Genomic DNA, 55,115 nt, shown 5'->3' with positions numbered 1-55,115 from the left:
AACTTGTGGAAGGATACAGGAGTTATCAAGAGTTTTGACCCTGATCAGAGAACATGCGTCATCGAATCCTCCTCGTGGAAACATACGTCGCAATAGAAGGCATGTGAAATTTACATCATCGAAACCACAAAAAATCCTGAAAACAGTCGACATACCGGTAACAGACACTTTATTTGAGAACTTCGACAACGATTCGTTCCGAGCAGTAGAGAATCCCAACCAGGCAATTGAACCAGAAACATTGCAATCTGGATCTGGAACTCTTACAACTGGATCTGGAACTCCTACGACTGTTACGCTATCCGGAAGAACAGTTGTTAAACCTAGTCGTTTTAATTACTTTATTCCCCTCGAATGAATTTTTGTGATTGGATACGGACTTGTGCGTGACATGGACCTGTGCATAATATGGACTGTCTTCATTATTTGGAATGTCTTGTGTTATGATTGTTGAAATACCATTTTTATGTTTGAAGAGTTAAGTAACTTGATAATTGTATGTTTAAATGTACATTCAAAGCTCGATCTTTACAAAGCAAATAACTTGCCAAGTTTCTTATTCTAGTCTTGTACAATCTAGTCAAGTTAATTTTCTTTGCTATAAAGTCTTATTACCAATGTATAAATCAAAACACTGATTTCTTTAAAAAGGGGGAGATGTCATAATAGAATATTTTATGTACGACTTGTTTGTTGTCATAGTCAGTTAGACGCTTGTGTGTTATAAATAAGCGTTTTGATTCAGCACGTTGTGTATTGAACTCATGGATACAAATCAGCTTGATTTGTAATACAAAGTTACGCCATCCAAATATTACAAATATTGCCGACTTGGCGTAGAACAATAATTGATTGATTGATTGTATACTGTTTAACGTCCCTCTCCAGAATATTTCACTGATATGGAGACGTCACCATTGCCGGTGAAGGGCTGCAAATTTGGGCCTATGCTCGGCACTCTGGGCCATTGAGCAGGGAGGGATCTTTATCGTACCACACCTGCTGTGACACGGGGCCTCGGTTTATACGGTCTCATCCGAAGGACCGCCCCATTTAGTCGCCTTTTACGACAAGCAAGGGGGTACTGAGGACCTATTCTAACCCGGATCCCCACGGGAATAGAACAATAATAATTAATACAATAATAATTAATCAATCAACATATTTTGCTACCATGATTTAAAATATTGGACTATTCATTTCTTAGGTACAAAATATGGTCGTTATACATTGAATAAACTTTAAACAAAGCTTTGCAGTTTTTGAATATTCAGTAAACTGAAGTTAAGACGCACTGATTTTTCACATTAGGGTTGCAACCCACTTGTATACAAAAGTGTTTTCAGTCTCAGAGGAAAATATTACGCAGATTGGAAGGTGGCAGTCAGGCGCCAGGGCTGTATATTGAGCCAAAACTTTAGATACGATATGATACAATAATTTTTTTTTTCAAAAGATATGCGATATATTCGATTCTTTAACAAGTCAGTCATAAAAGGCTTATAAATCATTTAACGTATGAATTTCATAAAATATTAAGTGTTTCATGGTCATTACAACTTACACCTCAAATTAAAACTTTTAATGACTATCAGATCAAAACTTTTAATGACTGTAAAATCAACATTTTAAATTAAAATTGTATATACAGTGGACCTTCAGATATCCGGACGCCAGATATCCGGATGCTTCAGTATCCGGACGATTTTTCATCGGAACGAAATTTTTAAATGTTATATTGTCTTGTATAACTGGTGATTCAGATATCCGGAAGCTTCACATATCCGGACAAATTGACCGGGAACCAAAGCGTCCGGATAAATGAGGGTCCACTGTAGATGCTTTAGTAATAATTCTAAAAACTGTGTTATTGCCTTAAAAAATTGAATGATTATTGAACAGAATTAATTCAAAAAAGTGAAATATGATCTTTGGTGATTTAAATTCCCATCTTTTTAACAGAATTAGAAGAAAAAAATGCCTGTCCGATACGTATTGGAAGTTAATTTTGATACGATATGTTCTTGTATATTGACCCGTATCGATAAATTGAAAAAAACCCTACAGTCAGCAGCCTTCAAAATTTACACAAGACCATTGTCGTAAATTTACCTTCTGTTTATATATTGTTTTATATATTATGACACAACGTTGCAATTCAAATATTGCTTTGGCATTTACTTAGTACTCCCACAAACTTTTATTAGCTCACCTGAGCCGAAGGCTCCAGTGAGCTTTTCTGATCACATTTTGTCCGTCGTCCGTCCGTCTGTAAAATTTTCACTTTTTCGACTTTTTCTCAAGAACCACTGGATCAATTTTGACCAAACTTGATACAAAGCATTCTTAGGCAAAGGAAAATTTAAATTGTAAAAATGAAGAGCGAAGTCCTATCACAAGGGGAGATAATCAAAAAAAGATAAAAATAGGGTGGGGTCATTAAAAAATCTTCTTCTCAAGAACCACTGGGCCAGAAAAGCTGAAACTTATGTGGAAGCATCCTGGGGGTAGTGTAGATTCTAAATTGTTAAAATCATGACCCCCGGGGATAGGGCGGGGCCACAATGGGGAATCAAAGTTTTACATAGAAATATATAGGAAAAATCTTTAAAAATCTTCTTCTCAAGAACCACTGGGCCAGAAAAGCTGAAACTTACATGGAAGCATCCTGGGATAGTACAGATTTTAAATTGTTCAAATAATGCCCCCCGGGGGTAAGGCGGGGCCACAATGGGGAATCAAAGTTTTACATAGAAATATATAGGAAAAATCTTTAAAAATTTTCTTCTTAAGAACCACTGGGCCAGAAAAGCTGAAACTTACATGGAAGCATCCTGGGGTAGTGCAGATTCTAAATTGTTCAAATAATACCCCCCAGGGGTTGGGCGGGGCCACAATGGGGAATCAAAGTTTTACATAAAGATATATGGGGACAAATCTTTGAAAATCTACTCAAGAATCACTGGGCCAGAAAAGCTGAAACTTATGTGGAAGCAACCCAGGGTAGTGTAGATTCCAAATTGTTAAAGTCATGACCCCCGGGGTTTGGCGGGGCCATAATGGGGAATCAAAGTTTTACATAGAAATATATAGGAAAAATCTTTAAAAATTTTCTTCTTAAGAACCACTGGGCCAGAAAAGCTGAAACTTACATGGAAGCATCCTGGGGTAGTGCAGATTCTAAATTGTTCAAATCATACCCCCCGAGGGTTTGGCGGGGCCACAATGGGGAATCAAAGTTTTACATAACGATATATGGGGACAAATCTTTGAAAATCTACTCAAGAATCACTGGGCCAGAAAAGCTGAAACTTATGTGGAAGCAACCCAGGGTAGTGTAGATTCCAAATTGTTAAAGTCATGACCCCCGGGGTTTGGCGGGGACATAATGGGGAATCAAAGTTTTACATAGAAATATATAGGAAAAATCTTTAAAAATTTTCTTCTTAAGAACCACTGGGCCAGAAGAGCTGAAACTTACATGGAAGCATCCTGGGGTAGTGCAGATTCTAAATTGTTCAAATCATACCCCCCGAGGGTTGGGCGGGGCCACAATGGGGAATCAAAGTTTTACATAATGATATATGGGGACAAATCTTTGAAAATCTACTCAAGAATCACTGGGCCAGAAAAGCTGAAACTTATGTGGAAGCAACCCAGGGTAGTGTAGATTCCAAATTGTTAAAGTCATGACCCCCGGGGTTTGGCGGGGCCATAATGGGGAATCAAAGTTTTACATAGAAATATATAGGAAAAATCTTTGAAAATTTTCTTCTTAAGAACCACTGGGCCAGAAAAGCTGAAACTTACATGGAAGCATCCTGGGGTAGTGCAGATTCTAAATTGTTCAAATCATACCCCCCGAGGGTTGGGCGGGGCCACAATGGGGAATCAAAGTTTTACATAATGATATATGGGGACAAATCTTTGAAAATCTACTCAAGAATCACTGGGCCAGAAAAGCTGAAACTTATGTGGAAGCAACCCAGGATAGTGTAGATTTTATATTGTTAAAGTCATGACCCCCGGGGTTTGGCGGGGCCATAATGGGGAATCAAAGTTTTACATAGAAATATATAGGAAAAAATCTTTGAAAATCTTCTTCTCAAGTACCACTGAGCCAGAAAAGCTGAAACTTATGTGGAAGCATCCTGGGGTAGTGTAGATTTTAAATTGTTCTAATCATGACCCCTAGGGGTAGGACGTTGGCCACAATGGGGAATCAAAGATTTACAATGTTGAATCAAAGCATCCTATGGTAGTATAGATTTCAAATTGTTTAAATTATGATCAGTGGGGTAAGGTGGGGTCACAATATGTATTACAAGGGGGAAATCTGGTAAAAAACGGAATGTTCAAAGCTCTCAGGTGAGCGATGTGGCCCATGGGCCTCTTGTTACATATATGGTCACATATATTGCCTCAAAATAATTGATAAATTGCCTTGCAAATGCAGAAGGACAGAAGTGCAGACATAGGATTAATAGTGCATGAGCTACATTTGTGGTAAGTAAGTTTAAGGGTCGTGGTGCATCAATCAGTTATCCACATATTAGAATGCTTTGCAAGGGAGATAATGGAGTTCAATTTTCAGATTTGGGAAACAGAATGTTTATTTATACTTTGAGAAATTATATCAATTGTGTAATTTTGTTTTGTGACCATTTCTGTGATGCTTGTCATGAGCCCCATTGTGTACGAGTTGCACATTTATCATTTTCAATGCAATTTGCATTTATTTTAAAATTTCAATCTTAAGGCGCAATTTGTGCCTTTCACTTACCAATTTGGTTATTTAGTGCAATTTGTACCTAATTTGTGCACGATTTGAGCTTTTATTGTTGATCTGGGCGGCAAAATCGCCGCCCCAATTTTTAGTTTGAGACGGATGGGTCTTGCGACTATGTCCCTTGACCCATTTTGCTTAATACATATATTTTGGTGCGATTTGTACCTAATTTGTGCACGATTTGTGCTTCTATTGTTGATCTGGGCGGCAAAATCGCCGCCCCAATTTTAGTTTGAGACGGATGGGTCATGCGACTACCGGGTATGTCCCTTGACCCATTTTGCTTAATACATATATTTTGGTGCGATTTGTACCTAATTTGTGCACGATTTGTGCTGTTGTTACCCTGGGCCGCAAAATTGCCGCCCCAGTTTTAGTTTGTGGCGGATGGGTCACGTGACTTTGTCCCTTGACCCATTTGGCATAATTTTGCAAAAAATGCTGTCTCCGGGGGGTACTGATTTTTTCCAGACTCCTTGGATCAAGGTGGTATTTCTCTTGCTCATCATCTATATTCATTTACCTCTGCTGCCATATAATCATAATGATCGGTGCATACATTGTGTTATATCTAATTTATTATTAAATGGCCATGACAAGCACGCCAAAACAAATAAAGCCTTGTTTTTATTGACTGTATTTTCATACTTCTTACACCTTTTACTGGGGTTAATCTGATCAAGTGTGTTTCTGTTATTGTCTTCGTCCAATGTCACGAAATAACATTTATGACCAGTAGATAGATTTTATTATTAATAATCAATAATGGACATGTAGCTCTGTGACACAGTTTTATTAAATGTCTAAGTAATCCGTCAACAGTTAATGTAGGTGCTTCTAGCAAAAGCCCATTAGTAAACATTCCGTTAACTAGCTAAGATAGTGAGAAGTAGGTAAAATCCACCTGTGACGTCATTCTTTTGTTTGAACGCTCCATTATTTTTAAGGAATGGAGAGTTGCATATATTCACTGAAATCGGAATTTGTTATGGTCTTATTCTCCTTTCCGTGCCTCTATCAAGGAAAGTACTTATAAAATTTTTGAGAAGAGTTTTAGAACATTGTATACAGGTTAGTCTCACAGTAAGAAAATTAGGTTTTCATACTTCACATATTTAATACTTGTTACATTAAACCTTACCTAAGAAACCATCAATTTTGACCCTTGAATTTGACCTGCCTTTCAAAAACTTATCCTTAGCCATTATTTTTTAACAATTGTATTTCTTGTGAGAAGATCCTACTTTGGGTAGCAATATATTTAAATTGCATTTAAGAAAAGTTTAATCTTCGCTATGTTGCCATTCAGGGGCATACATGTAGCTGTTTCACAAACACGTCTTTTTATTTATAAGAGAAGTTGCAGATAATAGATGGATACCCAAAAGCGTAACAGACGGAAGGGCGGGCATCCCGATCACTTTATACCCTCCCGCTTTTCAAGCGGAGGATACAATAATATATAATAATGCTAAGTTTTTATGTCAGTACGATGATTTCCACCATCGAAAAACAAAGTTTACCAGACCCTTTAGGCTCGATAAATCGTTTACTCCTTCAGATTCATTGACCTTGAAATATAGCCATAATTGTATAATTTTATGAGATCAACATATCATCAATTTATTCCCAATTAGACCAGGTGAGTATTTTGGCCGTTATGCTTCTTTATCTATTTTTTTTGCCCCCTAAAAATTTCAACTTTAATCCACAGGGAGTCATTTTTCTACGGGGGTCATTTTTCTTCACGTGGGTTCTGCAAATTTTCAGGGTGGTTACACTTTTTCTACGGGAAAGGGTCATATTTCGACGTCGAATAATGACCATGGGTCGTTTTGGAATATGTCTATCCGTGATAAGCAAATTTTGTGGTTATATAGGTTTAACAAAAACACATAATCAAAAATGCAATGCTATATCAATCAATGAATGAACAAATACTGACACACACACACACACAAAATTAAAATTGGGCTTTGAATCTTTACAACTCTCTTGAATCACAAAAGTGAGTTCAAGGACCAGAGTCCACTTGAACAGCAAGCATACAGGTAATTAATGTAAAGAAATTAACATTCTTCATATTTTTTCAATTTTTAACAATCTAAGGTTTTTTTTCGAAAAAAAAAATTGTCATTGGCCGACCAAAGCATAATACAAATAATATAAAACAGTATTCTCAAATGATGAACTGTCACGGTTTTCTTATGTTCCAGAATTCTGACATTTCTGTGGTGTTTATGAAATGCTGATCTTTAATTGGATGCAGTGGACAAATAATTTCACCATCTTTTTCACAAATATATTTGTCCTGCACATATTGTCCTTCGATATCTACAGCAATAACCTGTCCCCCGTCTTCTCGACATTTAAAGCCTCTTTCATATAAAATGCTTCTGTGAAAAGTCCCCGAAATGTCATTTAAGATGTCCTCTATAATATTTTGAATTTTGTATGTTTTATCTTTTTCTAAAGAACATCTTGGAACAGGGTGAAATATTTGTAGCTGTATTGATGATTCCGTAACAGAAAGGACAATATTGTATTTTTTTACAGAAAACAAAGCCGCATTTCTATACAGACAGGATGTTCCATCAGTGATTAATATTTTCCAGTCTTTTAACTGCATGCAAGACACAACGAGGCGGAAGAAGAGGAAAAATGGTAAGAAGCTAAACCTGTAGATCAGGACAGATGTTTTACTTTTCGATCTCTGAATGAGATCAGGAATAGCTTTCTCTATTTCTTTCCTGTTCATGCACGGAACATAGTGCGATTTGTTTCCAACAGCCATCAATCCAAGTCTTTGCATAAAACTGAGGAGTTCTGTTTTATGGTAGAGTAAATATCGGGGATTTGAAATCCATCCTCCGAAAGAGATTCGCTCTTTTTCGTTTGGGTATTTTTCAAATAATCTTTTATCTTCATCCATCCAGATCTCTGTCAGAAGTTGGTCCTCCAAATTTCCTGTCCTGTAGAACTCCTCCCAATCTATGCGGGCCACAGGAATACCTTTAAAATGAAGTTTGTCAGTGATTATGTTTTTGAAAGCGTCGATAAACCACTGAACGTCAATAATGAAATACTCCTTAAGTCCCTCCTCATTAAAATAAAGAACCTTTCCTGCGTCATGGTAGTATCGTAACATATCGCTCTCATTTGTCAATTTTCCGTTTGGATTATTGGTGTTGATGCCAACAGCAATTTTAGTAGTAAGATCTTGAATTTTTAAAGTCCTCTCTGAATGTTTTCTTATTTTAATTTCTAATTCAAGGAAGGCCCATTCTTTTGGAATAGTTTCTTTCCATCGCTGATGATTTGCAATATCACAAATGCGCTCTGATAGACTGTGAAGTGGTTCGATTGGAAACTGTATACAATAACAGTTATTTTCTACGATATATTGTGATAAATTCCAATTCTTTGGGATCTGTTGATGAAGACTGTCCATAAAGGCGTGTTTATCCTGTAATTGTAAATAATTTCTGTTACATCGTTTGTTTTCGTAAATGATCAGACTTTATTATCTTCATTTAGCTTGTAAAAAATAGAAACTCTACTTTTTGAGGCTTCAAGAAAAAAAAACCGAGCGTATTTCAAATTTTGGTGCTTTGATTACTTAAAAGACAGAACGAAATCTGCATAGAAACCAGAAGTAAATTAAAATGTTTACTATTTTTTGTACATTATTTACATGTTCGGCGATTTTCAAAACAGATATTTGAAGAACGTTTCATCTGGTCTTATATGATTTACTTACATTGTTGCCTTGTCATTTTTTTCTAATATATATATATATATATATATATATATATATATATATATATATATATATATATATATATATATAAAGCACTAAAATGACCGACGACACGAACAATAGAAATTGTCAAATTTTCGGACGCCCTGTCCCTTCCTCAGGACAAAAAGATCATTAGAACAAAGGAAAAAGAAAAAACAATAACAACTAACATTACTACTAAACACTATATATTTACAAACTTAGTTACATGTTGAAATTGAATTTTTTGAGAACACTATAATTAAAAAAATAATTCCGGACCGCTTTGAAATATGTCCGGTCTATCGGGTATGCTCGGGTGAAGTGCAATTTACAATAATTGAACGAATTAAATATGCTAATTAATTACGACAATCAGTAAATCGTACATTGTTTCATTCTCTCAATATGGCGTAACTATACTTAATAAAGAATAATCAAAGAAAAATAATACAGTAGGGATATTCTTAAATATGAATTATGATCTATTATAAATTTTGAAATATTATAGGACTTTAAAGAAATTTTTAAAAACACTATAATTAAAGAAATAAATCAGGACCGCTATGAAATACGTCCGGTCTATCGGGTATACTCGGGTGAAGAACGATTTACATAATTGGACGAATTAATTATGCTAATTAATTACGACAATCAGTAAATCGTACATTGTTATATTCTCTCAATATGGCGTAACTATACTTGATAAAGAATAATCAAAGAAAAATGATACAGCAGTGATATTTTAAAATATGAATTATGATCTATTATAAATTTCTAAATATTTTAGGACTTATTATCGGGAAAAAATAATTAACAAAGGCGTAAACAATTCATAGTTGTGTGGGTTGTTCGAGAGATGGTGACGCAAATTAACTGTAGAGTTAACACTAAATTGAGAGAATAATCTTGTTTAGTATCTTCAGGAATCGGGTCTAGTTTATATGTTCATTCTGGTGAAGTCATTCAGTTTGTTAATGCCATTAGGGCGGAATGACTTCAGTCTGTGCATCCAGAACTTTTCCTTGCTTTTTCTCTGAGCATCTTTCCATCTTGGGTTATGGTCAATCACCACAACTGTCATGTCTTCCCATTTGTGACCCTCAAGGTTGAAATGTTCCCCAACAGGTTCATTAAGTTTTTTTGGTCCTGATGGTCGAACGGTGGTTATTGACTCTCCTGCGGAGATCTCCTGTTTCACCAATATACTGTTTGGAGCAAACTTTGCAACTGATGAGATAAATGCAGTTGTCAGTATGACAGGACAAATTCCCTAGTATTTTGTAGCTGCGGCCTGTAACAGGGCTGTTAAAACTGTCCATGTCAGTGCTGTGCTTACAAAGAAGACATCTTCTGTCAGAGCAAGTTTTAAAGCCCCCGTTAGGTAATGGGTTGTCCAGTCTGGTTCTTACTACCATGTCCTTTAGGTTCCTTGGGCGTCTGTACGCAGCCAATGGGGGTTCCTTAAAGACCTCTGCCATTCGTTTGTTTGAATGGAGAATTGGTAGGTTCCTTTGAAGGATACCGCTAAGGTTCTTAAGGACGGGATGGTATGTGGTTACCAGAAGGAACCTTGCCGCTATTTTCTTTCTCCTTGTAGCATAATAAGTTTTGCCTGTCATGTCCCGCCATCTCATCAATAGCTGTTTGTACGGTGCGGGCATTGTAGCCTCTTTTGCATAAGTGGGACTTAAGAAGACCACTTTGCCCCTGATATAAGGCAGGGGACGAACAGATGCGTCGAATTCTGGTGGCTACACCCTTAGGCACTCCCTTAAAAGTGTGTGGGGGATGACAGCTACATGTAGTGGGCATAAGATATTGGTGGGAGTCTGTGGGTTTGGTGTGGAGACTGAATTCGATTCCACCATCAATCAGGGTAGATGTAGTATCTAGGAAAACGTTTTTCGAATTAGATACGTCTACTGTAAATTTGATCGACTGATGAAAGGTGTTGGCAAACGTAATGAATGCCTCGAGGCTCTCAGGACATTCCATCCACTTCATCTCTATATCGTCAATGAAACGCAACCAGGTATGGGGCCTAAATGGTGCTTGAAGTAACAAATTGCGTTCCAGTCTGCCCATGAAGATATTGGCATAAGACGGTGCCATTTTCGTACCCATAGCAGTGCCATTAACTTGCAGGTAATGTTCTCCATTAAACATGAAGTTGTTGAACTTGAGAACATGTTCAAGGAGCTTAGCAAGGGACTCGGTAGAAGGAAGTTGTATGGTTCTACTATCCCAGACTTCTCTACAGGCTTCGATACCCTCATCGTGCGGAATATTGGTGAACAAAGACGTGACGTCCATAGTCACGAGGAGGGTATGATCTGGGAGGCCAGTAGAGGGCGTCTTGTTAATGTAGTCAGTAGTGTCCTTAAGATAGGATAGCAAACTTTCTACGTGTGGACGGATATGTAAATCAATGAATTCAGAGATCTTCTCCGTGGGGTGTCCAATTGCGCTGACTATGGGGCAACCTGGCATGCCTTCTTTGTGTATTTTAGGAAGCAGTTGAATTGTCCTGGTCTACAGTCAATAGGATTTAAGGTCTCATAGACGTTTATACAAATCTCATTTTTCTCAAACATATCGTCAAGAGTTTTGGTAATGGCGGTGGAGAATTCTTTAGTAGGGTCAGAGTCCAGTTTCTTATAGAAACGTTCGTCTGAGACTTGTCTCCGCCATGTAAGTCTCTTTATCCATTACTAAAACTGTAGACCCTTTGTCTGCTTTCTTAATTACAATGTCATCCCGATTTTTTAATGATTGTAAGGCAGATCTCTCCTCCTTACTCAAATTGTCAGGAGTTTTGTCTGGCATTGAAAGGAGCTTCTCTATGTCTGACTCAACGGCGCTGCACTTGCCCGGTGTTGGTTCCCAGGCACTCTTGGGCTTATAGAGTTTGTGTTCCTCTAGGTCGTGTAAATCTGGCTTGGAAGAGTCGTATGAATTTGCTTCGGAGTCTTTTCTAGAGAAGTGCTCCTTCAAACGAAGTCTCCGGAAGAATGCTCGGGTATATATATATATATATATATATATATATATATATATATATATATATATATATATATATATATATATATATATATATATATATATATATATATATATATGTATTTAAGGAATGAAGCTTATTTCAACTTATATTAAACGATATAACATAACTTGGGGCAGTTTACGCTTTATAAACCGCGAAGCGGTTTACAAAAAAGCGTATATTGCCCCAAGTTTTGTTATATCGTATAATATAAGTTGAAATAATCTTCATTCCTTATTATTTAATTTCAGTGCAGACAATGAGACAATTTTCCCCCAGAATAAGACTTCAACGATTTAATTTTAAAAGTAACGTCAAACGGAGTATAATATATATATATATATATATATATATATATATATATATATATATATATATATATATATATATATATATATATATATATATATATATATATATACACTGAACCAAACTTCTAAGTGTTCACCTAACATTTTTGGAGTTTTAAAGAACAAATGCAAACCATAAATAATTTCTTTAATTCTTGGTTAATGATGCATATCTAAGTTCGATGTTGCGTAAATTTTATGTAAGTATCTCGTCAGAATTTTAAGCAGAGTGTCAAAGAAATGATGTACCCCCAAAATGAAAATTCACACCAAAAAATCTCGATGGAGTAAGACCCACTACTCGCTCTTATTACCACAAGACAATCTTTATTGTTGGATACCATGTACCCCTGAATAGGAGACTGACCAATCTGCTGCCACACCTACATGTACCGCATAGATCTTTCCAAACCATTGAAATTATGAGGAAAAAAGGGGGGCTTTGACATTTCTTTTAAAATCCCAAATGTGTTCAATGGGATTCAGATCCAGGAATTTGACAGTGTATCGTCACACAAATGCCTTTTGGTCAATACCCTTGGGTGTTTAGCACGTAAGTTCGCCGCTTAAAGGATAATCCACACTGCTTGAGCTGATATAAGACTGCCACGAGCACCGATTTCTTATCATTTTCGTACGATTGAAATGGTATGTTTCCATGTTTCTATGATTTTTTCAGGACACTTTAACACCTTTTTAACCTGAAGTGACACGAAATTTTCTCCTTGGAAGAAGATCAATGTCACTTCCGGTCTGGTTCAATATTGTCAAAAACTTTCAAATTGTGATAAATTGATGCGGAAAAATGAGCACAGCCTAAAGAAAAATGTGTTTAAATGGGTTTTAATACTGTTTCATAATTTTTTAAAGTAATATCAAGTACAATTAAGCACTAAAATAAAAGTGAGTAAAACGTGGTGCAAAGATGTTCCAGATATTAACATTCCAACAGCTCTCTGTTCTATCTCAATGGTCATTTTGCCAATGTTTTGTGTTTTTTAGTAAAACCAGTTTTTAAAATTTGATAATGATCACAAAACGATGCTCATTACACAAAACACCTGCCGGAAAATACAGAATTATTGTTTTAAAGCTTCGTCACGGAACATTGGTTTTCATCAGTGATATTGAATTTTCTTTCTTTAATTGTTGAGAAGACTCATTTGTTGTAATAATTTGAAAATATCATACCATTCTATAAAGTAGTTTTTGAATAAATACATTTATTAAAGTGAACACTTAGAAGTTTTGTTAAGTGTATATATATGTGTGTGTGTGTGTGTTTGGGTGTGTGTGTGTGTGTGTGTGTGTGTAAATCTTTTTAAAAAAGAAACACGAAAACCTTTAGTTTAGCTTTAGCGCTTTCATTTTAAATCTTCAGAAGCTTTATAATACGTAACATTGCAACATAACTACATAATAAGCGGAACATTACATACAAACGTCTTTTGTGACGTCATAGTCAAACTTTGCGGGAAAACTGTAGAATGAAAATAATAAGTTTTTACAACAATTATGCTCAATTGTTCAGTCTAGGTTTGAACATATGTATGAATATATGAAATTACGTGTGCTGGATGCCAAGAATTTTATATCGGGGAAACGAGCAATCAATTGCGTGCCCGGGTGCGTGTCCACCGACAACATATTAACTCTCCGGAATATCGGCAAATCCTTCTGAGTGAACATCTGGATACTTGTGGAAATAAGCAATTCACTATATTTCCTTTTTACAAACTTTAAAGTGAAAATAATATTCAAAGACGTGAAAAAGAAAAACATTTTATACATATGTTCAAACCTAGACTGAACAATTGAGCATAATTGTTGTAAAAACTGTACTTATTATTTACATTCTACAGTTTTCCCGTACAGTTTGACTATGACGTCACAAAAGACGTTTGTATGTAATCTTCAGCTTATTATGACGTTATGACGTTATGTTGCTATGTTACGTATTATAAAGCTTCTGAAGATTTAAAATGAAAGCGCTTAAGCTAAACTAAAGGTTTTCGTGTTTCTTTTTTAAAAAGATTTACCTGTTAACTACCGAGCACTGTGGATTTATATATATATATATATATATATATATATATATATATATATATATATATATATATATATATATATATATATATATAATAATAATAATAATAATAAAAAATCACAACACCGAAATCAACATCCATATTGTGACGTCATAAAGCGCCAATACTTAGTCGCGCTTTAGCAAAGTTCATTATGAGGTCATATATTGGTCGAACATATTGGGATCTGCGCTTTTCCAGAATAAGCGAACCGAAAAATTCTTAATTTAGAAATCAAATGCAATGTCACGTGATCGCTATCCGTAGGTACGTTAAGAAATTAAGGAATTTGATAAAATTTAAGAAATCAGAATTAAAATAAAAGAAATCTTTTACGAAGCTTTATACTTTAGCTAGATCAAATAAGGTGTTTCGGGGCAAATTTTTAGGTAAATAAGATGAAAATTCTCATTTTTCTAATGAAAAATTAGTCACCCGCATGGCGCAGTAGTTAGAGCGTCTACTCTAGGTTGTAAGGAGTTGATCCTTAGGTCGCAGGTTCGAATCCCACTGTGGGACGTGGAGACCAGTCCTTTGGATGAAACCGTATAAACCGAGGTCCCGTGTCGTAGTAGGTGCTGGCACGAAAAAGATCCCTTTCTACAAAATTGCCCTGAGTGGCGAGTTTAGGACAAACTTGCAGCTCTCCACCGGAAAGTGGTGGCGTCTCCATATGTGTAAAAATTTCTCGAGAGGGACGTAAAAGAATATACATTCAATCCATCCAATGAAAAATTAAGAAAATCAGTCATAAATATGGGAGTTTAAATTCCATGATTAATATGGAGATAACGAACAGTATTTAATCTCAAAGTCCATAAAACAATACAAAATAAGAGCAGAGCAAACACGGCTCTCCGAAACATCAGAGGTGGGATCAGGTGCCATGGAGGAGTGAGCATCCCCTGTTGACTAGTCAAATCCGCCATGTGCTCCTTGTCATGATCAGGAAGTAACGGAAAACTCTTTCGTCAATTTAGTGTATAAATATTGGACTAACAATTAGTATGAAAAACGTCAGTCAGAATTTGACTTAATGATAAATTGTATTTGCTGACAAGGTCTTTGTATCGACCATACAACTTACGAAATGATGACTTCAAATGAGACGGCTGATATTATTGTTTCATCAACTTGCTTGTCAATAATTAACCTCGTTTTAGAAATTGTTCATACGTAGAGCAAGCTCTTGCGTATCGAATCAACTGAGATTTATACACTCCGTATGCAGGTGACGAAGGTATATTGCTGCTTAAGTAAGGGAAGTTAACGATAGAAATTTAAAGTCATCACGTGATATCAGCCATAAAAAAGGTATTCAGCCTTCAATCTGTCAAAAACAGATATTTGTATGTTAATGACCTCCTTTTAAAAATAATGTAAAATTAAATATAGGTATCAGGACTACTTTTCACGTAAATTCAAATTAAATTCCATGAAATACTTTATACTTTTATAAGAGGGGTAAAGTAAGGGAAAAGAAAGTTAAAAAGTGATTATGACTTCATGATTAATATAGCACCAAAACATTAGTCAAATGACCTTTACACGATCCTGACCTAAAGTAAAAATATTTTGAAATTTTTGTGTCTAAATGTGGCAACCCTCGTATATCTTATTTATTGTTAAAATAAGAAGTGACATATAAGAAATACTTCCATTTAAATGGAATCTACAATTTACAGTTATGTTTACTTTAAACTGTCGGATTTTTTCCTCCCAATGAGTCGCCACAATTAAGACCACGGGCTTCAGCTCCTTATCATTCTCAGAACTGCAGTAGGTATGTATTGACTTCATCCAGAACACAAAGTAGTCTACAATAAACATATATACATTTAAGGACAGATGACACAAACAAAAAATGGATGCCTGGACTGATATTTTTTGGCCTAATTTCGTTAAAAATGACACAATAAAGAAATTTCTAGAATATAAAGAAATTGTAAACCTTCTATGATGTTAAAAACGCTACATCTCTGAAACAATCCTTATTCATCTATGCAAAAATTTCTTACTTCAAATTCCATTTGTACTAGGGCTGATCAAGAAGTTCGCGAATAATCTTTATATTTACAAATCAATAATTCAGACAAGACTGAAATTTGGCACACATAAAGTCATACACATGTTCTATAAATAGCATATGTAATGGAACGTTTTCCCCGTGTTTGCGACGTCACAATGTGAAAATGACGTTATAAGGTAGATCACTTGTGACAAAAAATTGTCGACTTAGTCGTATTCGAGAAACGAAGGGCTGTAAAGTTAAACGTATATCTTGGAAATTCCTTTGTAGAAGTTTATAATAATTTGTATATGGTTTATGAAGACAAAAGACTAGAAGTTTTGTCATTCATTGGATTGATTGTTTGATGGAAGGAAGGGAAATATTTTAAATGATTTTTGTTCTGTTGCCCATTTAGTTTGCAAACTTTCTGATCACCCCTCGTATGAAAATTTGAATAAACAAGAGGCCCATGGGCTCACCTGAGCACTAAAGGTAGGATTGATTAATTGATTGCATATTGTTTAACGTCCCTCTCGAGAAATTTTCACTCATATGGAGACGCCACCACTTGCCGGTGGAGGGCTACAAATTTTCTCCTATGCTCGGCACTCGGGGCCTTTGAGCAGTGAGGGATCTTTTTCGTGCCAACACCTACTGCGACACGGGACCTCGGTTTATACGGTCTCATCCGAAGGACCGTTCTCCACGTCCCGAAGTGGGATTCGAACCGGCGACGTAAGGATTGACTCCTTACTTCGCGACTCTAGAGCAGACGCTCTAACCACTGCGCCACGCGGGCGACCTAAAGGTAGGAAAAAGTAGAAAATGGTTTTTTATTGTAAAGTTTAAATCCAAAAGTAGTCCAATGACCATTCATGGATTTGCGATTTTTTTAGAAAATGATTTTTAAAGAATTTTCCTATATATATATATATATATATATATATATATATATGTATATATATATATCTTTGAAAACTTTGGTCGGCCATTTTGGCCCCGCCCTACCCCCTTGGGTCATGATTTGAACAAACTTGAATCTACACTACCTGAGCATACTTCCATATAAATATGATGAATTATGGCTTTGTCATTCTTGAGAAGAAGATTTTTAAAGAATTTTCCTATATATTTCATTGTAAAACTTTGGTCGGCCATTTTGGCCCCGACCTACCCCCGGGGGTCATGATTTGAACAAATTTGAATCTACACTACCTGAGCATGCTCCCATATTAATATGATGAATTATGGCTTTGTCATTCCTGAGAAGTAGATTTTTAAAGAATTTTCCTAAATATTTCTATGTAAAACTTTGGTCGGCCATTTTGGCCCCGGCCTACCCCCGGCGGTCATGAATTGAACAAACTTGAATCTACACTACCTGAGGATGTTTTTCCATAAGTTTCATTTTATCTGGCACAGTGGTTCTTGAGAATAAGATTTTTAAAATATGCCACTTAATGTTCATTTATTCCCAATTATCTCCCCTTGAATGAGGGCGTGACCCTTCATTTGAACAAACTTGAATCCCCTTTACCCAAGAATACTTTGTGGCAAGTTTGGTTGAAATTGGCCCAGCAGATCTTGAGAAGAAGTCGAAAATATGAGAAGTTTACAGACAGACGGACAGACAAACAGACAGAAGGACGCCGGACAAAATGTGATCAGAAAAGCTCACTTGAGCTTTCAGCTCAGGTGAGCTAAAAATGAAAAACTACTCGGGTGAAACTTGTTCATTTTACTCATTAAAACAAGAATCATCTTGTTATTTTCAAGTTTTTGAACTAAAGTTTGTATCATCCGTCTTTAAACATAAAATCTTTTTAATTACTACATATATTGATACAATAATCATCATACTTCTATTAAAATGTTTCCTACATAAAGTTCAGAAGGAAGAATAACTATCTTCTATAGTCCACGCTTAGCAAAACTATTCCCCGAGGTAAAGTTTTTGCTATCCACCTTCGGAAAATTGTCATGCAATTTTTGCCGCCGATTTTAATTTCCAGTAATAAATCTAATGACTGATGATGTCATATTGACTTCAGTAGCATTTTGACGTTATAAGGATTTAAACTCATTCTTACAGTATTATCTTACTCCAAAAATACAGTATTATCTTACTCCAAAATTTGAAGTATTAAATACAATTTTCAGAGTTTTGTATTTTTTTTTCTAGAAACTTGAGATGTCACCCTAAAAAATCGAGATGGTAAACATTCGATTGTTTAATCTTTAAACAATAAATATTACAGTAAAAATTAATTAACAAAAATTTTCAAAATCCCTAAGGCAGAAAAAAAGTAGACTCGGCCTCTTTAATATAAAAATAAAGATTATTATCATTTATAGAATAGTTGCTGATCCATTTTGTTGCCATGGTTTTTTTTAAGCCTTTTTAGATGCTCCTTTTAGATTCATATATTTACATATGAGACATCAAATTACAATTAAAACGGAGAAGGCAAGTTATAACCGAGGTTATAACATTTATTCACGTACCTCCATAGGTCCATCCAGAAAATACGCTTCCGTCTTGATCACATACTTTCTTATCCACCTTCTGGTCAAGACGTTTAGAGGCGTCCACCACCACAACATAGAAAGCTCTCCTGGTCAGGTAAATCTGGTGACAGGCGTAGTATGCACACTGTCCTCCAAAGTCAAAGAAAGTAAGCGCCTTAGCGGTAACATTTGTAGCAGAGTCTTCTCCATTTTTATCATCATTGTTTATTTGTCGCGCTAAAAATTGAAATCAGCTAGTCTAAAGAATGATCCTCAAATGACGCCAATGTAAGAGTAAAATTTTGACATGCTTCATAAAACTACAATTATGATCACTGGCATGCATGTATGCTATCAGATAATCAACATTAACAGCAGTCATTATTACCTTTACTAGATTATGATGATAATTAATAAAATGTCTAGTTTGTTGTTGAAAAAGTGATATAATTTAGGTGGTTATAAAAAAAAATTATCTGACATTTCCGACTGTCGTTTATATCCCTGGCTATACAATGATTTCTGATATTGACCTCCAATATACAATATAGGTCTCAATATATTATATTTTTAGAACAAATTTTACATCCTTTCTCAAAAAAAACTTTGCCGAGAAATGAAAATATCTACATCGTTTTTCGCCCGAAAATCGAATAATTTGACCAATATTTGAAATATTGTAAAACACTGACCCCAATTGTTTCTTTCATTAGTTTAAATTACTCGATTTTTGTGACGGATCTACACTAAAATTGTAAAATGTTTCATACAAGAAAATATTTTATTGCCTATTTGGAATTTTAGCCCCCCAAACAACTTCCTTTTTAGTGAAAAAGGTCACACATTAATTGACACTCATTAATTTTCAAAATTTGTTCAATGATAAAAAAATTCAATGAAACATAGAGAAATAACGGACAGTATTCAAGATCAAATTCAATTAAAAAATATAAAACAGGAGCAAAACAAACATGGACCTCCAAAACATCAGAGGTGGGATCAGGTGGAGGAGTAAGCATCCCATGCAGACCGGTCAAGTGTTCCATGTCATGATCGGGAAAAAACGGAAGAATCCGTCGTCAATTCAGTGTGTAAATAATAGAATAACAATAAGTATGAAAAACATTAGTCAGCATTTGACACAATGAAAAATTGTAGGTGCTGACAAGGTACTTGTACCGACCATAGAACTTACGAAATGATGAATTTAAACAAGACAGCTGAAATTCTTGTTTCATCAATTTGTTTGTCAATAATTTACCTCGTTTTAGTAATTGTTCATATTACGTAGAACATGCCCTTGCGTATCGAATTAACTGAGATAAATAAACTCCGTATGCAGGGAATGACGGTATATTGCTGCATAGGTAAGGAAAAATGACAATAGAGAAAGTTAAAGTCATCACATTTATCATAGATCTTGGTTGTTAAATTACTATGAACGTTTTTTGGAGTAAACAAGAGGCCCACGGGCCTTATAGGTCACCTAAGTATCATGTAACAACTTCAACAATTGAATTTGTTTCGTGTTTTAAAGCAGAGGCCATGAAAATCACAACTTTGATAGAGAAACCACTGCTTATCATAATTATAAACTTAGCATGCTTACTCCATTTACTTACTACCCAGAGGTAGATCAGAGAGAAAATGCACTTCCACTTTATAACCAGTTGTGCACCCCACCCCAAAGAAAGCATTGACCCTGGAGCCACATATTTCAAATTTTTAGAAATTTTATCATAGATTTTATTTCATCAAAAATGGTTGATTAATACCAGAGAGCAGATTTTAGAGCATTAATTCATTTTCAGACTTTGTACCCCCCCCCCCCCTCTGATACCCCTGACCCGGGGTCATGAAATTAACCATTCTGCTAGATGCACCTTTATTCCTCATGAATATATATACCTGGATTATTAGCAAATACCCTGGAGCATAAGAATTTTTTTTCAAAGAATTAATGCATTTTCACTGCATTATCAAAAGAGCCCCCCATCCCCACCCCTTACACCGAATGGCAAAGCCCCTGACACAGGGGCCAAGAAATAAACAAATTCAGTTGAAGCATTATAACTTTATACTAAATTAGTTTATTTAATATCCAGAAACAGAAAAGAAGTTTTCTATAGAGCCCTGCCTTAACACCAGAACCCATGACTCTGGGGCCATAAAATTCAGAAATTTGGAAAGACACTCTTACTTACCATAACATTAACTATGTACTTAGTTAGTTTATTTAATACTCGGGAGCAGAGAAGAAGATTTCAAAGAATCACTGCATTTTCACAATAAATTCAATAGAGTCCCGCCATAACATTAGAACTCCTGACCCTTGGGCCACAAAATTCAGAAATTTGGTAAAGTCACTTTTACTTATCATAACTATATACATGTACTTAGTTAGTTTATTTAATACCCAGGGGCAGAGAAGAAGATTTTGAAAAAATTAATGCATTTTCATTATATAATCAATAGAGCCCCGTCCTAACACCAGAATCCCTGACTCTGGGGCAATAAAATTCACAATTTTGGTAGAGGCACTATTGCTCATCATAACTATGTACTAACTTAGATTATTAATACCCAGGAGCAGAGACGACGATTTTAAAAAAAATAATGCATATTCACTATTTAATCAAAAGAGCCCCACCCTAGCCCAGAACCCCAGGTCCGGGGCCATAAATTGCACAATTTTGGTAGAGGGCTCAATGGTAATCATGCTAACGATTTGACTGCTTGATGTCCAGGAGTAAAGAAAAAGATTTATAAAGATAGCATTAATTTTAGTGGTTTTGGCCCCACCCCTCAGGCCCAAGGGGGGCAGGGACCATGACATTCATTTTTGGTCCGCTTTAATCATAAATGATTGATGCCAAATTTGGTGGAAATTGGTTGAGTGGTTGCAGAGAAGAAGCTGAAAATGTTCAAATCTTAACACACGGCGCACGACGACAGACGAAAACGGATAGCAATAGAGTTTACTCAGGTGACCTAAAAATCCTAATATAAAAACAAATGTGTCACACTTTGTGGTATCTTTTATCTCAAGCTTAGTAATGCTAGGATATATCGTATCGACATAAGAATGGAAATTACCATTGTTAATTGACAATATTTCGTCGATATATCTAAATTTCGAGTTATGGGCAACAACAGGTGTTTTCTTCTTTTCACTTTTAAGATTTTGCACAATTCTGCTTCATATGAATACATGTACAAGAATAGGTCTGCTAATAAGAAGGTTAATTTGTACCCAAACTATACAATGTAAAATAAAATTATATTTATTACCATGGATACATCTGCTAAAATATAATACTGTTTAAATTAATTAACCAAAGAGTTAAAGAAAATGAAGTTCGAATAGGTCAACTTAATTGTACGGTAGCTCAATAAGATGTACATTGACCCCTTATTTTCTCTCTGATTTTGAGTCGTAACTATCCAATACTGTGGTTTCATCAATATTCGTTGAGCACCAATTTTCGAGGATTTCGTTGTTGTGCAGATCCACGAATTCAAATGTTAATTGAAATACGAAATATGACATTCATTTGTATAAGCCATGCTTTTGTCCACGAAATTACGTTTCCTCGAAAACATCTGTTTTATAAAATCCACGAAAATTGATGCCAACGTAAATTGATGAAACCATGATAAATACCGTATCAGTAGAATTTTCATTGAGGATTTAATTTTGGCATTATTAGCGAGGCTGTTGAGATTGCTAAAATTGAATATCGCTAAAAATAAATTGCGTGTTATTTTTACTAGCTTATTGAGTGAATATTTTAAAATCAATAAAATTACTTTTCGCTAAAATAAAATACCAGTTTTGAAGGAGAAATCGATAAATTTGCGTCTCGCTAAAATTTCCACTTATACAGTACATCTCAAAAATCTTAATATAACAAATTTCACGACAACTTAAATAAAATTCATGGAATTTAATGCATAAGCCTTAATTTATTTATATGTCATATGATAAATTTCACCTGTTTAATTCATTTCTTTTTCTTATTCTTTTTAACACCCCATTAATACGTATACGTACTGCTTGTCATTTATCAAACTTACATTGGCTTTCATTTTAAAAACTTGCATTTATTCGGAATTATCAAGAAATCAACAACGTGGTCTTTAAAGTTTTCATCATTGAGAAGAAATTTTGTAATGTACTAAGTTGTAACCATGAACCAAACTTAAATAAACATTCTTAAGCTACTTATATATGCAGTCATGAAAAAAAGTAGCTAAGTGCTTTTTATAACGTTACCTTTTAATGATCTTGTTTTATCACAAATATCAAATATTTCCTCATGCACCTCCAATCCCTCAGTAGATTTTATTTTCTTTATCTCCTTTTCACTACAACCGAGCAGACGTTTAAGTAGCGTGGTTTTCCCCGCCCCAGCACATCCTACAATCATCCCCCGGGCGTGATGGACTGTCTGTGTTCCTCTCTTAGCGCACTCCACATACCGTTTTCTGGCCTCCTGGTCCCATTTTAGTATTTCTTCTGGGACTCCTACTGTATTTTTAAAAAGTCAGCAAGGTATAACATAAAGATTCATATCTGAACACAAATTATATTTTTTCTTTTCAGTTTCGACTTAAAACTCTGGCATTAATATGCTTCAAGTCTCCGAAATATGTACTATAGTTTTATATTTTATTTGTGTTTAAATGCTTCAAGAAATTGCAATTTTTACTTGCTGATTCATCGGCTTTATTTTCAGCTAGGACATCTATTTTTATTACATGTATGTAAAAGAACACCGTTTGTGTTTTAGAAAAGAAACATAGTGACTTTTTTCAAGTGTTACAGGGTATTTCAGCTAAATAGTCCCCTCATGTGATAAGTATCTCCAAATATCAAGCATATTATATTATGTAAATGATCATATGTACGCTTTAATACAATTACATTTGAACAATTAAAAACTACATGTAATTTCGCAAAAATAATGATAAAGTTCTGCAAGAATGTACACAAAATACAGGAATGCAACATCACAGCATGTCATATTAAAAAGAATTGTGATGATATTGTTAAGATTTGATAAACACAGAGGTAAAAATGTTCTTACAACGTTTACTGATTTTGTCATGAATCCTCCCGTCAGACGTGGTACAGTGTGAGATGATGTCCAGCTGTAGTTTGTCTATAAGGAGGTCGTACATCTTCTCCGGTATGTCCGGTACATACAGACATCTCTCTCCCTCACTCCTCTTATAATACCAGGACCGGCAGTATTCTGATATAACGTCATGTGACGCCGAGGTCAGGAAAAAATCCAAATCTCTGTCCTCCACCAGACACTCCGTAACGAAGGCGTACATGACGTCATGTCTGATGTCGTCTGATTTAAACGTTATCACACCATTATGTGTTTCTGTGATTTCATCTGGAAGATCTCTCAAGTCTTTTTCAGTAATATTAGAGAAATATCTTTCTCTGATTTTGCCTTTTAGGATCCTGTGTGATTGTTTTTTGAAATTCAGCTGATATTTTTCAGTTAGCAGTAAGCAGTACAATAGACACCTGACTTCTGGTGAATAAGTATGATGTTTATCTTAAACGAAAAAAGACATGAACAAATAAATAAATCACCATACAAATAGGCAGAAATATTATTTTTAAAAAATGAGAAAAAATATGAAAAATATATAATTAACGTAAATAAATGAAAGATAAACATTCAAACAATTTTCGCTACATCTAATCATTTTGTACATTATATACAGTTTCATTAAATATAGAGGTATCAGAAAAGGACCCCTTTCTCAATTGCTACTTTAGTCAACGATGAGTTACTCCGATCAATAAAAGGGACGAGGAGACGACTTATTACGTATTTTTGCGGCCCGTTGTACAAAAGGTCATAAGTCGTAGATTTGGTTATACCACCGAATTTACGGCATAGAACTGTTTTACAAAGATTTGAGACTTGCAAGTTGCGACAAAATTCGGCCGTAAGTCTATGACCACCCGGAGGCTGCCACACGTCCTATGTTTCGTCTCAAAGTTTTTTCTGTAAGTCGTTAAACAACATTACAATAGTAAGTAAAAATATTCATCATGACTGAAGTACATGTATACGAAAATATTAAACAGTTCAATACTAATACAATTAGATTCCAATTATTAATTCTCTAACAATTTCAAGCGACAGAGATGACACTTATTTTTTTCTGGAAAGCTAACATCCCTCTTACTTTGTTTTCTGTAAGCTTTGTTGTCGATGATGTAAAGGTCCCAGTGTGGATGTAGACCTATACAAGATCTCACGATGTCAGGTCTCGCTTCACGGTCGTATCTCCAGAGCCACATCACGTAATTTACACCGTCCGGTGATCGTCCCCTGTAGTCTTCAACTTTCCCTTCTTGTCTCAGATCTTTTAAAAATTCTTTTCGTTTATATTTGTTGCTCTTTAACATATTTGCTGGGATTTTCACTGCAGAAAAAGAAAATTGTCTAAAAAACATTTAGAGTTAACACTCTTATGCAAGTACAAATACAAGTAAATTTATCGATTAATTAAAGGTGTGTGTTAAGTTATTCGATTAATTATATTTTTCAGTTTTAATTTCTACAATTATTTTCATTAAAGTTTATGACATAAATGAAGGATAATATGAATAAATACCAAAAATATACTGAATTATAATAGCTTCGATTCACTCTTCAAAAAATAAAACAAAAATAATCACTAATACATTCTGAAAGGAGACATAAATAAATCACATTTCTGTACTCTGACTTACATATCTGGTGTATCTCAGCATATATATCCGTGTCCACCATGGTGACGTGAGTCAGTATGTTCATCTGTAGACGGCGAATCAGTAAGGAATCATCAGAGTTTGTTCTACTAATGACAGACTTCTCTCCAGGTTTTCTGTTGTATCTGTATGATCGCAGGTACACACTGGCTATGTTATAACTACTGTAATGGAATGGTATACGACTGTCAATTGATGCTATCCTATACATTGTCTCATCCTTTGTGTCCTTTGTGATCTTATCCTGACCTCCCCAAAGGTAATCACGTGACTTCAATCTATCCAGAGTTTCCTGTGCTTCCTCATGTGTGACAGATTTATAGTGCACTCTCCGTGGTAACTTATTAATCAAGTCCAGCCATTCTGTGTCAGAGAAGTCAGGAGGACCGGAGTCAGAACACAGAAAACAGAATAACACGGACACCTCATCATCAGTCAGTGTGGAGAACTGATCTGAAAATAAAAATTAAAAATACATCTGTAACTACCCACAAAAACATTTATACAGCATGAAAGAAAGCCATAGATATTAGGACTAAACCTGAATTAAAACATTGTACTTCGTATTATGTGCATAAGTATATGCGCACTCACTTATAATTTTCCCCTTCTTAGGATAACATTTTGCTTGACTTATAATTGCAAGTTTCAACAGTATAGAAATAAGCAGGAAAAGAATGCTAGAATGTTGCCAATTTCACGCGCCTGAATATTAAGCTCGTTACGCTACATTTTTGTATTAACGAAATAATAGAGTCAGATTATCACTGACTTATGTACATGTAACGTGGTTATATTTAATTCCTTGGAATACGGTTAATAAAATATCATCTCTAATTTTTAGTATCAAACAAGAGGCTAAAATTCTTTTTTCAAGGTCGAGTAGGGCGGTATCGTTTTCTTAGATCCACCATATTTTTGTGTTTGTTTTCAACATATTTTATTTACAATATTATCAAAGTGATTGGACACAAGTTCCTGAAAACTTAGATAGGGTACTGATCGGAGTTTTATCATTTAAGGCTTTTTTATTCATGAATTTAAGATGACAGCAACAGTAAATCCCATCTAGACTAGGTTTGATCTTGTGCCTCTATACATTTTTTTATAATCTATAACATTTATCATTAATGCCTACATTATATTAATTGGCACGAATTAAGAGTAACAATGTGTAAGTAGGTAGGGGAGGGGGTTGTATGTATAGATAATTGAATAAATACAGACCAGAAAGCTTTGTCGTCCATATGTGGTAATCACTCAAGTTAATATTCTGCAATTGCTCTACAATAAAAGTAAAAAAAATAGAATACTTTGAATAAAACATTTAATAATATACAGTTAATTAGTTCTATGACACTTTGTGAATTTTCTAAAATATGTGCCCCTGTAATAAATAATATCATTATGCCGGTTCATAATTAAAAAAAATTCTCTCATGGTAATATTGTCTATCCAGAAATAATTGTCCTGACTCCTGGGTGCTAAATCTAACCTTGCCGTAAATACAATGTATACTCTGTCATAAAGCTTAGAGGTACCAAAGAATACACCAAGGAGTGAGAGGGTCAGTGCATAACACGTGGAGGCAGATTTTCACAAACGTCATTTTGGGAATCTCAATATCAATTATAAAAATCCGTATAATTTTTGCCGTTGTTATATTTTGAAATAAAAGAAAAACATTTTAATTGGATTCTTAAAATGAAGATAAATAATAATAATAATGAGCTAAGACTGTGTTAGAAGATTTGTTTAGACGGAAAGCTTCTTCTTTTACAGACGTTTTTTTCAAAGAGTTTTTTTTTTTGCAGACTTTAGATTGGCTAAAATTAATTCCATTTTAAACGTCATACAAAAACATCAAAACATACGTTGGAGGGAGAAAATAATGAGCAAACAAAAATTTAATTAAATGAGTATTTACAAATGCTGATTGTTATATAAAATGTAATTTTAGTTGTTAAAAGTAAAAGCAGACTTGAGTACAAACTAAAAAAATACCGCCTTTGAAAGATTCGTTTCAACCGGTTTTTTCCAGAACACATTTAACGTAGAATTAACTTTGGGTAGTCTTATATATCATTCTTTAGATTTTAAAAAAGTAACTCTTATTTCAGGAACTCATTCCTTTAACCATAAAACACAAGTTATATAATTTTGTACCCGTCCGCCTTGACAAAAACAGCCATTAATAAGACGCGTTTGTAAAACAGTAATGCCCAATAAGGCAGCTTATGGCAACTATGGATGCAAGTCAAACTACAAGGTTAAGGTTAAAAGGTCAAAATTGTTAGTATCCCAAAAAAGTCTTTTCAATAGAAACAAACATGTGAATATCAAAGTCGTGGTACTACCTGTTCAAAAGTTATAGCCATGGTTTAGGTTTTAAAAAGAGGGTCAAACACAAGGTGAACGTCAAAAGGACAAAAATGTTTATACCCTATGAAATGCTTTCTCACAATACACTTGTGAAGTATGAAATCCCTAGCACCAACTGTTGAAAAGTTTTGCTTACTATCATATTACTATCATTTTCATTGAAAAAGTCTAAAAAGTCTAAATAATGATCTATAAACAAGGTAATAGCAAGCAAATTCAAAGATTGTGGTCTTCCGCTGTCGTTGTCCTTGTAGCTGAGATGTCATTTTTATGGCTTATTGTGTCAAATATGAACGCCCGAACATATGAGGCTGACCTCTCACGGTAGCTCAGTCAAAAGAGCGCTCGCTTCGTGATCGGGAGGTCGTGAGTTCGAATCTCGACCGCCACTGACCTAAGTCGATAAAAAATTGTTAGCAACTGTTCCTTATGCGCTCGGCATTTTGAAGTGAAAGTTGCGGGTCCTTCGGATGAGACCTTAAAAACCGAGTCCCCGTGTCAGCGGCAGGCGCTGGCACGAAAAAGATTCCTCACTGCTCATTGGCCCTGAGTGCCGAGTAAAGGTCAAAATTTAAAGCCCTTCACAGGCATACGTTGACGTCTCCATATGAGTGAAAAATTCTCGAGAGGGACGTTAAACAATATACAATCAATCAATCATATGAGGCTGAAAATTTATCAATGGAGATATTTTTTTTTAAATAAGGTCAATCGTGAAGTTCAAGGTGAAGGCCCTGGGTAAAAAAAATCATAGCATGCTCGGAAATATCTTGTTACAGGTAGGTAATGCACATGTCAAATATGAAAGTCAACATGAGAAATCATAGTATATTTAAAAATGTTTTGTCATATGTAATACAATGTAATACAGATGTTTATATCAAAGCCTATCTTTCTTACTCAAACCTTATGATCTATTCAAAGTAATGTTGAAAAGTAGGTCAAACTTCAAGGTCAAGGTCCTTGGGTGTATATAGAAAGGTCTTGTCAGAGGTAATATACATGTGTTTAATATGAAAACCCTATCTCTTCTCATTCAAAAGAAATTACCGAGGTTAAATTTTTTGAAAGTAGTACAAACTTCAAGGTCAAGGCAATGAGGTAAAAAAATCGTAGTGCTTTCAGAAAGGTCTTCTCTCAGGTACATGTACAAACATGTTTAACCCCCTTTCCCCGCAGTCAAGCGTTTTAACGCATACACCATTTCCTTTTTCTAACGCAGAATCACGCATATACCGTTTCCCCGCAATCACGCATTTTCACGCACTTTAAAAATTTCAATTATTTTTTAATTTAATGCCAATTTCCTTTTATTTTATACTTGTAAAAATCTCATAAAATAAGAAAAGTTAATTTTGAATTAACATGATAATATTTTCGCTAAACTTTAGAGAAACATGTACCACGCTACAAGGTTCTTGCGGGGAAATCGTAAATTTCTATTTCTATGACGTGAACATTAAGTATGTGTTGCAAAACAGTTCAGTAAGTTGTAAAGAGTTAAAGCAATATGAGCTGCAACTCTGATGTCCAAAAATTTAATTGCAATATTAATATTATGATGATTTATATCAATGACAAAAATAAAGAACATTTTTGCAATGAAAGAACAATTATAATCTCAGATTGAAGCAAAAATTCTCTTCTAATTAAAAAATATTACCAAAGTTAAAGTTTTTTGTAACGGATGGACAGACTGACAGACGGACAGACGGACAGACGAATGAGTTGTAATGTCCCCGCGCTTTCTCGAATCAGGGGGCAATAATATTCTAGAAACAATTTAATGATAAAATGACTGCTCCCTCAACTATAGATCAAACCTAGATTTATCCGAGTTGTCTTTAAAATATTTTAATTTGCAGAAGGCTTGATTGTCAAGTAAGATATTATAAAATCTGAATTTAAGTTTATTTTGGTACATTTAAAAATTCCGAAATCGATTAAAGCACCAGAAACAGAAAAAACATACCTTTTTTAGCCGGTGTCTTATATTGAACATTAACAGAACATATACATGTCGTAGATTTTACAAAAATATTAAAGACTAAAGTAAATTAATTTCAATTATTTACAGTCATTTATTCCGTTAATACTTGAAATTATTGGACCTTTTGACTCTAAAGTATGCTAGTGATTATTTTTTTTTCTTAATGTGTATATAAAGCATATCACGTTAGGGCCCTTTATCCACATTTATTTTTCCCATAAATAAAGGTGGAATGATTTAATAAAGACGTTAACGGTAATCAAACAATTAAGCTCTATGATGAACGTGATGACTTTAACTTTTCAATTGTCAACATACTTTTGCAGCGATATACAAAATACTTAAATTAACAATCACATTGCACCTTCATCACCTGCATACGGCGTTTTATATCTCAATTGGTTTGATAGGCAAGGGCATGCTCTACGTATTTCTAATGTGAGGTATATTATTGACAAACATGTTGATGAAACAGAAATATCAGCAGTCTCGTTTAAAGTCATCCTTTCGTAAGTTCTTTTGTCGAAACAATTTTTTGTCAGCAATTTATCATTGAGTCAAATGCTGACTGACGTTTTTCATAATTATTGTTAGTCTATTATTTATACCTGCGTTTACGACGGATTTTTTAAAGTTATTTCCCAATTATAAAAAAAAGAGCACACGGCGGATGTGACCGGTCAGCAGGGGATGGTCACCCCTCCATGGCACCTGATCCCACCTCCGATGTTTTGGAAGTCTGTGTTTACTTTGCTCCTATTTTGCATTGTTTTATGGACTTTGATATTGAATAATATCTGATATATCATATCCTCTTATATAACACACTTTGTTTTTTAACAAAAATTCAAAACATAAAGTGAGGGGTAAATATTCTTCTTTAGGCTTTAGAGTACATTTAATATGACTGTTCTGTAATGAAATTTGTCTCCAAAATCAAAAATAACATCTTCGACGTTTTCCTCTCAATCTTCATCTGAATAAACCATGGGACAACATAAACTTTTAATTTATTAAAAAAGACTCATTATGATTAAATTTTGACTAAGAACAAAGTTTTAAATTGTTTCGCATAGTATTTTTGTTCCTTTCTGCACTTACAAAATGTGTTTTTACTGCCATTAAAATGTAACAAGGAAATAAAGAATTATTTTCAAGTCTTTAACTTTTGCTGAACTTAGCAGACTGATAAAAATTATCTTATATACCTATTCAGAAAAAGTGAACCTATGATGCCTATGTTTAGATATTATGAAAAATATTAATTTAACGCTTAGAGTGGCTCAATGTTTTCCTATCTTTCAGAATATACTAAGTATATATCTCACAATATAATGAAAAAATTGTACAAAATAGCTTAAAAGTTATTTTAGAACCAGCATAAAACATTTCACTCTAAAAAAAAAAGCTCAGTGTGCAACCAGCATGGAATAAAAGATATCTAAACTTAACATTACTGAATATCTTTCATGGGAAAATATCATTTTCCTCTAAAGCACAATCTGGCTTAATAAGGATATGGAAATAAAGAACAGTATTTAATCTCAGAGACCATTTAACAATACAAAAAAGGAGCAGAGCAAACACGGACCTCTGGAACACCAGAGGTGGGATCAGGTGCCATGGAGGAGTGAGCATCCCCTGCTGACGGGTCACACACGCCGTGTGCTCCCTGTCATGATCAGGCAATAACGGAAAAATCTGACGTCAATTCAGTGTATAAATAATAGACTTACAATAAGTATGAAAAACGTCAGTCAGAATTTGACTCAATAATAAATTGTATTTGCTGACAAGGTCATTGTATCGACCATAGAACTTACGAAATGATGAATTTAAACGAGACTGATGATATTCTTGTTTCGTCAACTTGCTTGTCAATAATTTACCTCTTTTAAAATTTTTCAAACGTAGAGCATGCTCTTGGGTATCGAATCAACTGAGATATAAAGCGTGTTCTGAAAGTGTGTTCCATATTTTTCTTTTATTTTCGAAAAGAAACATGATGAGAAGATATTTACAGTTTGTTATACTTTAACAAATATGTTTAGTCAATTCTTGCTACTGATAAGGTCTTAGCGGTCTTTTGTTGAATAATAAGAGGAGGGAAGGTATTAAAACAGATTATGTTTGTTCAGAAAAAATAGGGATGATGCATATTTGTGATATACATTCAGCACACAGGTCAAAACATCCTTTCAAAAACTATCCAAAAAACATCAAACCTGTAAAAATTTTTAAAAAATGGCAAACCTGTTCTTTTGAAAAGTGATGTTTTATCATTCTTATACCTACACTCATTAGTTTGTCTGATGCAAGATAAGCTACGAAGAAACAAATGTAAATTATCCTTTATTTTCACTTAAAATGACAAGCATTTCTATAATTCAGGTGCTTTAAAGATGTTTTATATATTTTCATATGGAAGAAAAATCCTAAAATTTCCTGCTAGAAATGAATCGCTATAAATCTAAAGCACACTTTAAAATCCATCGCTTTAGTAGAGCACTACTTTGAAATTTTTGAATATATTTCATCATGGAACGAACTTTCTTAAGGTTTCGTCAAAGGTCAACATGAATAAAAATTATTTTTACAATAGCTCCAAAGCTTTGTGTGGTATAAAGTCAAAACGTTTACAGTTTATAAATATATCATTGATTAACAGATAGAAGGTATCGCTTGATAACATATATTTTTAAAAGATATTTTTTAAGAAAAATTGTATCAGAAAATGTGCATATTTAAAGAAAAATGCACCTGCTTAGTTATATCTTTTTTGTGAAAACCATCATTGCAGAAATAATATATGGTTATCATTGAAGGGCAAGTTGGACGTGAATGGTCTCTGAAAAGATGTTATTGAAAGCATGACATGTATGAAGACAAGACCCCTATTAAATACGCCATTTGAAATGTACTTTCACTTTCAAGTCTTAACATTTGGACAAAATAAACAGGGAAAACAACTTTCCAGAGGCTATCCAAATCCAACTTGCCCTTCATTGATAAACATATCTTGTTTCTGCATTAATGGTTTTCATTAAAAGCGCGGAATTAATTAGGTGTATTTTTTGAAAATATATGCATTTTTAAGAATTTTTCTCGATCAAAATTTTTTCCAAGTATTTTATTTATCAAGTGATACTTTCTATCTATTAATCAGTAACATATTTATAACCTGTAAAAGTTTTAATTTATACCCCACATAGTTTTGGGGTTATTGTAAAAATAGATTTTTGGACATGTTGACCTTTGACGAAACCTTAACACCCCTTATATACTCCGTATGCAGGTGATGAAGGTATATTGCTGCATAAGTAAGGGAAGTTGATAGAAAAGTTAAAGTCATCCCATTTATCATATAGCTTGGTTGTTAGATTACCATATCCTATTTGTATCAAATTTAATCGCGTTTTTGTTTTCATTGGATATATATACTGACACCTAAAAGAAACGCAACGCCATTCTTAAGGGGGGAATAATTATGTAAAGTAAAGATTTTTGTATCTTAAAATTAAGAATATCTTCAATTTGGTAAACATCGGTAATTTAACGGTTGAACGATTTCCATACCATAACCTGAAATCAAGTTCGAGTCTGCTTAACAAAAATTAAAAATTGCATGTTTAACAAAATATTTGGCAATATTATGGAGATTTAAGTGTTTTTTACTGTTCATCATAAGTAATGCAACAATATTTAAAAAAAAACAAGCTAATTCAGAGAATTCGTGTCCCCCGCTTAGGGAAAAAGTCGGCTCCCCCTGACTGAATTTGTAGAATTATAAAATGTATACATGTATAGTTTGTATACTGAAGCAAAAAAAAAAAAATACATGTATTTCAATATGCATATAAAGATTTGATTGCTTATTTTTAATTATGTGTATAGAAGATTTTTTATATGGAATTTTTATCACACTGTAATGATGATTTTTTAACCTCATAAATTTTTCATTTCACATGCTGAATACTATCATTTAGTAAAAAAAAAGTATATAAAAAAAAGAAAGGTTCGACCGAGATTCGATCCCGGGACCTCTCACATTTGAAGCGAGAGACATAACCACTAGACCACGGAATCGCTTTACGCGGTATGAAGTATATGCAGAAGTGAAGTCACATACATGTATATATTCATGTTTTCATGTTCGGTATTCTCAAAAGTTTACACAATCCATGGTGTGTGATTTATTTAGCCTTTATTAAACCTAGGGAGTTTTGATATAAATTTACATTGCATAAGCTCAAAATCTTGAAATATCGCCCGGAAATAATAGTTTTACACACAGACAGAATATATAAATTTACGACCTGGAACTTTGACCTTTTGACCTCAAAATCAATAGGGGTCTTTATTAGGCCACAGGGAGTTGCTATATAAAATTTCATTACAATAGCTCAAATGGTTCTAGAGATATCGTGTGGAAACGAAAGTGTTTAAACAGAGAGAATTTGCTTATTTTTGACCTTGACCTTTGACCTTTTGACCTCAAAATCAATAGGGGTCTTCTGTAGTCCATAGGGAGTTGCTATGCTAAATTTCATTGCAAAAGCTCAAAGGATTCTCGAGATATCGTGTGGAAACGAAAGCGTTACAGACAGACAGAAAGACGGACGGACGGACAGACGGACGGACGGACAAACCCAAATTAATATCCCCCACTTTTCAAGCGGGGGACAATAAACTCTCCTTTCGTTTCTCGTAACGATGCTAAGGCTACTTGAAAATGGCTTATGTACACATTTCCATATTTCAATGTAAAGGTAATGGAGAGATGCTGATGAGAAATTTCACTAGATTACGCCTCAACAGGGTCTTACGTATCATATGCATTAGGGACAGTCCTTGTACCTGAAGTCCAAGGGTGGCTACACTGCTCTAAGTTAGAGAAAATTCGACCTAATCATCTGGAAAAATGGCATTTAAAAATGCCAAAAAATTATTCCTTCGCTCAGATATCGGTATTAATAAACCTATTGTATCGTGGAAATTCAGCTGCAATTGTTGTTTAGGACAGTCTTGCATGATTTTCTTGAATGTCTGGGAGGGGTGTTTTAACCGTCATATTTTAAAGTAAACAGATAAACATTAAACATTTTTATCAAATCTCTGATGTTCTGAAAAGTGAGTTTAGCCTTACTTTATTCACTTTTGAAAATCATAAGAAAAAGATCAAACATTTGTAGATTACTGCTTGTTGCATTTCTTTTGCGTGTCAGTATATAATGAAAGGAAAAAAGAAACGCAAGAGGACATTGTTTAAAATTGACTATGTGGCTGCAAATTATAAAAATTGTTCAGAAGTGCACTTTGGTTAATTTACACAAAAATCGTTGTTCAAAACGACTAAACCATATGAAATGAATGGCGGCACGTGGGGAAAGTAATAAAAGGCCAAAAACTTGTGCATCTTGATGATGGAGAATTTTATAAACACAATTTGAAGTGCAACACGATGCATTAGAATTATAGAAATTGTTTTTGAATTCAGTATAAATTTCTTTTAACCTTTGTGGATACTTCGTGGATGTTAAGGAAGCATACGAGCCATTTCTCGGGAAACTTAACCTTTTTAAAGAAAATTAAGTTTGATAAATTACCATATTAACTATTGCATACAGAAAAAAGATTGTATAATGCAAATACGTGCTCCACCACCACATAACTTCTTTTAATAGCGAAATTTTCCTTAATAAAAAGACTAACAGAACAACAATACCCCGGAGTTTTTACAATTTCTTTGAGTAAATAACATAGTTGTAAAACATCTAGTATTCCTAAAAAGTGCAGCTAGAATCCCACTGTTCTGTTAGTAAAATAATTATTCCACATATTTGCACGAAACCTTATCCTGTGTTTTGAAATGTATACATTTGAATCGAGATTTTTCGTAAAACCATGCTTAATTCGGGATTCTAGCAACACTTTCCAAGTTTGTGAGAAGGCAAACTTTCCAACCGTAAAAATCTTATGTTTTGAAAAATCCAGGTTATTGTTGTTCTGTTGCATTATGTTTGCCACGAAAGGCCGACCGGGATACGTATATAGCTGACTGCCTTCGAAAGAGAAAATAATCGATGAAAATATATTTGCATACCTGTTTATTTAACTGTACTCCATTTGAATTTCACATGATATTCACGATAATTGCATTTAAACTCAAAATGTTACGTATCTTCGTACATGCCGTCCTAGCAAAATTCTCTTTACATGACATGATCAATTCCCAAGTTACTTGATGTACACATATGACACCATCGGTGGTAGATTTTAATCAAAATGACAGATAAAGCTTAACAAAAAAAATATTAATTTGTGTTAATGTTTAAACGTTTCTACTCATTTTTTTAGAGCTAAATTACATCTCTAAATACCAATAATACGAAATCTTTTGTTCCAAAAATGACGTCATCTCGCCTACTATGACGTCATAATGTCGCACTGATTTAGTCAAGGTAGAATATTTTGTATGCTTCCTTATTCCCACTTTAAACATTCACGCGTACCAAACCAGCTGGATTCTGTAAATTCTGTCCTAAATCGAAAATTGTGTGTCATTGGATTGTGGATTTGTTGGCTTTAGAATTTATATTTACGCTCATTTTTTAGACTACCGTCGAAAGGGTTGAATAATTATCCTATAAGAAAGATAAATGCGCTGATGAACTCAATGCACAGGAGAATAAAGGCTGTAACTGATCTGCACGGGAGATGATGAGAATTTTCTGGGGTATCGACATATCAATTTCAATAACTCATGAATTCACAGTCAAAGTCACACAAAATTTTGGTAATTTGTTGATTAAAGATGAATTAAGATGTTTGATAATAAATCTGGGAAAACATATCTAAAAAGATAGTTTTAATTTAATTCAAATGTTTACTATTTCTTTTTTTCAGTTTAGTTTGATTTGCCTTGCAGAATCCAGAAGTGAATTTATTTGTGCTTTCTGTATTAATATCTCTTCACTTAGGGCAGTTATGTTAGTTTAAGAGTTGTTGTAAACTGTGCTTTATAAATAATAATTAATTTCAGTACAACATGTATTGGTAACAATGCTCTGTTAAAACTAATGTCAAAATAACTGTATCTCACTTCTATTCTCAATGACCGTGTAGTGTAGGGCAGCGCCGCGAGAATTCTATCCGCATCGAAAGCAAGTTTTATGACTTGCCTAGATAGCCGAGTGGTCTAGCGTGCTGTTCCTGCACTGATAGGAGACAGATTCCGTAGGTCGATAGTTCATCCCCGGGCTGGGGCGGAAGTGGGTATCCATGTAAAAGTGAATTTCTTTGTGCTTTCTATATTAATATCTCTTCACTTAGGGCAGTTATGTTAGTAGTTATGTTAGTTTAAGAGTTGTTGTAAATTGTGCTTTATATATATATATATATATATATATATATATATATATATATATATATATATATATATATATATATATATATATATATATATATATATATATATATATATGTCAACGAGTACCCGGTTAACCGGGTACTCGATCGAACGTCCGAGTATCGAATACTAAAATCGGTACTCGGTTACTCGGATGTATAATTTTGAATATTTCTAAGCTTATTTATTAATGCATTAAACAATCTGTTTTAAAACGTAAAATGCTCATTGCACCTGTACATACAGTAATTAGGATTTACTACGACTCTAAATGACCGTTATTGCCTGTGGCAGTGTTTATACAGTAATTATCGTGACCAAGCATCTGGGGTAACTGACTTTTCTCACCTTCGGCTGGCTTCTTCCTTAATTTTTGTTTGGCTTTAATTATTTGTTTTCGTTTAAGATCCATTATGTTTAATAATTTTGTCAATTCTCCGAGAAACCGTCAGTTCTCGGGAAAAGAGCGGATGATATTACACGTCGTGCGATTGTTGATATGGTTGTGTTTGATTATATGCCAATACAACTGGTTGAAGGCAAAGGCTTGAAAAAAAACGTATGCCATCGTTGCACCAAACTACAAAATACCGTCCCGTAATATCATAAAATCTAGGATCGAAAAAGAGTACGAAAATCGTAAATCCGCTCTGTTAGGAGAACTTGATCAAGTTACGTAGCTCTGACGACTGATACCTGGTCGTCAAACGCGACAAAAAGTTACATTTACAATTACGGAGCAGATTATTTTTTAAACAAAAACACTGTGAACAACTTATGATTTTATTTCTTGTGTTTATCTGATAAATAAATATTTTTTTTTAAAAATGTTATAATAAATTTCGTCGGGCACGAAATGCTCATCATTTTTACAACAGAAATACATTTACGGATAAGCCTCCTATCAGTGCATCTGGTTTTATTTCTACAGAACAGAACACGAGTTTACAATGTTTTACAGTCCTCAATTTACTTGTTCATATTTATTTACACTTTTACCGAGTACCCGGGTACTCGATCGGAAAAACGTCCGAGTAACCGAGTATTAAAAATTGACCGATTTGACATCCCTAATATATATATATATATATATATATATATATATATATATATATATATATATATATATATATATATATATATATATATATATATATATATATATATAACTAAATTGTCGCCCATATACATGTAGTTACCTGCACTACACATATGGATAGCAAAGTCAAAGTCTACTTATCAAGTTATGAAAAAGCCAAATTTCTAGGGAAGTTAGTATTTGATTTATTACAAAGGTAGATGTCTTTTCAATAATAATTAAAATGTGGTGGTGTTTGGAAATATATTTTCAACTTCTGTTGAAACAATTATTCACAAGAAGTCGTAATTTTAATGGTCAACTCAATAAATGAATTAAAAACATAATTATCACACGTGGTTTATGTACTGGACTTATTTTCAGCAACGATCAGAATCATTATTTAAATCACTTTTGAAATCATTATTTCAATGATTATTGAAAACCTTATTTCAATGATTATTGAAAACCTTATTTCATAAGTGACATTATTTCAAAATTGCTGTATTTTCAATACATATATAATCAAATGAGCTCCACGCTACCACTAGAACCCATAACCTTGGGGCTATGAATTTTACAATATTTCAACAGTCTGACAGCTTGATACATGTATTCAGTTGTAAAACATCTAGTATTCCTAAAAAGTGCAGCTAGAATCCCACTGTTCTGTTAGTAAAATAATTATTCCACATATTTGCACGAAACCTTATCCTGTGTTTTGAAATGTATACATTTGAATCGAGATTTTTCGTAAAACCATGCTTAATTCGGGATTCTAGCAACACTTTCCAAGTTTGTGAGAAGGCAAACTTTCCAACCGTAAAAATCTTATGTTTTGAAAAATCCAGGTTATTGTTGTTCTGTTGCATTATGTTTGCCACGAAAGGCCGACCGGGATACGTATATAGCTGACTGCCTTCGAAAGAGAAAATAATCGATGAAAATATATTTGCATACCTGTTTATTTAACTGTACTCCATTTGAATTTCACATGATATTCACGATAATTGCATTTAAACTCAAAATGTTACGTATCTTCGTACATGCCGTCCTAGCAAAATTCTCTTTACATGACATGATCAATTCCCAAGTTACTTGATGTACACATATGACACCATCGGTGGTAGATTTTAATCAAAATGACAGATAAAGCTTAACAAAAAAAATATTAATTTGTGTTAATGTTTAAACGTTTCTACTCATTTTTTTAGAGCTAAATTACATCTCTAAATACCAATAATACGAAATCTTTTGTTCCAAAAATGACGTCATCTCGCCTACTATGACGTCATAATGTCGCACTGATTTAGTCAAGGTAGAATATTTTGTATGCTTCCTTATTCCCACTTTAAACATTCACGCGTACCAAACCAGCTGGATTCTGTAAATTCTGTCCTAAATCGAAAATTGTGTGTCATTGGATTGTGGATTTGTTGGCTTTAGAATTTATATTTACGCTCATTTTTTAGACTACCGTCGAAAGGGTTGAATAATTATCCTATAAGAAAGATAAATGCGCTGATGAACTCAATGCACAGGAGAATAAAGGCTGTAACTGATCTGCACGGGAGATGATGAGAATTTTCTGGGGTATCGACATATCAATTTCAATAACTCATGAATTCACAGTCAAAGTCACACAAAATTTTGGTAATTTGTTGATTAAAGATGAATTAAGATGTTTGATAATAAATCTGGGAAAACATATCTAAAAAGATAGTTTTAATTTAATTCAAATGTTTACTATTTCTTTTTTTCAGTTTAGTTTGATTTGCCTTGCAGAATCCAGAAGTGAATTTATTTGTGCTTTCTGTATTAATATCTCTTCACTTAGGGCAGTTATGTTAGTTTAAGAGTTGTTGTAAACTGTGCTTTATAAATAATAATTAATTTCAGTACAACATGTATTGGTAACAATGCTCTGTTAAAACTAATGTCAAAATAACTGTATCTCACTTCTATTCTCAATGACCGTGTAGTGTAGGGCAGCGCCGCGAGAATTCTATCCGCATCGAAAGCAAGTTTTATGACTTGCCTAGATAGCCGAGTGGTCTAGCGTGCTGTTCCTGCACTGATAGGAGACAGATTCCGTAGGTCGATAGTTCATCCCCGGGCTGGGGCGGAAGTGGGTATCCATGTAAAAGTGAATTTCTTTGTGCTTTCTATATTAATATCTCTTCACTTAGGGCAGTTATGTTAGTAGTTATGTTAGTTTAAGAGTTGTTGTAAATTGTGCTTTATATATATATATATATATATATATATATATATATATATATATATATATATATATATATATATATATATATATATATATATATATATATATATATATATATATATATATATATATATATATATATATATATATATATATATTATATAAATATATATTTATATAAATATATATATATATACATATATATATATATATATATATATTATATGTGGCATGTTTATATATATTATATATAAGCATATATATATATATATATATATATAATTTATATATATATAATATATATATATTTATATATTATATATATATATATATATATAAATCATTCTAAATATATATATATATATATATTGATATATTGTATATGATTATATATATATATTGATATATATATATATATTGCATATATATATATAAAATATAAAAAGAGTATAAATATTGATAAGTATATATATACCTGGTCGTCATATATATATTTTTTTTCAAAAAAACACTATTACGATTTTATTTCTTGTGTTTATATATATATATATATTAAATTTCGTCGGGCATGCTCATATATTATATTTATATATAGTATATATATATGTTGCATATATATATTTATTTATTTTATATATATATATATATATATATAATATATATATATATATATATATATATATATATATATATATATATATATATATATATATATATATATATATATATATATATATATATATATATATATAACTATATATATATATATACACATATGGATAGCAAAGTATCTATTATATATATTTCTAGGGATGTCAACGAGTACCCGGTTAACCGGGTACTCGATATATTTTCGAACGTCCGAGTATCGAATACTAAAATCGGTACTCGGTTACTCGGATGTATAATTTTGAATATTTCTAAGCTTATTTATTAATGCATTAAACAATCTGTTTTAAAACGTAAAATGCTCATTGCACCTGTACATACAGTAATTAGGATTTACTACGACTCTAAATGACCGTTATTGCCTGTGGCAGTGTTTATACAGTAATTATCGTGACCAAGCATCTGGGGTAACTGACTTTTCTCACCTTCGGCTGGCTTCTTCCTTAATTCTTGTTTGGCTTTAATTATTTGTTTTCGTTTAAGATCCATTATGTTTAATAATTTTGTCAATTCTCCGAGAAACCGTCAGTTCTCGGGAAAGAGCGGATGATATTACACGTCGTGCGATTGTTGATATGGTTGTGTTTGATTATATGCCAATACAACTGGTTGAAGGCAAAGGCTTGAAAAAAAACGTATGCCATCGTTGCACCAAACTACAAAATACCGTCCCGTAATATCATAAAATCTAGGATCGAAAAAGAGTACGAAAATCGTAAATCCGCTCTGTTAGGAGAACTTGATCAAGTTACGTAGCTCTGACGACTGATACCTGGTCGTCAAACGCGACAAAAAGTTACATTTACAATTACGGAGCAGATTATTTTTTTTCAACAAAAACACTGTGAACAACTTACGATTTTATTTCTTGTGTTTATCTGATAAATAAATATTTTTTTTTTTTAAATGTTATATTAAATTTCGTCGGGCACGAAATGCTCATCATTATTACAACAGAAATACATTTACGGATAAGCCTCCTATCAGTGCATCTGGTTTTATTTCTACAATAGCTTACAATGTTGCACAGTCTTCAATTTACTTGTTCATATTTATTTACACTTTTACCGAGTACCCGGGTACTCGATCGGAAAAACGTCCGAGTAACCGAGTATTAAAAATTGACAGATTTGACATCCCTAATATATATATATATATATATATATATATATATATATATATATATATATATATATATATATATATATATATATATATATATATATATATATATATATATAAATTGTCGCCCATATACATGTAGTTACCTGCACTACACATATGGATAGCAAAGTCAAAGTCTACTTATCAAGTTATGAAAAAGCCAAATTTCTAGGGAAGTTAGTATTTGGTTTATTACAAAGGTAGATGTCTTTTCAATAATAATTAAAATGTGGTGGTGTTTGGAAATATATTTTCAACTTCTGTTGAAACAATTATTCACAAGAAGTCGTAATTTTAATGGTCAACTCAATAAATGAATTAAAAACATAATTATCACACGTGGTTTATGTACTGGACTTATTTTCAGCAACGATCAGAATCATTATTTAAATCACTTTTGAAATCATTATTTCAATGATTATTGAAAACCTTATTTCAATGATTATTGAAAACCTTATTTCATAAGTGACATTATTTCAAAATTGCTGTATTTTCAATACATATATAATCAAATGAGCTCCACGCTACCACTAGAACCCATAACCTTGGGGCTATGAATTTTACAATATTTCAACAGTCTGACAGCTTGATACATGTATTCAGATGTAAAGAAAAATACTGATAAGGATTGCATCATTCATTAAAGTAGTATTTGCTCCACTTCACAGAAACCCCACGGAAGGGGGGGGGCACCATGAAATTCACAGTTGTATATGCCAAATGGGCAGGAATAGGTTGAGCTGTTTCCAGGAAGAAGATGAAAAAGTTCAATTGTTATTGATTGATTATATACTGTTTAACGTCCCTCTCCAGAATATTTCACTGATATGGAGACGTCACCATTGCCGGTGAAGGGCTGCAAATTTAGGCCTATGCTCGGCACTTACGGCCTTTGAGGAGGGAGGGATCTTTATCGTGCCATACCTGCTGTGACACGGGGCCTCGGCTTATACGGTCTCATCCGAAAGACCGCCCCATTTAGTCGCCTTTTACGACAAGCAAGGGGTACTGAAGACCTATTCACACATAACGCACGTCGCAGTCACACGATGCACGTAGGCTGATGAAAACAGATACCAATTGGTTACATGAGTAAACAAAAGAGAGGATCATTCTGTTTAAATATTATATGAAACAAATATTACACCTTTTCTTTTTTACCTTAAGTGCTGAACAAATTGAGCAACAGATTTGTTTCTGTAAGAATCCTTTTTAAGCAGCTCAATTACAATATGATGTGGATTAAGCTTTTCTATTTCTAATAGAACATAACTCTCTATCCTTGAATATCCATCACGTGTATAACACACTGATATTACTTCAGAGCATTTTATAGTAGAGAAAGATAAAAGCATGACAAATAGAATGACAATTAAAAATATTTTATACCTTAAAGATTTTGATAATTGATTTTATTACTCCACAACAAAGGTCAAAATTAAAAATTAGGACATGTTTCATTCTTACATGCTTATAGTAATATATTTTGATAAATTGAAATTATGTCTAAATAAACTGAGTATTCCAACCGTATACATCCTTTTATGTTTTCTGATTCATTGAATCTTAGGCTGTTAGGGATGAAATACCTTAAGTATATTAATCAATTGTTAAGAAAACATCGCCAATTAATTAATTAAGCTTTATCAAATATTAAAGCATTATTCTCCAATTATTATTTTTTTTAGAGAGAGAGAGAGAGAGATTGAAAGACACGAAAAAAGGAGTCTGATGTTAGTGTTACCTCTGACATTATCTTTATGAATAGACTGTTCTATTTGTGTAGATTCATTGGATATTTCATTTTTAGCCTCAACTTTTCTGTTATTCTCTCCATGCCCTTGCGTATTATTGTCATATTTCTTTGGAGTTTTGATTATATCTAAAATTAAGTGAGATTCATTATCATAAAAGCATTATATTTTATTCTATTCTATTAAGTTCAAAAACAGGCATCACAGCATAATATTCCTAAAATAATTACCCGGGGTTACATCCTCTTTTTCTAGCCACAACTCTTTAACTTCAATTAAAACGAAAGAAAATAAGAGAAGATTCTGAAATAAATTAAAATGTTGCCTCTAATTCAGAGTGGCTGCAGTCTATTTTTGTTATTGAAATCCACTCTCAACTGCTACTAAAATAAGTATTTCAATAGTAGTCGTATTTCAATAGCGGTTGCAACCTATGTTTGTTATTTATATCCATTCCAACTACTACTGAAATAAGTATTTCAAAAGTGGACATATTTCAATAGTGGGTGCAACCTATGTTTTGTAATTGATATGCACTCTCAAACACTATTGAAATAATTATTTCAATAGTGGTCGTATTTCAATAGTAGTTGCAATAAATGTTTATTTTTGAAATGCACTCCCAACCACTTTTAAAATAAGTATTTCAATAGTGATCGTTATTTCAATAGTGGTTGCCACATACCGCCCTTCATCATAAATGTTTGAATAATACCAGAGAACAAATTCAAAATTATTAATTTGTTTTCAGAACATCATTATTAGAGCTTCCAAGGTAGAGCCCTCACAAGGAGTTCACAATTCTGAAAAAAGGCACCCCTGCTCATCATAACTTTATACCTAGATCATGACATAAACCCAAAAATTGGGGAGATTTTCAACGAAAAAAATATCTTCACTATTGAATTTATAGATTTTCATCCTTACACCAGGACCCCAGACCTAGCGGACATGAAATTCTCAATTCCTGAAGAGATACCCTTCCACATAATAACATCATAACAATGTATTCAGATCATCGGTATAATGAGCAGAGGAGAAATTTTCAAAGAATTAATGCATTTTCTACATAATTAATAAAACCTTGCCCTAGCATCAGAATCCCTCATTCAGGGGACATGACATTCAAAATTATGGAACAGACACCATTTAACAGCAAAAATCTGAATTAAGATTCTTTGTTTAATACTTAGGAGTTGAACAGACGATTTTGAAATAAATGATGTATTTTCACTACATATATAATCAAAAGAGCTCCACGCTACCACCAGAACTTCTAACCCTGGGGCTACGAATTTCACAATTTTGGAAAAGGACTCAATGCTTATTACATTTATTTTATCAGTTTGACAGAAAGATACATGTACTGGGATGTAAGAAAAAATCTGATAAGGTTTGCATCATTCATCATTTAAGGGGTTTTTGCTCCACTTCAAAGCACCCCGACAGAAAGGGGGGGGGGTTGGGCACCATGAAATTCACAGTTGTATATGCCAAATGGGCAGGAATAAGTTGAGCTGTTTCCAGGAAAAAGATGAAAAAAGTTCAATTGTTTACACAAATCGCACGTCGCCGTCACACGATGCACGAAGGCGGATGAAAACAGATACCAATAGGTCACAAGAGTAAACAAAAGAGAGGATCATTCTGTTTAAATATTATATGAAACAAATATTACACCTTTTCATTTTTACCTGAAATGTTGAAGAAATGGTGCAAGAGATTTGTCTCTGCAAGAATCCTATTTACGCCTATTAATCCTATTCACAATATAATGTGGATTAAATTTAGTTTTTTTTTTTCATTTCTAATAGAACATAACTCTCTATCTTTAAATATCCATCACGTATATAACACACTCACATTACTTAAAAGCATTTTAAGGTAGAATAAGATTAATAAAAGCATGAAAAATAGAATGACAATTAAAACATTTTTTTTACCGTAAAGATTTTTCAAATTAATTTTTATTACTCTTCAACAAAGGTCAAAGTCATAAATTATGACACCCTCCATTCGTATATGCTTATAGTAATATATTTTGATAAATTGAAATTATGTCTAAATATACTTAGTATTCCAACCGTATACATCCTTTTATGTTTTCAAATTCATTGAATCTTAGGCTGTTAGGGATGAAATACCTTAAGTATTTTAATCAATTGTTAAGAAAACATCCCAAATTAATTAAATAAGTTTATCAAATATTAAAGCATTATTCTCCAATTATGAATCTGTGAGAGAGAGAGAGAGAGAGAGAGAGAGAGAGAGAGAGAGAGAGAGAGAGAGAGAGAGAGAGAGAGAGAGAGAGAGAGAGAGAGAGAGAGACAAAAAAGAGTTTGATGTTAGTGTTACCTCTGGCATCATCTTCATGAATAGACAGTTCTATTTGTTTAGGATCATTGTATATTTCAACAATATCCTCAATTTCTCTGTTATTCTCCCCGTGCTCTTGTGTATTGTTGTCATTTTCCTTTCCTGTTTTGATTATGTCTAGAATTTAGTGAGATTCATCATAATATCCTAATATTTTATTTTATTCTATTCAGTTCAAAAAACAGGCATCACAGCATAATATTCCTAAAATGATTACCCAGGGTTGCATTCTCCTCTTCTAGCAACAACTCTTTAACTTCAACTTAAACGAAAAAAATTAGAGAAGATTAAGAAATAAATCAAAATGTGGCCTTTACTCAGAGTGCTTGCAGCTGATGTTTGTTATTGAAATCCACTCTCAACTACTATTAAAATGCGTTTTTCAATAGTTGTCGTATTTCAATAGTGGTTGCAACCTATGTTTGTATTGAAATGTATTCTCTACTACTATTGAAATAAGTATTTCAATAGTGATCATATTTCAATAGTGGTTGCAACCTTTATTTTGTTATTGATATGAACTCTCAACCACTATTGAAATAATTATTTCATAAGTGGTTCAAAACAATGTTTATTATTGAAATGCACTATTAACCATTCTCAAAATAATTATTTCAATAGTGGTTGCCACATACCGCCCTTCATCATAAATGTTTAAATAATACCAGAGATCAAATTCAAAATTATTAATTCGTTTTCAGAATATCATTATAAGAATTTCTAAGATACAGCCCTTACCAGGGGTTCAAAATTATGAAAAAAGCATTCCTGCTCATCATAACTTTATATCCTGATAATGACATAAACCCAGAAGATGGGGAGATTTTCCACGAAAAAAATATCTTCACTATTGAATTGGTAGAGTTCCATCCTTACACCACGACCCCAGACGTAGAGGACATGAAATTCTCAATTCCTGAAGAGATACCCTTCCACATCATAACATCATAACTATGTATTCAGATCGTTGGTATAATGAGCAGAGGAGAAAATACCAAAGAATTAATGCATTTTCTATATAATTAATAAAACCTTGCCCTAGCATCAGAATCCCTTATTCAGGGGACATGAAATTCAAAATTTTGGAACAAACACCATTTCACAGCAAAAATCTGAATTAAGATTCTTTGTTTAATACTTAGGAGCAGAAAAGACGATTTTCCAAACATTGATGTATTTTCACTACGTAAATAATCAAAAGAGCTCCACGCTACCACTAGAACTTCTAACCTGGGGCTATGAATTTCACAATTTCGGAAAAGAACTCAATGCTTATTACATGTGTACATTTATTTCATCCGTTTGACAGAAAGATATATGTATTGGGATGTAAGGAAAAAATAGTGATAAGGTTTGCATCATTCATCATTTAAGGGGTTTTTGCTCCACTTCACAGAAACCCCATAGAAAGGGGGGGGGGGTTGGGCACCATGAAATTCACAGTTGTATATGCCAAATGGGCAGGAATAAGCTGAGCTGTTTCCAGGAAGAAGATGAAAAAAGTTCAATTGTTTACACATATCGCACGTCGCAGTCACACGATGCACGAAGGCGGATGAAAACAGATACCAATAGGTCACAAGAGTAAACAAAAGAGAGGATCATTCTGCTTAAATATTATATGAAACAAATATTACACCTTTTCTTTTTTACCTGAAATGTTGAAGAAATGGTGCAAGAGATTTGTCTCTGCAAGAATCCTATTTACGCAGCTTAATTACAATATGATGTGGATTTAATTAAGGTTTTCCATTTCTAATAGAACATAACTCTCTTGCTTAAATATCCATCACGAGTATAACACACTGATATTACTTCAAAGTATTTTAAAGTAGAGAAAGATGCATAAAAGCATGAGAAATAGAATGACAATTAAAAACATATTTTTAACCGTTAAGATTTTTAAAATTAAATTCTATAAATCTTAAACAAAGGTCAAAGTCATAAATTAGGACACGTTTCATTCGTATATGTTTATGGTAATATATTTTGATAAATGGAAATTATGTCTAAATATACTTAGTATTCCAACCGTATACATCCTTTTATGTTTTCAAATTCATTGAATCTTACATGTAGGCTGTTAGGGATGAAATACCTTAAGTATTTTAATCAATTGTTAAGAAACATCACCAATTAATTAAATAAGCTTTATCAAATATTAAAGCATTATTCTCCAGTTTTTTGGAGAGAGAGAGAAAGGAAAAAAAGAGTTTGATGTTAGTGTTACCTTTGGCATCATCTTCATGAATAGACAGTTCTATTTGTTTAGGATCATTTGATATTTCATCAATATTCTCAATTTCTCTGTTATTCTCCCCGTGCTCTTGTGTATTGTTGTCATTTTCCTCTGCTGTTTTGATTGTGTCTAAAATTAAGTGAGATTCATTATAATATCCTAAAATTTTACTTTATTCTATTCAGTTCAAAAAACAGGCATCACAGCATAATATTCCCAAAATAGTTACCCAGGGTTGCATTCTCCTCTTCTAGCAACAACTCTTTAACTTCAACTTAAACGAAAAAAATTAGAGAAGATTTAGAAATAAATCAAAAGGTGGCCTTTACTCAGAGTGCTTGCAGCTGATGTTTGTTATTCAAATCCACTCTCAACTACTATTAAAATGCGTTTTTCAATAGTTGTCGTATTTCAATAGTGGTTACAACCTATGTTTTTTATTGAAATGCATTCTCTACTACCATTGAAATAAGTATTTTAATAGTGTTCATATTTCAATAGTGGTTTCAACCAATGTTTTGTTATTTATATGCACTTTTAACCACTATTCAAATAATTATTTCATGAGTGGTTGCAATCAATGTTTATTATTGAAATGCAATCTCAACCACTTTTAAAATAATAATTTCAAAAGTGGTTACCACATACCCCCCTTCATCATAAATGTTTGTATAATACCAGAAAACAAATTTAAATTATTAATTCGTTTTCAGTATATCATAAGTAGAGCTTCCAAAGTAGAGCCCCCACCAGGAGTTCAAAATTCTGAGAAAAGCACCCCTGCTCATCATAACTTTATACTTAGATCATGACATAAACCCAGATGTTTGGGAGATTTTCCACGAAAAAAAATCTTCACAATAAAACTTAAAGAGTCTCAACTTTAAACCAGAACCCCAGACCAAGAAGACATGAAATTCTCAATTCCTGAAGAGATACCCTTTCTCGTCGTAACATCATAACTACGTATTCAGATCATCGGTATAATGAACAGAGGAAAAATTTCAAAGAATTAGTGCATTTTCTTTATAATCAATAAAACCTTGCCCTAGCATCATAATCCCTTATTCAGGGGACATGAAATTCAAAATTTTGTTACAGACACCATTTCACAGCATAAATCTGCATTAAGTTTGTTTGTTTAATGCTTAGGAGCAGAAAAGACGATCTTCCAAAAATTGATGTATTTTCACAATATATATAATCAAAAGAGCTCCACGCTACCACCAGAACCCCTAACCCTGGGGCTATGAATTTCACAATTTTGAAAAACAATGCAATGCTTATACAGTGGCTGGAACGTTATTGTTGACAAACCAATCGTGTAGAATCGTTCGTGTATCGTGAGTGATAGTTCGTGTAACGTGCAAGATCGTTCGTGTATCAGACTCAATCGTGTGCGTTTTTAATCGTCCGAGATCGTGCGTTTAGAATCGTGTAAATTTCGTTTCGTAAGTTTTTATCGGAATGTTATTTGTAAAATAAGCATTTCCCTTGTTTGTTTTTCTTAATTTATTAATTAAAATCCAAATAAAATGAAAAGGTGCAATTTATAAAATAGAATGCAGAACGAACTAATTATCGCCCGTAAATAAGCAATATAGAAAGTCGTACAAATTTAAGTTCTCGTCAAATAGCGCGATCAATATTGTGATAAACCGTACTTAGATCTCTAACGCCTTTTTGAAAATCTGATTTTAATCATTATTTTCTTCTTATTGTGGACAAGATAATCTTGAAATCAATTCATTGAAAATAATTTAATTTTGCTTGTATTCTTGCCTCTCATTGGTTGATTTCCAAAAAGGAACGCATAACATTTTGTATAATCTGGTTTGGTATGGGGACACACCCCCTTGACAACCAGCTGAATCTCCCCTCATTTCCAGTCCTTGGGATTCATGGAAAATTCCAAATTTAATGAATGTACCTTTAACTTCAGACAGTAGCTCGATCTTACCTCGTGTAAACAAGCATCATGGCTGCTAGATCTATGTATCAGTTTTTACCTCCCCTCGCTTCCCATCACTTCCGTCACTACGGTTGTATTATTGCGCGGTAAATTTGAACTCATAAAAACAACACAATTTTACACCCCTAGTTGTTTAATTATTTTAAAATTAAATTATAAGGAATGACTCTAATTCTTGGCCAAATTATCGAGTATAATATGGTTTGGGTCAGTTTACGCTTTATAATCCGCTTCGCGGATTATAAAGCGTAAACTGACCCAAACCATATTATACTCGATAATTTGGCCAAGAATTAGAGTCATTCCTTAAATAAATATATATCTTTTTTTTACAAAGAAATAAACATTTCTCAATGCTTACATAACAAGTTATTCGATAAATATACATGGACACGGCATGATTTTCGGGAGTTTTGATTATCTGTGTTTATCTCTTGAGCCTATTTGTAATTAATTAATTTTAAATTTCTGCAAATAAAAACGTTAAATAATTGGCAAGTTTATCAAACATTGAATCATTGGAAACATAAGGATAACATTTGTTATTATAATTTAAGTCATTCCATGCTGCCATTTTTGTTCAATCGTATCCCCCTTTCTGCATATGATGATATCCAATTCAATCAAATTATACGACCCACATACATGTACATCGTCTAATAGAACGAACAAAATTCGTTTTTTTTTAATCGGAGAATTACCTTAGAAATAATTATTTTTAATCTAAATATTAAGTCTTGCATATAATTTAGTTACAGAAATATCACTTTCCGTTTTTTTATTCAAAATCTATGAAATAATATTGATAATTCTTTGAAATCTTAAATAAGTTTAAAGCCGTATTTCGTTTTGAAAATATTGATTCCTAAATATTTTGAACTATTCTGAGTGAAGAATCGTGCGTTTGCGTTAACAATCGTGTAAGATCGTGTAACGTGTAGAATCATGAACGTGAAAGATCGTTCGTGTAACAGCGTTCGTGTAACGTGATCGTTCGTGTAAGTTGTCAGCAATAACGTTCCAGCCACTGTAACATTTTTTGAACAGTTTGACAGAAAGATACATGTATTCAGATATAAAGAAAAATAATAATGAAGATTGCATCAATCATCAATTAAGGGGTTTTTGCTCCACTTCACAGAAACCCCATAGAAAGGGGGGGGGGATGGGGTTGGGTATCATGAAGTTCACAATTGTATATGCCAAATGGGCAGGAATAAGTTGATCTGTTTCCAGGAAAAAGATGAAAAAGGTCATTGTTATTACATATCGCACGTCGCAATCACACGATGTACGAAGGCGGATGAAAACAGATACTAATATATGTAGGTCACATGAGTAAATAAAAGAGAGAATCATTCTATTTAGATATTATATGAAACAAATATTACACCTTTTCTTTTTTAGCAGAAATTTTGAAGAAATGGTGCAAGAGATTTGTCTCTGCAAGAATCCTATTTACGCAGCTTAATTACAATATGATGTGGATTAAATTAAGGTTTTCCTTATCTAATAGAACAAAACTCTCTATCCTTAAATACCATCACATATATAACACACTGATATTACTTCAAAGTATTTTAAAGTAGAATAAGATAAATAAAAGCATGAGAAATAGAAAGACAATTAAAACACTTCTTTTAACCGTAAAGATTTCTAAAAGTTATTTTTATACCCTTCAACAAAGATTAAAGTCATAAATTAAGACACGTTCCGTTCGTATTGTATATGTAGTAATATAATTTGATAAATAGAAATTATGTCTAAATATGCTGAAATTTCAACCTTATACATCTTTTTACGCTTTCAAATTCATTGAATCTTAGGCTGTTAGAGATGAAATACCTTAAGTATATTAATCAATTGTTAAGAAAACATCGCGAATTAATTTAATAAGCTTTATCAAATATTAAAGCATTATTCTCCAATTATTTTTCGGAGAGAGAGAGAGAGAGAGAGAGAGAGAGAGAGAGAGAGAGAGAGAGAGAGAGAGAAAGGATTTTGATGTTAGTGTTACCTCTGGCATTATCTTTATGAATAGACAGTTCTATTTGTTTTGGGTCATTGGATATTTCATCAAAATTCTCAATTTCTCTGTTATTCCCTCCGTGCTCTTGTGTATTGTTGTCATTTTCCTCTGCTGATTTGATTATGTCTAAAAATTAAGTGAGATTCACCATGATATCCTAATATTTTATTTTATTCTATTCAGTTCAAAAACAGGCATCACAGCATAACATTCCCGAATAATTACCCAGGGTTGCATTCTCCTCTTCTAGCAACAACTCTTTAACTTCAACTAAAACGAAAAAAAGAAGAGAAGATTAAGAAATAAATCAAAAGGTTTCCCCTTATTCAGAGTTAGGCAGCCGATGTTTGTTATTGAAATCCACTCTCAACTACTATTGAAATAAGTTTTTCAACAGTTGTCGTATTTCAATAGTGGTTGCAACCTATGTTTGTTATTGAAATGCATTTTCTACTACTATTGAAATAAGTATTTCAATAGTGGTTGCAACCTATGTTTTGTTATTGATATGCACTCTCAACCACTATTGAAATAATAATTTCATGAGTGGTTGCAATCAATTTTTATTTATGAAATGCACTCTCAGCCACTTTTAAAATAATTATCTCAATAGTGGTTGCCACATACCCCCTTCATCATAAATGTTTGAATAATACCAGAGAACAAATTTTAAATTATTAACTCGTTTTCAGAATATTATTATTAGAGCTTCCAATTTACAGCCCCCAACAGGGATTCAAAATTCTGAAAAAAGCACCCCTGCTCGTCATAACATTATCCTTAGATCATGACAAAGACCCAGAAGTTGGGGAGATTATCCACGAAAAAAATATCTTCACTATTGAATTGGTAGAGTTTCATCCTTACACCACGACCCCAGACGTAGAGGACATGAAATTCTCAATTCCTGAAGAGATACCCTTCCACATCATAACATCATAACTATGTATTCAGATCATCGGTATAATGAGCAGAGGAGAAATTTTCAAAGAATTAATGCATTTTCTATATAATTAATAAAACCTTGCCCTAGCATCAGAATCCTTTATTCAGGGGATATGAAATTCAAAATTTTGGAACAAACACCATTTCACAGCAAAAATCTGAATTAAGATTCTTTGTTTAATACTTAGGAGTTGAAAAGACGATTTTGAAAACATTGATGTATTTTCACTACATATATAATCAAAAGAGCTCCACGCTACCACCAGAACCCCTAACCCTGAGGCTATGAATTTCACAATTTTGGAAAAGAACGCAATGCTTATAACATTTATTTCATCAGTTTAAACAAGCTATATGTATTGGGATGTAAAGAAAAAATATTGATAAGGATTGCATCATTCATCATTTAAGGGGTTTTTGCTCCACTTCACAGAAACCCCATAGAAAGGGGGGGGGGTTGGGCACCATGAAATTCACAGTTGTATATATGCCAAATGGGCAGGAATACGTTGAGCTGTTTACAGGAAGAAGATGAAAAAAGTTCAATTTTTTACACATATCGCACGTCGCAGTCACACGATGCACGAAGGCGGATGAAAACAGATACCAATAGGTCACATGAGTAAACAAAAGAGAGGATCATTCTGTTTAATTATTATATGAAACAAATATTACACCTTTTCTTTTTTACCTGAAATGTTGAAGAAATGGTGCAAGGGATTTGTCTCTGCAAGAATCCTTTTTACACAGCTAGCTTAATTACAATATGATGTGGATTAAATTAAGGTTTTCCATTTCTAATAGAACATAACTCTCTATACTTCAATATTCATCACGTGTATATATAACACACCTGATATTACTTCAAATCATTTTAAAGTAGAGAAATATGCATTAAAGCAGGAGGAATATAATGACATTAAATTAAAAACATTTTTTAACCGTAAAGATTTTTAAAATTGATTTATTACTTTTCAGTAAATTAGGACACTTCCATTCGTACATGCTTAAAGTAATATATTTTGATAAATGGAAATTATGTCTAAATATAATGAGTATTCCAACCGTATACATCTTTTTAATTTCATTGAATCTTAGGCTGTAAGGGATGAAATACCTTAAGTATATTAATCAATTGTTACGAAAACATCCCCAATTAATTAAATAAGCTTTATCAAAGATTAAAGCATTATTCCCCAATTATTTTTGGAGAGAGAGAGAGAAGAAAAGAGTTTGATGTTAGTGTTACCTCTGGCATCAATTTCATGAATAGACACTTTTAATTGTTTTTGATAATTGGATATTTCATTAATATTCTCAATTTCTCCGTCATTCTCTTCCTGCTCTTGTGTATTGTTGTCATTTTCCTCTCCTGTTTTGATTGTGTCTAAAATTAGTGAGATTCATTATAATATCCTAATATTTTATTCTATTCTATTCAGTTCAAAAAACAGGCAGCACAGTATAATATTCCCAAATAATTACCCAGGGTTGCATCCTCCTTTTCTAGCAACAACTCTTTAACT

The 55,115-nt window shown here is 33.2% G+C and overlaps 1 protein-coding gene across 1 annotated transcript; it reads right to left on the bottom strand.

The window, feature by feature from the left end:
* Positions 1-6,977: 6,977 nt before the first annotated feature.
* LOC134237423 (uncharacterized) lies at positions 6,978-37,551 on the bottom strand. The gene is made up of 8 exons (XM_062719523.1): positions 37,488-37,551; positions 25,342-25,812; positions 24,792-25,031; positions 23,663-24,148; positions 22,849-23,103; positions 18,570-18,809; positions 15,749-15,870; positions 6,978-8,255 (listed from the first exon to the last, which is right to left on the bottom strand). Exons 1-8 carry the CDS (start codon positions 37,549-37,551, stop codon positions 6,984-6,986), a joined length of 3,150 nt encoding a protein of 1,049 aa, XP_062575507.1. The 3' UTR covers positions 6,978-6,983.
* Positions 37,552-55,115: the final 17,564 nt, after the last annotated feature.

Source organism: Saccostrea cucullata, unplaced genomic scaffold (genome assembly GCF_032062105.1).
Source record: "Saccostrea cucullata isolate Sc308-1 unplaced genomic scaffold, CSIRO_AGI_Scuc_v1 ctg3397, whole genome shotgun sequence".
In the NCBI taxonomy this organism is placed as follows: Eukaryota; Metazoa; Mollusca; class Bivalvia; order Ostreida; family Ostreidae; genus Saccostrea; species Saccostrea cuccullata.
The sequence above is the reverse complement of the archived record's forward strand: the minus strand, read 5'-3'. Positions and strand labels throughout refer to the sequence as shown.

What these genes read in the sequence shown, in the direction of transcription:
- LOC134237423 (XM_062719523.1), bottom strand. Translation starts at nt 37,551, where the DNA reads ATGGATCTTAAACGAAAACAAATAATTAAAGCCAAACAAAAATTAAGG. An exon ending in TGCTGAGATACACCAGATAT is followed by an intron (nt 25,032 to 25,341) that starts GTAAGTCAGAGT and finishes CTTTTTCTGCAG; the next exon opens with TGAAAATCCCAGCAAATATG. An exon ending in TAAAACAAGATCATTAAAAG is followed by an intron (nt 18,810 to 22,848) that starts GTAACGTTATAA and finishes TTCAATTTTTAG; the next exon opens with CGCGACAAATAAACAATGAT.